The sequence below is a fragment of the Polyodon spathula genome, chromosome 22, assembly GCF_017654505.1.
Source record: "Polyodon spathula isolate WHYD16114869_AA chromosome 22, ASM1765450v1, whole genome shotgun sequence".
NCBI lineage: Eukaryota > Metazoa > Chordata > Actinopteri > Acipenseriformes > Polyodontidae > Polyodon > Polyodon spathula.
The window spans coordinates 22,887,197-22,947,255 of record NC_054555.1 but is presented as its reverse complement, the minus strand read 5'-3'; the positions used below and the strand labels follow the sequence as shown (position 1 = coordinate 22,947,255).

General features: G+C 39.4%; 1 protein-coding gene across 1 annotated transcript; it reads right to left on the bottom strand.

The window, feature by feature from the left end:
• Positions 1-1,650: 1,650 nt before the first annotated feature.
• On the bottom strand, positions 1,651-58,716 carry LOC121297279 (E3 ubiquitin-protein ligase DTX1-like). The gene is made up of 9 exons (XM_041223513.1): positions 58,202-58,716; positions 33,694-34,378; positions 19,048-19,109; positions 17,938-18,099; positions 13,489-13,550; positions 10,318-10,476; positions 8,284-8,445; positions 6,478-6,567; positions 1,651-5,450 (listed from the first exon to the last, which is right to left on the bottom strand). The coding sequence occupies exons 1-9, from the start codon at positions 58,461-58,463 to the stop codon at positions 5,226-5,228; spliced, it is 1,869 nt and encodes a 622-aa protein (XP_041079447.1). The 5' UTR covers positions 58,464-58,716; the 3' UTR covers positions 1,651-5,225.
• Between the last annotated feature and the right edge of the window lie 1,343 nt (positions 58,717-60,059).

Below are 60,059 nucleotides of genomic sequence, written 5' to 3'. Positions count from 1 at the left end.
AAGGGCATTATATCATATAAAGATTGATTGATTGGTTGATTTTAAAAATGGAAAATACTGCATTTATGCTGTACGACCTTTCGTCTCAATAAAAATACATTTCCTCCAGTGACCAGGACGGCTGGTGGTGACGTCAGAGAATGGACACACAGTCAGTACTGCAGGGTATGAAAGCACTGCTTGCACGTTCTAATAATCAATCAACAAAAGGTTTGAACAAACAGAACACTGATACAAAGAAAACGGCAAGATGGCCAAAACAGACGGACAAAACACAAAACAAAACGAGCACTAAATCAAACAAGTATCGCGCTGGTATAAAGCAATTGTTATATTACTTCTTTTACTGTCTCGCTCTCTCATTCCACCTCTGAATACCCAACCTCAATTAGCCAAAGCTGTGGGTTTATATACATGTGAGCATCCCCAGATTAGTAATAACCCCATCCATGCTTCAATCAATTAACAATAACATGCTTTTACACACCTAAATAATACATTTAAATAATAATACAACAAATAATACAATACACACAGGAGCGGAGTGTACCCCGTCACCTCCCCAACTGTAAACATCTTGCCAAGCTATCGTCCAATCAATGCAATCCTGGCTGCCATGCACCAGCTTAACCAGGTTTAGATACCTCAATCCCGGTTCAGACCTGACTCAGCATAGCGTTGCTTACTTCTGGACTTGGTAATGCACTCCCTATTCATTCTCCTTTGATGTCACTGTTGCACATTGAGAAATTGAGTTCCTCATCCTTGAGTTCAGCTAGTTCAACAAGAACAGACCGGCAATTTGAATGCGCTGGCAAAAATTCCCAGTTTCAAAAAGGGCCTTATTACTGTCTTCAGAAACTGGATGAAAGCCATTAACAACCTGTTAAAGCTGCCAATGTACCTACAGACTAGCAATTCTATTAAAAGCAAATGGAAACTTTGTTAGAATAAAGAATATTTGACAAACAGTCGGATATATACAGTAGTATGAAAACATACACCCCCCTTCATTATCTTTCTCATTAAGACCTATAAACATACATATTGCAACAGAGCCCATTTTAAATCTGTACTACAGCTTTAAAACTTAACAGCTGAAACCACTATACACAAAGAGTAGTGTAGTGCTGCAGTTGAAATGGAGAAAGTGACCGGGATGGAGCGAGAGGGAGTAGGATAGAAGACTTCTAGGAAAGGGTTATGTGTAAATGGTATGTGTTTGTGTAACAGGCAGTGCTGTGTGATATGCTGCCATTGTATTTGGTCCTGATGGTGAGATGAGATGAGGTTAAAAGCTCTAAAACCACAAATGCAAATGAGCCTGGCTTTATTATATTGTGCTTTAGACGTTTTCTTTCAGTGGCAAAGTTGCTGGTTCACGTCCAGCCTTTGCCCTGTTATATGTGCTGACAACTAACCTGCCTAGAGTTCTGTTTGTTTCTGCCTTAGAGCTCAGATTCCGACTCTCTCAATAACTTGGGGTAAAGAATGTCTACAATTGGATAAGAAGTTCTTGAGAGATGTGTAATCTTACGAGTGTGGCTTACTGTATGTATGTGGGTCTGTACCTGTAAGATGAAAAGAGAGGAAAGACGTGCGTGAAAGCAATAATCCCAGGAGTCAGAGATGAAATCAAACAGCCCTCTGTTTGAGGCAACATTGATTTATTCACAAATAACACACAACCATGCAACATGTTCAACTTTATAGTCAAGACTAATAAAATGACAAGCCCTTTATTGTTTTAAATAATATGCTAAGCTTTGCCTCTCAAAGTTTTTCATTCATGTGCTCCTTTAATATCCATACTTTCTGTTAACAAAAGTCTGTGATAGTGTCTTCAGAACACCTTGGACACTTTTGAGCAGGAAAACAAAATATCAACCTCCTTGAGCACATCAAAAACAAAGAAAAAACATGCCCACCTCCTCCCTCGCTATGACATTAAAACAATGAATGGACTCCAGACAATCAGATCCAAACAACCTGACCTGCATCCGACTGTCTAGAACTTCAGCATTCAATAGCAAGGTTTGTCATGCGTTGACCTAACTCAAAGAATGTTAGGTCTGTTTCACATGGGCAATGGGTTTCTAAATGGTAGCGCACTCCTGTTTAGACTACAGTTACAGGCTCACATTAAATAGCATTGTGGAGTGCTGGAGTCAATGTGATGTTTCCTTTCAGTTCCATCACATACACTGTGGTTGTCCTGGATCTAAAGTAGGTTTGCATAAATCCTACTTGCTTTAATCAAAATTAGCTGCCCGGTCCCAAATGTCGTGTCCGTACTACACGCATTACCACACAGAACTAAGAAAGTTATTGCACGTCCACGTTGTAGTTGTTATTGGAATGGTTCTTTGATAGCAACAAGTCTTTTGTAGGTTCAAGGTTTGTGCTACACCCAAGCATCTTCATGGTATTCTCCAAAGCCTGTGGTTGCATCTGTTATTTACTTCCCACCTCCCCTGTATAAAGAGACCAATATATAACCTAAAGTAACTTCTGCTAATGGAAACGATTAGCCAAGAGGAATCAGTACATTCCCATCAAATTTCCATTAGATTTACTCCATGGGCACTGTATTGAATCGGCTTTAGGGCACATGTGGAAATCAATGGTGTTTTCAGATGGAAATGTGTAGGGGAGAGTCAGTGTTGCAATGTGACATTTCAATACTTCGGGATATCACAGATCCATTAGTCCCTGTTTTCTACAGATGTTAGGATTGATACGCATTCTGGGTCGCACTGTCGATCTAAGATTGGATGATTTATAGGGTCCTGTTTTAATAATGTGAACCGTGTCCGATCTTAATGCCGTCGTTTTGAAATTCATAACATGATCTTTAACTGCGGTTCTATTTTCACTGTATTGGTATTGCATTTAGTGATGTTAATAAGGGTTCATTAAATCACCAGGAAAACATTAGCATTAATTATAATCTGCTGCTGTTCAGATCATTAAGAAAATTGACAATATAAAAAAACAAACATCCACTTAAATTTAAAAAAGGAGATCAGTGGACACATTGGAAGCAGTGAGACTATATGAGGACTGAGGGGTGATTAAGGGAAGTGTGGTCAAGTGGTTAGAGCTGCAGGACAAGGAGACAGTGTGGCCTAGTGGTTAGAGCTGAGAGACTAAAAGGCAATGTGGCCTTTTGCTTAGAGCTGAGGGACTGGGAGACAATGTGGTCTGATGGTTAGAGCTGATGGACTAGGAAATAGGGTGGCCTGGTGATTAAACTTGAGGGACCAAAAGAGTGGAGGAAAGGACTGAGTGCTATCCTGTTCAAACTCTTCTACTTTCATTGAATTCCTTCTTGACACTATATATTTAAATGTATATATTTATAACATTCATAATGTAGTTTTGTTTTTATTTATGAAAATAACACGGTAACACTGTAGTTTATGTATCTATTATAAGTGATTATAAACTATAGCAAAAAAAAAAACCCAAAAAAACAATGTCAAAAGTGTATAACTGCATTGCAAAAGCATCCCTATAATTGGTGTGACTGACATATAAAGACAGACAGACAAGCAGCGATACAAACCTGAAAAGATAGGCAGACAGACTATATTCATTATAACTGATTATAAACAATAGCAAAACCAAAATGGCAAAAGTGTATACAGTGTTGTTATCTCTAATCATATTCTATAATTGTTAATAGCATAATTAATAACATGTTTGTAGACTGTTTATAATCACTTAAAACGGATACCTAAAATGTTACATGAAATTCATTCAATAATTTTTTTAACATGAAACATTTAAAAACTGCCTAGTTCTTAGGGGTTAAAGCTGCAATGGTCAGTTTTATACTAAATATATATTTCCATGTTATCTGCTTATTTTACTCTTCAATAGGCTGCACTGTTGTGAAGTTAGCAGGGCTGGTGTTTCTGTTATATAAATGCATTTCACAATAAACACTTAGAAAGCTCATACTTCCAGCATGGACTTGTGAAGTAACAGCCTTCTTACAATGTAATGTACTTGTTTGTAAAACATATTTTTAAAACATGCAAGGGGCACCGAATGGGACACAAACAGACCACTATGTAAGAAATTCAATTTAAGGATTTATTTTAAATCTTGGAAGGACTGGTTGAGGAAATATGTTTATAAATGGTCCAAGTATGTTTAAATACATCCACATTATTATACTAATACATCTACTCTGAACTTGTATTGGCAAGCTAATTGAGCTAATTGAGCTAATTGAGCTAATTGAGCTAAATTCTCACATTCTCATGATGTTGCTGGAACCACTGTTTTTAAACTCCCTTTCTTAATACATTTGCTATAAAGAAACAACTGCAATGTCATTAGAACCAGCTTTTCTTTGAAATTCTTCACCAGAAGTGGCTACCATAAGCAGAACTTAAAGTATAAGCTGTACTAAGGTCATACATCTTCCCACAGTGCAGTTTCTAGGGTTTTTTTGGTAGCACACAAACTATAGTATATAGAATGTAACGACTTGACAAGCAAAAACAGAACATTATAATGTTCAAAAAGGGTAAATAGGCAGTAAAAATGAAAATCTAAATCTATATTAATGTAAGTTTATTAAACATCTCTCAGTTTTTGCATGTGGAAGGGACAAAAGCTTCCAATCTGCAGGGTCTAGACAGACTAACTGGAGCAAGTTTTGTGTGTTTAGCCACTTTGTAGGTAAAATATACATTTTAAACAGTTAGATTACATATAGATTCTCCATTCCAAAGGTTAGTTGAGAACACTAAAATATTCAGACACCGCTCCTTTAACTAATAGGGCTTATTATCTTAATGAATCCATTAATATATTCCTATATTTGATATATTTATTCAAGACAAAGAAAAAACGTAACATTAAATTGGCGACTTTGCCCTTTCCTGACAATCTACCATCTCTAAGTGGAAGAGCCTCTCTGCTCGGCCCCACCCCCACAGACACAGTGACCAATAAAAATGCAGCAGTCCCAGCCACCCCCTAAACACCTCCCAGAAGGGAAGGCTAAGAACTTTGTTCCTCCATTTTAGTTTTCATTTTTTTGGCAAGCCCAAGGCAAAAGAAGCTAAAGCAGAAGAAATAGTGTTTTTTTTTTAGTTTTAGTTTTTTTAGCAAGTCACTAAGTTAAAGAAGATTCCTTTTGCTTTCCTTTTGCGTGAAGTAAAGAAGTTCCTTCTTCGTGACAAGTTGCTCCTCTCTCTCGCTGTGCCTCAGTCTTTCAGCACCTCGTCGGTCACTCCCTGAGCGGAGAGTTCCGCCAGGACATTGCCCAGGTATTTGGGGTCTGGGTAGCCATGTCCTGTCAAGTTGGAGCCAAATTCTGTCTTGTGGTGGATCTCGTTCCAGACCACTGTGTCCGTCTCCCCAGTGGTGTTGGACGTGCCGATGGTAAAGATCAAGCGGCGGTCCCAGGCAACTATCAACAGCTTTAGGACCTGCAACAGGAAACCGAAAGAGACAGACTTTCTTATGATGTACTGTTATCTGAATACAGTGTTTAACGATAACCCTCCTAGCAGCTGATGAGTTAATAATGCTGACATCAGCATAAGACACATGCTTACCTGTCAGCTAGAGAGCTTTTGAGTAAAATGCCTTAACATGTTCACATGTGTTTGACTTTTAATGGTACATTTTTCATAGCTACTAGTAAATAAGTAAATGTCAATGTGGCATATCAAGAATGATAGCAGTCAACACCAAAAATATGGCAATTGTCATTTATTTCCTTTAGAAGAACTACAACACCCAGAAGCTTCACGCTTGGAGTTGCTTTTCAAGTACCAATCGCTGCTTTTCCTGTGACTGACATGTTTTTAATGTGCTCCTTCATGTGACTTCCTGAAGTAGAACAAGGTCAATTAAAAGGTGAATTGGAAGTGCATTATTGAAATCTCTGCTAGGAGTGATCCATACATTTTTATCACTAATAGCATAGAAGAAAATACCATAAAAAATCCAGTTCAAATTTACACTCACCTTTTCACATTGAGAAATGTGATGCCTCAGACAAACCATTACCACAGTATAAAACTAGTGTGAAACAAATTAGTTGCAGAAAGAGCAGTTATATTTCTTCCCCAGAGACATTCTTGTTAGTTTAAATTAGTTTCTCTCTGAAAACATGCTTTTGAATAGGCCCATAGCTACCAATCCATCAATGTGTAATGACTAGGCAGCAGCGGCAGGTCAGAATTTGTGGTAAATACCTACAGTACAGTACACCATTTCATCATGATAGGTTATAGCAAAGAAACGTAGGCATGACATACAGATGGCCATATCACATGACCTACGTTCACAGTATGTCAGGAAAGTTTCATGAAATTGAGACAACCAGTTCATAAAAGGGCAATACGTCAAGTAGTTCTGTACTTTGGAAGCTAATATGGTAATGCTCACTGCAAATGTTGAAATATTAGATTTCAAACACAGGTGTGAATAATGAAATAGGAGCTGTACCTTTCTTCCCTTTTCTACGTCCGGCAGGTAGCAGTGCCGGGGGAATCCTCTGGCACTAAACTTCTTCCCTGGATTTGGGTGCTCGGTGCCCTGGGAAGACATGAGGAACCAACATCTCAGCCACTCAACCAAGCAAACCCTTAGCTTGGGAACCGGCCTCCCATATTCACTGCCACCAGCACCAGCCTTGAACTGCTGGCTTCTTGCATGTTTCAATGCAGGACAATCGACCAACGACAAGGTAAATCATCCATAGCCTCAAACGAGAATCAGCAAGCACTCTAGCACGCTAACAAAGGGTTTGATAAATCACAGCTGCAATTTTTAAGGCATTTTACAGTACCAGGGAATCCACCTGGACTGAATCAAACACTTCATTTTAGGGATAATCCCCAGAAGCCTCAGGTGGTTAATGCAATCCAGAGTGATTCTCAACTGGATCATCAAAATCCTATTAGAACTATATCTGTAAAAACAAAAATTCAGAATTCCAAGACAGCTGCTGTGTTTCTATCAATATGCAGTATGCAATATTAGTTTTATTTGTTATAGAAAAGCACTTAATAGTAGTTCCTGGTGAGCTTGATATGGAATCATTGTGTGCACATACAGAGAGTTCTCATTATCGTGTAATAATCACACTGTACCTGAAAGGGTACACATATTTGTATAAAATCAAGAGTCTATTGGATTGTAGCCAAATGCAATGTGAAAGATCTACAGGGGGGCAGGAGTGTATGATACAAGTTAGGGGAAGATGCAGAATCAAGGCAGTTATCCTGTTTCCCATGCACAGTGTAACAGACAGACGAACAACCTAGAAAAACCTATTAGGATACTATTATAGAACCAGTTACCATACAAAAACGCAAATGTTAACATTACTAGCAAGGACTACACAATAGATTGATTGTATTGAGCACACTGGCACGACTACAGTATCTCTAAATCAACTAATTTCCCTAGGTTTCCCTATGCACGGTGTATGACGGATGAAACACAGGAACCCTTCTCCGTTCCTCCTCAGTTAACGTATTCTTGGCGTTCCTGATCGGAGCCCCGGGAAGCCCAGAAATGACACGCTGCCGCAAGGAAGGGTTACAGCTGGAGTCAGGCCTCAGAAGCGCTGGCCTGGATTCCACAGCTGGCCCAGTTTCTATGCAGGGTATATTCAAACACGGCAGCTGCCTCCTGTGATTAATAATAGCCCTAAGTTTTCTACAGACTCCAGGTGTCCCAGGGGTATCCTGTCTGAAACGTAGCTCAATGTATTGTTCGTATCATACTGGGGGCTGAGTGACTCAGCTTCCTCATAATGGGAGTCATTGTTATTTCAAGCATTGCAAGGATATATATAGTATAATATATATGTATATATATATATATATATATATATATAATATCTATATAATATATATATATATCGTATATACTGCCTTGTCACTTTATAAGGACCTGCCTAGCTCATTGGATAATGCATTGCCATGGTGTTGTTCTCTTTGTATACCTTTGATTATTCTGGAAGGCGGTAAGAATGTCGTTGAAAATCAAATCCACCCAACATGCACTTAAACCCTGATGGCGATGGATACATTCAAGAAGTAATGCACCCATCCACCAAGCCAGAATTGTGCGTGAATGGGACTTCAGGCAACTTCCATACACAGAGTGATTAATAGATAACGCACCATAGGAACAAAAATAACAGAACTATTGTATATATATATTGTTTTCATATTGTAAAGTATATTTTCTTTCTGTGCCAAGTTTGGAAAGGCAAGTGTGGACTGGAACAGAGCGACTCACCTGGATGCCGGCAGGGATATCGTAGATAATGCGGATGGTTTTGAATTCGGGGTATCCGGGAAGGCAGTGGGGGATGACGTGGAACTCCATCTTCCCAGGAGGCTGTGTGCCTGTCTTTTCACCATAGATAGCTTTGCAGGTGGGGCACTGCAGACTGCCGTCCTGGAAAAGAAATCAGACCACAAACTCAACAGGAGGGGGTGGGGATTTTCTGTTTCCTGCGATTGTTACCGATATATTTCACTGGTTTATCAAATGTTAAAATTCAGTTTTTTATGGTTTTCAACCACAATTTGTCCCACTTAAACAGGACAATATAGTTATATATACTGGACACAGTATAGAGGTAGGCCTAAATAATGTGAATTCAATTAGAGATACAACAATGAATCGATTAATCGACTGTTGATTGGCATAGTTTTTATTTTGCAAGCCATAATAATTGATCGAGTACCTGTTTTCTTGTGTGTTGTTTTCTGATGAGAAAAAGAAAATGTAGGCTTCTTGCTTTTTAATAATAAAATTAATAGTTATGATAGTTTTTTTTAATGCATTCATTATAATTCATTATTATTGATTACTGCACCTCTAGCTTAAATGCTGTATTATAAGGACATAAAACTGCAAATACCACTTAAAACATTTGTTTACCCCTATGTTACCTTTTCATGATGTTTGCAATGGTTATGTTGTTCTAATACTGAGATCTGCCATGTTGCTTTGCTTGTCTCCTGGTCCTTGAGTAATCATACTGTATTCTGTGACTTTTGCACTGCTGAGAGTCTGTGTTTCTACTTAATTGCCATTTGCAACAATGTTTATATAGTTATATATTAAACACTGGTATGCTCGGCTGGAAAAACTGGAAATAAATCATATGTAGTGCTTATGATTATATTGAACCAAATTAGTAGCCCACAGCTCGCCTCACCCTGTGACAGGAGATGGCTATTTCATGTCTTTATAATGAGCTGCTGATGTCACTGGCAGCTACACTAACCAACAAAGGGATCCTGAGCTTGTAGCACAGTGCTTACAAGGCTTATACGTAACCATACTCAGCAGAAATGGCATGTAGCTGTCACAACTGTATTCGCCTGTCAACAAAACTGTCACAGATTGCTAGGCTGAAATATCAGTACTGGGAGGTGTCAAAAACCAAACACAAAGACCAGCTCAGAGGCGCTCCAGTTGTTTGCCTTGTGAAAGAAGTCGTCAATATTCTAAACCAGGATCTACAGTTACTTAATCCAAACATGGCCAACGGCCACAAGTGGGCCCTATTCTACAACAATGGTAACCGTGGAGATGACATGACTTATTAAAGGGCAGCAAAAGGCACTTACACTTTACTGTTGATGAAATTACATACTCTCTTTATGTAATTATACAATTATCTGACTAGCCAGTAACACTTAACATAAGCGGCGTTTATTACACTACAACTATACACAAAATTACATAGTAATAATTATATTGTAAGTAAAATACAGTAGTGTATTTACAAGAGATGTTAGCAAATTCAACTTTAATGTTTATACTCAAATTGGACTGTCAACAGTTGGTTTTAGTGGACTACACAGAAGGATAAACTAACTACGGAACAAAGCAGTAAACAACAGAATCCCATTTTTTTTTAAACAACCTAAATATGAAATTTGATAGTAACCAAGAAACTTATTGTATGCATTTGCTCCTTTAGAATATTATTCCAGAGAAAGGCCTTTACTGCCCTTTTATTGCCATTATACTCACCGTGTTCTGACAAGCAGAAACAATAAGTTTAGAGTTAGATGTATAGATGAACGCAAGATGCAATTGAATTAGGTGAGTAGAAAACATTCTTATTACATGCAGTCGTAAACGGTTTCATACATGCTAACCGAGAATTAGATATTGTTAAATACTGAACACTTGACTTGGCATGTTTTATGTTTATTAAGTGTTGGAGGGGCTCACAATAAGGTACTGCGAATGGCCCCTTTCTCTTCCTCCGTTAGTTTAGCGTCACGGGAAGGTTGCCCATTCACTCACCTTGTTGCCGTTGTTGTACATGGCTACCAGGCACAGCAGGTGATAGATGTGGCCACACTTGCTCAGCTTGCCCACCAGGTCTGACTTGATCCCTTTGTGACTGAGCACCCCCTCATAGCCGGACGAGGTGGTCAGTCTCTCCATACAGATAGTGCAGTCCTGGCAACGGAAGGTCACAGTTAGGAAACAGAACTAGACACTGAGCAGAATCCTCTTATTCTGGACACAATTAGTACAGGTACATTGACTATACTGTAGTTAAGCTGTACTACATTTAGTTACATTATTAAATACATGTTGTAATGTAAGGAGTTAAATCCTCCCAATTACAGAATTGTGTGCTAAGTGCATGTAATAATTAACTGATCAACACGGTGTAGTCAAAGTATTAAATATAGAAGAACCTATCATATCCAATCCTGTGAGAGACAATCCCCTCTATTAACTGTGTCATTTACACATGCTGCTACCAACTGAACAGCACTGAAACAGATCAATGCACATTTTATCATGGCTCTAAAACAGTAAATGCAGCTCTTAATGGGGCAGAACTGCTCATTTTAACTGTTCAGTAAAACAAAACCAGAAAACAAGTGATTCATATTCTTACTGTACAATTAAAAACATAAAAAGCAACACTTTTTCAATGTCGTCCAATGGCAGTTTGTGTTTGTGTGAGTGCTTTTTTGTAGTTGCGGTTGTTTTTTTTAAACAGCATTTCTGTCTCAGGTTGACACTTACAGTTTCGGACTGAGAAAGCATGGTAAGAACTGTTTTTGGAATGCTGTTTTGTAAATTGTTTTTTTGCAATCATTTGTACAGTTTTTTTTTTTTTTTGTATAGTGGGCCTATATGTGTAACACCGTACTTTGGTGTTTTACTTTTTTTTTCTTTTTGCTGACCTCAATTTATCAGTTTATAAAGCCCTAATGTTAATAAAGCAACTATAATGTAGTATAACGAGTCCCTGTGAAATAAGATATTTTCACATATCTGATGGACCCCTGGAACTTGGATATGACAGCTTCTACTGTATACATCAGCTTTTAAAGAAGTCTATTAGTCTATTTTTTCAAAAGGTAAATAAAAACACAAACAGATAAACTGTTTGGAAAAAATGAAGTCATGAATGAATACATCATGTTACTTGAGTTTTCAAAGTGACAACGAAGGATTGTACACACATAGCTACACAGTGTTAAGTGACCTTCATGAAGGCATTATGAATTTTCCATGCTGTTGTGTCCAATTCAAACAAGCCATAGACTGAGAATAACATTTGTCTGGGGGTGCTAAAAAAAAGCTATACTACAATGCACTGGAAAACAGACCAAATCCACAAAAGAGGAAGCTATATTTGGACATTACATGGCAACAGCACAACAAACATAACGCAATTAAAAAAGGCCTTAGCAACTGTTTAATGTTCATGTTATAATTATGTACAGTATGTTGTTTAATAGGATCAACATTGGAACTACAAAACTGCATTTACAGCCCAATTTAAAAAAAATGTAACTGATTATTCCTGCCACCCAGAAGAAAACCTTTGAATTCTGTAATGTCTGTAGAACTGTAGAGCACAGTCCAGCACAGTAAAGTACACAGCAGTAAGCTTTTGAATTGATCCATGAGCTTAAGCAATTAGCAAGAGTTGCATGGTCCAGGGAAAATATCCCTGCAACTTACTGCGTCAAGCGCTGCAACATTAACCTGAGCTGCTACCCTGCACTTAAACTGACATAGATCTAGATGTGACACATACTTCCTTCTCACAGCCACAAGGGACTGATAAGGAAGCAGCATGTCATTTTGCAGGGTGAATACAAGTCCATTCTTCATTTGTCAAGATTATATTCATGAACAGGAACCCTGAAGTGCGCCTTCTCTAGTGGAAATGACACAGATTGAGAGAGAGAGCCTCCATCTAGCAGATAACAAACAGCAAAGATTCCCAACACATTCAGCAGTTCCATACCTAAATAATATATTTTGTCTTGTGGGAAGATTAAATACATGCAGTCTTCTACTTGAGCAAAGTCTTTAACCCTTTGCCTCCATTGCATAGCAGTTTGATCCATTCTTGGTTTTACTATGGGTTTACTAGGGCACACCTGAGCTTGATACCTATACATTGGGGCTAATCAAGCACATATTAAAACCTTGAATGGGTCAAACTGCTGTACTGTCACCATTTCAATATTAAAATAGAACCAAACCTGCCACTTTAGACACTAGAATAGACTCACACACATTAACGATTCTTAATCATCTAGCAAATCCTTGACAGAAAGCGAGACTTTCTCTACCACGGTCAGGTGTGCAGAGAGCACAGCTACCAACGCACCCAAATATTAATTGGGACATACAGGAGCTGGACAGAAAATTAGACACTACCTTTGTACTGAATACTTTCACGAGAGCTTTTATGAAAAGCCGGGATGGAATGAAACCAAATTCTTGGTGGAAAGCAGTGTTAGTGTCTTTAGCGCTGCTGTTAGTGATGGAAATGCAGCATGCTAATGGCTAGTGATCCTTCCACTTGCTGTTTTACTTTGACACTTTGTTTGAATTGCATTACTATGGACTGATATTTTTGTATAACTGGTCCACTAACGTTTGGAGATATTTTCTGTGTTCGTGTCAAATGTCATTTTAATGGGGTTTTTAGTTGTTGTTTTTTTTTTTTTTTTTACTATTTGATGGTGTTTGCACCCATTCTGAATGGATCGGATGCCGTGATATACGTGTTCCTCTATAGCTTTGTGCTTGTCAGAAGAATCCTATTTGCCTCCTCTGAATAGACTTCCACATTGCATTCAATTCACATTGCAATGTGACCGTCAACTCTCCAGTCCCAGCTACTCCAAATATATATATATATATATATATATATATATATATATATATATATATATATATATATATATACACACACACACACACACATGTGAGACCGTTCATCAATGATTCAGACCTTAAATAAATGAATCAGTCACCCCAGGGGTATCTTATTTACCCATGTAAATGTTATTAATTTATTGTCCAGCTCCTCCATAGAAAACTAAGGCCCTTTCGCTCATTGGCAGAGCTGGAAGGGGATGCTGTCTTGGCACCTGCAACTGTAGCCAGTGCACCACACTAACACGTTCGGCTGAGCTCTCCCCTTACCTCGTCAGGAACCACCTTTACTTTTTCCATGTACCTCTTCACCACATCCTCTGGGTTCTTCCCTGTTAAAATAAACCACAAATAAAAATGAACTGTGAAACTGGCCAAATGCAAATGAAACCAAATTACTCATTGCTTGACTCAATACTTCATTGACAGCTGCGACTAACTAGTCAAGGGCCAGTGGCAAAATCAAGGACCACTGTGTCACAAACTGAAAGGGGCACTTCATACGTTTTCTCAGTATTTCTCTGTTAAATATTCTATTACATGTGTTATCTGTCCTTCTGTATTGTTGTTTCTTTATTTGCCAGGCTGATTGTGTTGCACTTGCTTCAGTGCACAATGCGTAACCTAGAGGCTGCAATGCACAGCCCACAGAAGCAATGTTTCTGGAATAGTACACCCATATAAATATACACTTGGAAGAGGTCCATGTTTACAGGATTAGGAGTTTTAACGCAGTGGTATTTTGGTGTCTGTGTACTGCATAAAAATTAGAATCAGGGATCAGGGAATGGTGATTGTCAACACCAAGGAATGGGAATTTTACTGTAGAAGTGGGGATCAGAGATTTACATTGAGTACATTCAATTGGTGAGCTATCTTGTTTAGAGAAAGCACGTTAAACTACGTTCTTAAGAAACACCAAATAAAGGGAATAAAAAAACAGACAGGCTGTGTCAGCTAGTAAAGTGTGCATATTGTTAAACTCTCATTGTGTCAGCTGCTACTGGTGTCCATATTTTGACACAGCCTCTGTATAAACTGGTACAGGTGATTTCCATAAACCCTGCTACAAATAAGACTATAACTGTATATCTGTAACTATTTACCTGTTTAAAAAAAGAAATGCACAAGGATGAACAAGGAAACATTTTCCACATCGTGATCCCCATGTACAGTAACAATTCTCCCAGTATTGAAAGACCCTATTCTGAGCTTCTAAACCTTGATCCCCAATTCCAGCTTCTAAAAATCCCTGCTTCGGAATCCCTAATCCACGATCCTGAAACATGTATCAAGACGGGGTTGGCTGCTGTGAATTTGTTTCCTAAACTACATAATCATCTTGAGCCGTGGTTCCCAACATTTTTCAAGGTAGGGAAGACCACCTTGTGATTTTTTCTATGGAACACTTGCCATGCGTTTTTTCACAACAGCATTTTGAAACTAATTTGTATGTGCATATTTCCTGTTTCTTTGTTTAAACAGTTCACAAGTGAAGCAGCAAATATAGCCTATTTTTGTTTCACTTTAACTTGTGTGACTATACGCAGCTAACCTCTCTAAAAACAGATAATATGGAAATATGGATATTCCTATATCCCTGGCAACATTGTAGCACATATTTTTTATTATTGAAAATGAGAAGTACTAAAACTGTGGTTAACAGGTTTTTTGTTTGTTTGTTTTAATTTAGTCATTCCAACCGAGGAACATGCAATGCAGTGTGCTACTTGTATGTGGAGCGAAAAGGCTATGACTGGGATTACTTGCTTTTTTCCTTGAACAGTGAAAACAAGCATAGAATGAGCACATTTTTTTTTTTTTTTATAAATAATGTTGGCTAAAACAAAATAAGCCTGTCATTTTGACAAGACAAATGTGTCTTTATAATGTGTAACAGTTATTTAGTTAGTATTTGTTTCACATTAGAAATCTGTTTCAGATAATGGCGGCTTTGAAGGCAATGCTTGGTATTGCATCAAAGGCAGCTGTAATATATATTAATTTATAAACACACCCGTAATAACAGAAAACAGATAAAGAAGAGCAATGCAGACTACATACATGTCATACTTATATATAATGTGGTTAAAGCTGTTTGTTGTGTTGCTTAGTAATACATAATGTAGTAGCACAACATGTGATTGTGTAAAAATTGTTTTTTTTTTGCAAACAGAATGTAGGGAGTTGTTTGTGGATCACATGGAGTTTACTCACGGACCACAAGCTGGGAACTGCTGATCTAGAGGATCAAAGACTAGTGTTCTGGGCTTGCTTTAATCTGAGCATTAAATGAGAATCACATTCTGGGAATGAATGTCAAACACAATCCCTGCCAAGCGTTTTGCAGCAAGCCGCTTCTAATTGTCATTCTGCAAGCATGGCAGATGCACACAGACACAAAAGAGCCCCTGAGAATACAAAACTGAAACCAAAGCAAGTGTCTGCCCAGCTCAGTCTGGAAAAAAGCATGACCTATGCGCTTTCAACCTGTGTTCATTTGGAACCAGCATATGAAAAGCTTACTAAATAGGAAATTTTTATGTTGATTTAAAAAATGCTAGCAAAACTGGAATATTTCACACCAAAAAAGATGACTTTCGAAATATTCACTATGGAAAATACAAATGAATGAAAAATATGCATTTCTTCGTTTATCCATTAGTGTTATTCAGCTGCTGGGCTAATAAAACCGAAAGCTTGTCAAAATTATTGAGGTTAATCTTTCATTTGATTTCTCTCTGACTCATGTCCTGTTGTGTGGCTTTCACTGTTGTCTGCATATACAGTCTGTCTGGTTGCATGCCCTAAAATCAGTTCTAAGCAGAAAACTTGAAATCCTCTTCTGAAGCATCTTTTGCCAGGTTATTGTTGAACTTGTGATGAAGTCAACTCAGATTATCGTGACCATTTTGCTCAAAGGATTTGACACTTTCAACGTGTGACCTATATTCACATCAACTACTTCTGTTATGTGTGTGCTGGCCTTGTTACTTTCAGAACCAAACATTTCCAGTGTAAAGAAAATTGCCGCAGCATTTCCATTTCAGACCCTCAAACACTAACCTTAAAAATAATTGGGAAATAAATTACTGATAATGTAAAAATGCATTATAATGAAACATAAACTACAAAGGACAAGGTCCAGCACGTTTTCTACTTAATAGAACATGAATTAAAAGTAATTTTAGATTTGGCACGCACGTCAATTGTAATCAGCTTGATTGTTTTGGCGTCATCGGATTAATGTCTGTGTTGTTATTTATTCGTTAACTCTGTTCTGGAATGAGCTGTGGTGGAATGAGACATTACAGGGATAAGTGAAACCAGGGCATTCGAATGAACTAAAATTAACATCAAGATAATAATCTGCCCACATAAAATATTACATCAATAAATACAATGACTTCCTTGATTTCCACACTGTACTACATATAATGATACATTTCTTCTCTTGTTAAATTACTATATAAAATTCTTTCTAAACAACCCAATTATATAACGCAGTGACCTTTGCTTATATACGCTGTACAGTACACAACCTTTCATTCAGACTCAGACCAGACTGGACTTGGCTTGTCCTGCACCGCACCTCTGATATGAACTGCAGCCACTAACCATATAAGAAAGCATTGTGTCGTGTGATACTGAACAATGCACTGGAGACCAAAACTGACCCCTCTGTGGGCCCACAACTGCCCAGTAATGTTCTAGCTTTGAAAACAGAAATTGAAACTACACAATTACATCCGAGAGCTTTAGAAGAGACATGTGTGGACGAGGAGGGGTTCAATTATTTATTCTACCGCGGTGCATAGAAGCTTCATTATTGTGTCCTGAAGACTCCTGAAGTGCTTTAGATAGTGATCTTTCTTTTTAACATGAAACCGTTATCCCAGACTCCCCCCCCCCCCCCCCCCGGAGTCTCAAGCCTTGGGGAAGGTTAGCAGTTTCCAGCTCTGGTTCTGTATTTTCTTTTTTTATACTCCATCACTACCCCTTCATCAACAATAAAAACATCCCCACCACACTGGTCACTCTGAAAAGTTAGATTTGAATTTGGTTCTCAAATAGCATTTCTTTTGCCTGCATACAACCCCTACCCTGGAACCCGTTTCTGTATCAACAACCCCGCATGGAGGAACCTCCACCCCTGCAGCACACTTGAGCTGGAAAGACCCTTTAAGAATTATACATTAATACTAGAAAATGTAACCTTTTTATAGCAGCCCTGTGTCCCTGTTCATAATGAATTCATGTTTGGGTTAAGAGAGGAATTAAGTGTGGCATGTTTCATACTGTTTACAAATACAGTGTGTTAGAATGTCAATGAAGAGTTGAAAAAAAAATCAGAAACAGGGAACAATTATAAGTATAATGAACTATATGAATGGCAGTCGTTAATAACAGCAAGACCATTACCAAATTGACTGCTTTTATACTAAGGGTAGCACAAGTGTAGGGAGGCTGACATTGATAGAATAGTACATTCTTTCATTTTGACATATACTACAGAGCGATGGAAATAAGATTCCATTTGCATAGCCGTTTCACCCATTCCAGATTTTATACAGTCTGTAAGTAACAAGTTGAAGTGTGTGTTATTAAACTCATAGTAAAGCCAGGAATGGATCAAACTGCAATGCAATGGGAGTCTAATTTCCACCCCTGCATATATGCTGGTGGTATATCAGTGCAGAAATCCAGCCGGGCCCTTACCTTTCTTCAGGTGCTTCTTCTTGGTTTTGCGGCAGGTGCCGTTCACCCCTGGGACGGGCTTAATGTCGCTCTTGTTGATGGGCGGGGGGTACAGGATGGGTTTGGGGGCCCTGGTCAGACACACAGGGAGGCCCGCCGCACACATCAGGATCCCAGTCATACCTGCCGGGGTCACAGTGAACACAAAGCACTCAATCTACTGAACACTTCACACTTTTTATCCTGCAAGTTTAGATGCTCTATTTTTTTCATAGGAAACTGGGACAGCTTGTCATAGTTCTAACTCAATTTCTTGTTCATTGATTATGGGTAGAGCCGTACCCTTAAAAGAATTAACAAACGTTCTTAAAACTCGTGTATTTTATAGAGTATGGATGCACAATGATTCTAATAGGCTTCCGTAAAAATAACCAATGAGGGAGGAAGACACAGAGGTACTAGGTCCTGAGTTGTTTATGTATGTTTCCTTTCACTCATTGATTATTTTTGACCCAAGAAGAGCCGTTATGTTTTCTAATTAAGCATTTGCTCATTAAGATTTAATGAAGTCATTTATTTTTGTTTTACAGATTTAGGACTGCAGGTGCTGTTGGGAGCTCTGATTTCAAAGCTTGGCAAAGCTGTTGTGATATTGCTGGCTGTTGAAAGGAAAACAAAATAAACTTTGGTACACCCACACGCATAGTATAAATACAGTTTCATCTGATACTGTTAAAAGTAACACAATGACTGTATACAGTATTTGGACAAGCATAGCTTATCCTACTCACTTAAAAGTAGTAAATAATTCTTAGTAATTTAAATAAATTAACTGTCATCAATAGTGAATCAATTCATTTTCACTAAGATTCAAGCTATGACTTTAAGTAACCATTGGCAACACAGCAGTCAGTATTCAATCAAATTGATCAAAAATCAAAGGACCAGTGTTCATGTGTTCTCAGCTTGTTTTTGCTAACAGCCCCCCTGCATCTGGAAGGCTGACTGAAGAGTGCCCTAGGACAGGAAAATAATGGTACTTCATCCCACATCTGTGCCTGTTTCAAACAGCTAACCTGAGTTTAACCTGTTTCAAGGGACAATTCAAGTGAAACCAGTACAGCCTCTTACCAGCCAGTGCAGGGTGAACTGGGCCAGAGCCAGTGAGGTTCTTCACAGGAAGTGCAGGGACCCTGGAAAACACAGTGACAAGGGTTATAGGGGTGTAACCGATTCCTCCACACCCCATCAACAAGAGAAGCAGCTCAGACACTGAGAAATAGTGTACAATATATACCGCATATATCGCATTGCACGTCATATAAAACAACCCGTCTTGACCAACACAGGTATTGCTAAATGTGTTGTGTTGTGACTTTAACATTATATCCGTTGGGTGAGGCTGCTGAACTTGCAGGCATGTTGAACAATACGAAATGCAAAACACATTTGGTATCTAAAGGATATTGTTCTTTTTGCATAGTTTATACATTGGAAGTCGAGGTGGCAATCTAATAGTACAGCACTGTAGGTAACCCTGCCACCCCCTTGTTTCTACACTTTATCAGATCTGGCCTGGCTCCAGATCTGATGTCCTGATTTGTTTCACATTTTGCTCAATAGCAGTTTCCCCCTGTGAATACAGCATTGTGCCTGTTAATCCGGAGGTTCTTTGTTGTGGGATAACCTCTGTGTCCTTTCTTCACTGTCTTATCCATGATTAGTGGCTCACATGTACGGGATCAACTTTCTCAATGAATCTTTCAAGGGTCTATGCGCTCCAGAGCACTGAAAACAGCATCACTGCTGTACTGGGCAACAGCACCAACACAGAACAGTGGCATCTTGCCTTTTTTTTTCATGCACAGCGTATTCAAGCTCTTGTGAATAACATGTATACTGGACACAGCTGAGTTAATAAAATGAAAGACTATGATCTTCAATGGCAATGCAGTGTGTCGCAAGGGTAGCTACAATGATATGAGGCTGCCACTAGAATGGTACTGCAGTGGTAATATTTTCAATTTAACACATGCACCACACACCATAGTCTATTGCATTACTATGTACCATTTCAGGACCAGATGATTGTTTCCACTGTGTTGCCATTGCTGGTATTTCTGTGATCTGCTAATGGTTCTTCACAGTAACACACTGGGATTATAATGGTATATTTTCTGTAAGGGGAAATTCCCTCACTGCCATAGCAGCATCAGCTCTAATGTTGTAGATGCATGTTTCCCTACCCATCTAATTAGTGATCTTGCTTTGACTAATGATACGTTTCAATTTGCACCATGCAAGCTGGTTGTAAAAGTAGCTGTCATCAAGTTCAGATATCAAACTGAGGACCCCACTAATTCCATCTGTTCTGCAGAGACCACAAGCACAGGTCAGAAATCAACAGAGATATAAAGAGATCGGATATAAACATGGTCCCCTGCTAACTGTTTGCTTGCTTCATCACGCCGTTTGCTGATTTAGATTTTTAATGCAGTCTGAATTTCAGCCCATATTGGTTTACATGAACAAGTTACTTGTGTTTCGCATAGCTGAACTGTCTAAGGAGCTCTTAGCCTCATCCACAATTTCAACACTCAGGTACAACCATAAGAAACTAAGTCAATTAGACAAAAGTTTCAGATAGTGCCTTCTTCAGTGTGCTAACCCTGTGAGCATGATCGCCAGTGCTGAAACTAACAAGAGCACTGTGGGTTAGCTAAAAGAAGGTATGGTTTGTGTTTTGATGCACAGGAATAATAAATGAAGTCTGTGGTGCAGGCAACTTTTATTATTAAAATAAAAAATGAACAGAGGATTCTGGCTACTGTTCTGTTAAGTATATATTCCTCTAACTTAACCACACTTAGAATAATCCATATCGTCCACATTTGTTTTTTGTTTAAAAGGAAAATGCAAAATTCTAGGTTACTACAGCAAGTTTTTATGTTACAGTCTCTCACAAGGTCCTTCCTAAATCTAGTTTTCTATCCAGCGCTGTGGGCAACATTTAAATAATGCATCTTTATTAGTCATTTTATTATTTAGCATTTACAGCCACAGCGATATTTTAATATCTAAACACAACAGTGTTTATTGCAGTCATAAGGTGGTATTTTCTTTTTAATATACAGAAAATCACAGCACATCCGCACAGTCGTATATTAATTCTACATAAATATTGTTTTTAAAGTGCTTGGTTATGTGTGCTAAAATGCATTGTAAACTATTTTTTTTTTCTTCTAGTGAGCTACTCATACTGCTGAGCTAGATATTTTCATATTATCCAAAACTTCACACACATACACTGAAGAAGACACATTTGTTTTCTAGAGTCTAAAACTCAAAACCAAGCCCCTTACCTCTGGTACAAGGTAATCTTCATTGTGTATCACACCGGGTCGCTTTATTTGCCTTTATAATAAACATGAAGCAGCATGTCGCTTGGGGAGAGCTTGGTGTGTTGTGAGTCAAAACTCGGTGGTGACTCAAGTCTAGGAGACTATTTAAGGAGACTCTAATCTCTTCTGGGACCATCAGAAATCCTTTGACATCAAGGCACTCCTGTGTAACCAAGGAGATCAGTGCACTTTCTGCCTGGGATTAGCAGGTTCTGACTCACTACTCACTGTCAGCCTCTCTCAATCTTCTCTCCCTTGTGCACACACTCCGCCCTCCCCTACGCTTTATTTGTTATAATTAGTTGTATACGAGTCTCTAGTTTCTCACATGCATATAACATTTTTATATATCACTCGAGGTTTTGGATACATTTTTCATAAATCAAAATAATTGGTCTTCTGATTTTGCCGGTTGGTTTGTACAGCTGTTCTGAAGATGTTAGTGTTTTTTATTTACAGACCGAAAGAACGGTCTTGTTATCAAACAGGAGATGCAGAAAGACTGGTAAATAAGAATATTTGCACCAGTTTGTGTTGTTTTTATTTTTGAAGAAGCTGGCTCTTGGTCCTTTGTGACTTGTGATTATGTTTGCCTGTGTTGTTGACATTCCTTGTGTTGCTCCCTCCTCCTGTTCCGACCCTTCTCACCTCAGAGCTTCTTCCCTCGGGGTAAAGAGCCCATCTATGTCAAGTACTGGCTATGAAGACATGTGAACCATTACTATGATAACTGAGTCTCTGAACTGCAGGAAGTTGCTTAATCTCTATGGATATGATCTTTAACGCTGGCATGAAACCTTCTCCCTCCCTCCATGCTCAGCTTTGTCTAGCCAGTTAGGCAGCACAGGTACCAGTAGCTGGGTTCTGTCTTGTGCTCTAATATGTTGAACCATTTACAGTAGCTAGCCCTGCCTCAACTAACCACTGATAATATTTATAATGGGTCATGCCAGCTCAAGTGGACCACATTCTTGGGCCATGTTTACTCCTGCCTTTAATTAACTCCAGAGCTAGCGTCAATGATTAAAGTGTAAGTGCTTTCCAATGCTATAGCCCCTGGCTTCTGTGATCAGTGGCAACTGCTCTGTACCGAGAATTCGCAACAGCCTTAGGCAGAACATTAAGCCAGTGCGTGATGTAGTGGACCAGGAATGACATTGTACAGTATCTAAATCCCAAATACACTAAGTAATTGCAGGTCCATTATAAGCAGCAATTGATCTAGAATTGCCTATTTGATCAATGTCCTGAAGTATTCTGTATTACTGTACCTATCTATCTTCTGATCTACTGGGGATGAGTTATTAATACTTTTAAATGCCTAGCTTTTACGAGATTTGTATGAGATGACACTGTAAAAAAAAACAATAGCAAGCAGAGTTAAATTATCATTTAGCAACGGGCAGTTTTTTTTCCAGTTTAATACCGATATGGATTTACCTGTTAACATTTTCAAGTGACGATCATTTAATGTTTATAAAACAGTGATCTAAATATAGCCATTGTTAAAGCATGACATCAAGCCTTTCATTGGAATAGTTTAGCCTTTTTACACTGGAACCCCGCTGCCTGCATGGTATAATAGGAACTGTGAAATCCCAAATTCTTATTTGCTTTGAACTGTGATGCTACTTTTGAAGAACATGTTTAAAATTCTGGGCAAACATAAGCTACCATATCACCTTTCAGACTGAAAGTGTCAGCTTATTGCATTAGCGAACTACAACACACCATTTATAGCTTTCTTTCTTTACTAAATCTACTATGAGTCTATTGACAAACTACCTTTATGATTTTATTTCCAAAGCATGTCCAAAGTGTTACCTTACATACTCTCACTACAGCTTGGCTCTCCTGTGAAGACCAATGATACAGCATCCATAGCATTCTTCACGACCCACACATCAAATTGCATTGAACTACAGTGCAGCAGAGGGGTTTCATGAGCAGGTAGTGTTGATCCCAGGCTAAATATAAACTGCAGGCTTTTTTGCTATGGATCAGGAAAGCTACATTTTTAACTGCTTACATTTACTATTTCCCTGACAAACAATCCTATTGTGATCAAAGGGCACCAGAATGTTAGGTTATGTAAGAGGCTCCGGTACCAGGAGCCTGCATTAAAGGAGTCTGGTCCATTTATTTCTTACTGCTGATACACTGGCAGTCAAATGGATGGGTTCACCAGTCTCAAAACAGGGGGCATTGCCCCTGTTACCCCACTCAGACCCCTTACTTACTGCTTCCTGTCATAATGATCTTAATGATCAAACCATCACAGGTGCACTGGTACTCCAAACTGTTTAAATGAACAAATGTTTCAAAGAACAATGAACAATGACAACTACAATGGTACCTGGTAGAACTGCCCAGCAACATGCTCAGGTTTGGACATACCCATGGTATCACAATGCAGTATCCATTGCAGTATCAAGAGCACCATATCAATCTCAGACAATGTGCTACTATATCAGGACCACAGTGCAATATTTGTCCCAAATCAGTGCTGTCATCTGCTAATGGGTTTGCTAGGGTTTCTCAGGATAATGTAGGCTAGGATATAATAGAATGGTATATCAATGCCATTTTTCTAAGCAGGCCAGAAGAGAGAAGTTCAGAAAAGTGTGCTCTTTATAAGTATTAATTTCCCACATAACCTGTATTTGTATTGGTCATTTATTATGTATTTGCACATCTCAATATGCATAATGATGCACTTAAAAGAACCGCAAACATTGAGAAATCTAGCAAGGAATAGCTTTTTCATATTCTCTAATTTGCTAAGGAAATGCAGAGCCTGATCTAAGGAAAGTAAATATTAAAACTCAGTTGTTTAAATTAGGTTTAAGCATACTTTCCGTTCCAGATTATCCTTGTTATATAAATAGAATACCCCTTGAACATTCATAGAGTCCAGCAGTTATATAACTCAAGAAGATAGCTATAAACAACCCTTGACCTCTATGGCTATTCTCATTCGTGGAACAGCTACAGTACATTCGGAACATTCGCGGTCTATCCTTGATTTATGCATAACATTAAAATGTGCTACAGTACAGCAATGTACTGACCAATACCTAGGTACCTTTGATTTTGTCAATACTGTTTTCACACACATCTGGCTCATTCATAATTCCCAACAAGTCTAACGTGAACTGATTTAAGAGACTATACTGACACTGAGTTTTGACACTGTTGACAAGAACACGTTAAGCTAGAAAGTTTGGAAAAAGCTTGTTGGAATGGAGAACCTAACTACAGTAACTGTAAACGTAAAAGGCTTATGAAAAATTATACATTTTCCCAACAGTGCCTGTAACACTTACATCACATGCATGTTTTTCAAGCCAAGCCTGTGTTACAATAAGTAAATACATTGTGTGTAGAAGTGATGACTCAAGCTTTTAAATATAAGAATGTGTTCTTTTCTGAAGAATTGTGCTGTTGAGTTCCATGCAAGGGACGAAATCTGTACAGTGGATTAGATGTACTGGAATTTTGTCAAACCTCTAACTGTGATTGGTAGATTTCTTATAAATGATTTATAATGCACTCTAATCTTGTCTTGTACACAGACACCCACACACAACAGAATACAAAGAGGAACCTCAGCCAAGGCTGACAGCTGCATTTCATATTACACATTGATTTCAACAGCTTAAAACAAGGAACTACTGCTCAATGTTTGCAACATTAAGCACCACAAACTCCATTCTGCTTAACTGTTTAAACCCCCAACCTAAAGACTAAATTCACCCAAGCCTAAATTATGCAGAAATATTCACTGCAACATTAACCAAATTAGGAACAGTTTATGATGACTACAGAATTATCAGCTAATACATTAATTATGCAAAAAAAGATTAATTGCATATTCTTACAGAGATAATGAACTCTGCTTAAGGCCAGACTTACAGGAAATCTAATTATCTCTGTACCTGTCCAGCACTGAATTTATTACACACAGACAGATAGACAGACAGACAGACAGAGGGGCTTAAGTCTCCTGTGCAATTCCTTGCATCCACCAGTTCAGCAGATCAGTCGCCACAAAAACAGGAAAGGAAAACCAAGAGCACAAAGTATGAGCCATAAATCTTTCACTGGCCATGAAAGACCCCCTCGCCCGGCCGCTGAAAACAATTCCTGCAGTCTGAGCTCCACCACAGGTCAGGAATATTAAATATCTTACCCTTCCTCCATTGCCACAGAGCTGCACGGATAGCTTTATTTCCTGATATTAAATTCTGTTGCAGCTTCTTAACAGCTTACTGCTTGAAGAGAACTGAAATGAGGAAGTGACCTTTTAGGACTCACACAAAATACACCCCTTCCTCTCTGGCTGACTGTCCCCTCAAAGTACTGTATAACCTGTTGGTTTTTTTTTGCTGAAAAAATGTAATACTGACCCCAGCTTAAATAGTATATTTGAGAGCCACTTCATTCTGCAGTCGACTGACTGTAGTTTAGATGTTTACTGTTTAGCACTCTGAAGACCGGAGCACACTTAAGTCGCAATTAATGAGCGAATGAAACGAGCGAAAAGTTGCTCGACCTTTGACAGGAGGCATCATTATTTTACTTTATACTACGCAGGTGTGTGCTCCAAAGCATGTGTACTTTGAATATTTCAATGGCCAGCTGGTAGCAGTGATATCACAAAGGGGCATCTCCAAGCTTTGAAATCAGAGCCCCCCCCCCCCCCCCCCCCCCCCCCCCCCCCCAGTAAAAAAAGAAAACATAAATGACTTCAGTAACACCGTGTAACAATTTATTATTATTTTTTTTGTTCCTGGGTAGTAAGTGTTATTTCCTAATTGCTTATGCCTCGAAAGTATAGAAAATGGCTATTATTCCCCACAAACTTTGCTTTTGTGACCAGGACAGTGATATTTCAAAATATCACTATTTCCAATGGGAAAACGGGCAAATGTGTGTCTTTTCGTTCACATAAAGTCAGAAAAAAACAACATATGAATCCAAATTAACATGTATTTACAGTATAATCGTAAATCTCGGAAAACTACTCATTTCTAATCTTTTGTAGTCATTTTTGTATTACTTTAGTATAAATACATGTTAATTTGGATTCATATGTTGTTTTTTTCTGACTTTATGTGAACGAAAAGACACACATTTGCCCGTTTTCCCATTGGAAATAGTGATATTTTGAAATATCACTGTCCTGGTCACAAAAACAAAGTTTGTGGGGAATAATAGCCATTTTCTATACTTTTGAGGCATAAGCAATTAGGAAATAACACTTAATACCCAGGAACAAAAATTGTGTTACATAGTGTAATCATAATGACAAAACGGTTAATGGAATATACAGAAAACACAATGGTTCTTCCTGGGTTACCAATCGAGAGGAAAGACATAAACAATTCAGGTCCTTGTGCCTATGTCTTCCTGTGCTCACTGATTATTTTTGCATTACCCAATTAGAAGCATTTTGTATCCTCTCCTAGTGTATCCTTAAGTAAAGGTTGTGACATTTCTCTTTGCATCAAATGCACTGCATCATTCTGGGATCCAGTTGTGATCTCTATGGGTAATCTTGTAGCAGAGTTGGGTTTAAAATACATGCATTTTCATGAACTAGAAAAATCTAGAATTCAGTAATTGGGGCTCTTAACCATTTTGTGTTTTCTTGTTTAAACCCTGGAACCTTTTTGTCCACCACATGTACCCTTCTGTATCATCAACCACAATGGGAGGAGCCTCCTCAGAATGTGATCCATTTGAGCTGGAATGACCCATATCAATGTTAACAGTAAGCAGACATAGTGAAGGGGTTCAGTAGGTTGGAACCAAGTATTCTGTTTTTTTACTTGTCAAGGTGAGTGATACTTACATAAGAAATGGCAGGGTATTAGAACAAAGATTGATGGCATTATTTTGTTTTGAGAACGTTAACTGCGAGACCAAACCCTTCTCCTCGTCCCGTAAACACTAGGACCTACAGCCTACATTTTCCTGCAGTGATGTATGTACGCTGTGTTGAGTGCCGCATGCGAAACTCCTGACAGCACACCTGCCGCAGTTAGTTTCTGTTTTGTGTTTATGGTTGTCTGACTGAAGCTGAGAGAAATGAGTGGGTTGTGAAGTGAGCTTGGCGCATTGTTGTTTACACTCTGTGTGAGGGGGTTGTTGCTCTAATTATTCAGTGCAACTCGAGCACTCCTGTAACCACGCGACTACATTCCGGTGAGAGCTGCGGCTTCCTGTTCATAGACCCACTCGCCTGGGAACTGCATCTTCACACTTGACACCTCTCTCGCTCTCTCTCTCTCTCTCTCTCTCTCTCTCTCTCTCTCTCTTAGATTTACTAAGCTCTTTATGTTGTTATTAGAGTAAGTACTGAAAATAAACTCACTATAATCTTGGACAAAAGTTTAGAAAAGTCTTTATCAACACAAGATCATTTAAGCTTCTTTGTGGTACCCTTTATATTCCAAAACTACAGAATATGTCTAGGGGGAATGGTTCTGCTGGGGCTGCTGCAGTCTACTGCACTGGGATTATAATGGTAGAACTGGGAACTTTTATTTGTCTTCCATATTGGTAAAGATGCTCTCTTTCTCTGTCCTGATTTTTCACTGTTTATTCTGTCATTCCCTTTCTCTCCATCCTGTCTCTTCCACTGCAATGGATTCAATTCAATTAAAAACTGCTGTATTGGACTGACAGGATACACAACTTACGCCAACGCCGGTCCATCAAAACACATCCCGTCACGGACACATGAGCTGGAACAAATTCAGACCATACCCTTTCTGCAGACAGTTCATTCTCCATCTGTGACAGTCCTCTGAAAAAATGATCCAGTGTATTCAGGAAAACAAGCTGATGTTTACAAAACCAAATTTCATTATTAATAAAACCCAATACAGTTTCCAAATACAGAATGCTCATCTGATTACTGTACAAGAAATAAATCAGTTTCATATGCAGTTATCATGGCAACTGAGAAGCTGATACTGATAATATAGCAAGCTTTTTACTGAAAGAACTGTAAATGTAACACTACTGCATGAACAAGTCCTTCAATGAAATGTCTGAGTTGTTTATTTCTGATTCGGTAACTCTTTGGGTGAGTTTTCCTTTCTTAAAAAAATGTCTCAGCCCTGACCTCTCTGACCAATAGGGGTCGATGAATTGTGAACTATCCCCAGCCCATTTTCCTCCCTAACCCCACAGGTGTGCCAATGCAACATGCCTTTATGGGGCCCCAGACAAGAAAGGAAACTCAGCCATGTTAGATACCAACCATGCTTGCCTGACTCGCCCTGCACTCCAAGCAAGTGTTTTTACTAGGGGAGCCACTGGGGACCCCAACATGTGTTTAACTTAGAACAACACATTCATCAAACTCAGACAGTACTGTGCCAGGAATCAGGTTACACACAAGCCCCTTCCTAGAGGAATCTGACCGCTTCTCTCGTGTAAAATATCACACTGCCTTACACTGCTGTCTGTGAAAATGCAGATAGTCTTCTTTAGGTTTTAATACACAGTCCATGTGCCTGTGCCCCCCCCTTGGCTGAAGATAAGCACATCTGCAAAAATATGGGGGTGGAGATGTTTATAAGTAAGTATCATTACAGAGCAACAGCATGGTAACCTGTGACAATAGTAACATGGAAATAGACCTTATTAAAACCTTGTAGGTGGATTTTTAAAAGATTTTCTTCCAGCTCTTTTCTTAGATAATCTCATGCAGCCTCAGTATGCACACCATTATAAGGTACAGTCATAGTTTCTGCTAACTAAAGATCCTACACAAATAAATGATAAATAAATTCTTTGACACTATAAGGAAGACTATTGTGGTAGTTCCACCTAACAGAAGCAATCAGACAGCAATCGTTAAGGGACAGCCCTGTATCCCTCCAGAACAATTCAAACATCTTCAGTACCTCACATACTGTACAATCAGTTCTGTCCTGGTGTGGTAGGAGCAGTTTCTCCTATTTTGGATGCCCAGTCGGGGACCTTCACTCATGCGATGCTGTCTCTCTTTCTCCCAGCAGGTGCCAAGACAGCCAGGCTTACTGTAATCTGCTTTCCGACACTTCTGCACAAAAGCCTCATCCCTCCGCCTCTGCTCGTCTCCAGAGGAGGCTGGAAACGCTGGCTCAGCCATCCTCCCCCCTCCCTTTCTCTGCTTTCCTCCTTCTCCTCTGTGCTCATGACAGCTCTGCAGCCTGGCACACTCCTGCCACGACTGATCTGTCATTGAAAGGGCACTAAATAACAGCCGAATAAGTGGTTTTAACATTCAGTCCCTAATCTGTGAAGTCAACATGGTATCGATGTTCTTTCATGGTATCAACCAGGATATGAAAATACACCATTACACACAAAGGACATAAATAAGCCATTATAAAAACTCAGAGTGCTTTCCTGCTGTGCTGTGATTTGCATGCAAAGTATGTCCAATAAATAATTGTAATAAATTTCCAGGCAAAGTATAATCATATTTCGTCGTCCCCAATCAAACACGAACAGGTTATCATTTTAAGAAGCTCCTTACATTGCTGTGGTCAGAATGCAGTTCATTCTAACATTATTCAGCCCAGAATTGCTCAATATAAGAATTATCCAGCAGATTCTAATCTATTTAACAGTACCAAATAACTAACCCCCTCACTATTACAGTCTCTGTAAAGGGTAGCTGGCCCCAGTGCAGCACCCCATCGCTGCCCAGTCTCTGTAAGGGATAGCAGCTAACCCCAGTGCAGCACCCCATCGCTGCCAGGTCTTTGTAAGGGATAGCAGCTAACCCCAGTACAGCACTCCATCACTGACAGGTCTTTGTAAGGGATAGCAGCTAACCCCAGAGCAGCACCCCATCGCTGCCAGGTCTTTGTAAGGGATAGCAGCTAACCCCAGTACAGCACTCCATCACTGACAGGTCTTTGTAAGGGATAGCAGCTAACCCCAGTGCAGCACCCCATCACTGCCAGGTCTTTGTAAGGGATAGCAGCTCACCCCAGTGCAGCATCCCATCACTGCTCTATTGGGGGCCAGGCTCATATCACTGGCAGTTTCTTTCAGCTCCATAGTCTCTGATATATTATTAAATCATGCTCAGATCAGATGATAGCTTGCAAGCATGCTCTGTGAGTTATTATTCATTAGTCCTGGGCTTCCCTGTGAGCAATGGGGCTGGAGAGGACATGAGTTCAATCTTCCAGAGATACACAGCAATTTCACAGTGCAGGGCTTTGGGGAAAGGGTTGCAAACTGCCACATACACCTTGTAAAAGTTATGAACGGCTAAGAACCTCTTTTACTGGGTGCTTGCAGTTTTCATATATATATATATAGCATTGTTTTGTTTTTTTACACTTATTTATGATGTTTGTAATCATTGTGAGTGGTTCTGATTGCAATAATGATTTATTTATTGATAAGCCAAGGTGCTTTCACCTGAGTTCAAGTTACCTGCCATAGATTCATTAACTTGATCAGCCAAACTGTCTTTATAAGTAAAAGCCAGCACAATCTAGTGATCTGACACACTTGATTAATGTTATTTTTGTTTTGCTGGCAATACACAGCTCTGCACTAGATGATGCAAGGGCTTATTCATATAACGAGACTTCGGATGATCTAGCCTATGTTACATATGTCTATGGCAGGAAACTAGAACAGAAGGGCAGCTCCTGAACCCCAAAACACACCCAATAAAATACAGTAATTACATTAAAAAAAATAAAAAAAAAACACTCTGAGTGATATCAAACAGCATAAAAAGGGGCAAAAAATATGAAAATGTCATTTCAAGTTACTTGCTCGTTAGGTAGTTTTACACGCAGCAGCTGGAGTTTTTCCATTATCTTTAATTTCGGTACCAGTGAAATCCTGATAGCTCACAAATGAGTATTTAATTTACCTGAAGAATGTAGCCGGTGCCTTTACAATTGGACAAGCGGCTCTCTAATACGTGTGACACTAAGGTATGATATGGATACTGTAAGTAAGGACTCCACCACTACAGTAGATCCCTGTTGCTGGAACATTCCCACCAGTATATAGGTACCAACATGGAAACCTTGGTTACTTCAACTGTCAGCAAGGACAGCTAAACAAAATCTGGGGCTGTATAAGCCCTCCCTGGTGCTTTTATTGAATATTGCAATGTGAACTCCATCCCAACTCTGACATGTTAGCTTCTTTACTGTGTTGGGTCTTTGGTCTCTTCAGTATCATGTACACCCACACACCCTCCTGCAACGGGCAATCACTCCTGGCCTGTCAACCTGCGACAGATTCCAACTGGACAGGGATCGGAGGTCGGCACTTTTCTGCTTTTTTGCCTGCAGAGCCATTGATGAGCCTGCTAATAATAGCATGCAGTAAATTGGGAAGGAGACAGGGCTTTTAAAAGTGGTGCTGCAAACTGCATACTGGCTCCAACAGATGTTGTATTGTGACTCATTCTTTCTGTTGTATTTCTGCAGGTTCTATATTACATAAGAAGGGCTCATTTCAGAAAGAGACTACAGAGAATATACCTTTTATAACCTCCATCTGCTTAAAGTGTAGCAGGTTTAAGGACAGAGCGAATATAAAATCAATATGGCATTATACCCAAATGCAACCCGAAAGGTCTATAGGAGGTCTATGATAAAAGTTTATAGACTATCTGTGCACATTTTGAGTTCCCTAAACAGCTTTTTGGGAGATAAATCGTAATTTTTAAGATTTATAAATGGCTTCTTGGGATAGAGCCTGTACTTGAATATGTAATTGATAACCTCCAGCTGCTGTAGGTGTAGCAGGCACATATCATTTTCCACTGTACATTTGCATGTTATTTTTGCAGCTTTTCCCATGTTTCTCCCATGGATACACTATGCATTTGCAAAAGTTTTTCTTGTTTATGAATATGCTTTACTACTGTGTACCTCGCTGGGCTTTAAAATACTTACCTATGCTTTACCATGCTTTACACATGTTACTAGGCTTTTACTATAGTATATAAGTGTAACTCCCTACAGCCAAACTACCATAGGAGAGCATAAACCAACAAGGTCTGTGTTCTTTCTGAACAGAATGCTGGAAGTAAAAACACAGCAATGAATTATGATTAAAGTGAATCCCGATTGTGGGCCAGCTTTGAAGAACAATGTGTAAAAGTATTATCCACAAGGTAAAGGCCGGTCTTCGTGATTCATTACAAATGCAACTCAGTGCCGAAATGTGCTTGATCATCGTGTTAGACTCACAGTCTTGACAAGATGGATTAAGATTATTCCATGAGTCAGGAATGGTGCACGGAAATGACAGGGCTCCATATGCTGTTCTAACTTCTTTTTTTTTTCATATATGGCTTTAAAGAGTGGCTGTAGCTAACCAATTTATGGATTTTTGTTTTTAGCTACAATTACTTTAAACACAGAATGCCAAAACGAATTACTGTTTAGTTGAGTTCCCCTATAAACAACTTACTTTCAAATAAAAATATACTTACATTTTCATTCCTGTTGACATTTCAGAAGCAATAAGCAAATAATTGGTGTTCTACTATCTATGTTTTTATGTTGTGGTTTGATTTTACAAGCATGAGTGCTTGGTCTTAGTTTGGTTGTTAATAATTACAGACATGCAAAATTTAAATCACTGTGCCGTCTCCTGTCATTGGACTGCATCCAGCAGAGCTTTATTTACAAATCACTATGATGTGTATTGTAATTACAATTAAGCATGATCCTCCCTGTCAGTCTGGCATAGGCAGTTCAGAGCTTTGAAGCATGTGTGTGTGCGTGTGCGTGTGCGTGTGCGTGTGCGTGTGCGTGTGCGTGTGAACTATTCAGTAGAATTAAAGTACAATGATTTAGTAACAATTAACGAGAGCATTAAGAAACTTTACTGTTGTTTGTATTTTATAAAAGCTATTTTCTATACGCAACACTTAAAAAGAAAGTTCATACAAGCTGAAAAAATGTGGCTTTCTATTTACCCATGCATTTCTACAGCTCTATACTGTCAAGTTTCTTTTCAATAAATCCCTCAAAAGGACACATTTATTTTGACTCGTTGCAATATCAAGAAACATGTAAGCAGTTTCCTCCTTTGACCACAACTCTGTGCCTGACTTGAGTTGAGAGGTAAACATGCTGACACGCAAGCTGAATATCAAACATATAGTAGGACCCACTGCATTGGGACAATTCTCAATAAGGACCTAGACTTAAAAGACTAATCTGATTCGCTAGAAGCAAGCACCCTACTGCAGATCCTGAGTAGTTGTAACATATGTGTTGTATACCACTGCCCAGTCAGTCTGGCAGTGATGCTTCAAAACAAGTCCGTTCTTCTACAAGGTGAGTGCTTTATTACCCTGGGTATGGGGCTGGCTTACCCTAGTGGGATGGATCCTCGCGTGCTCACCAAGGCAGAGCGCTGAGGGCCCGGCCGGTTCAGGTTGTTCTGCCCAGGGACGTGGGTGGGGGCAGGGAGAGCAGGAACCCTGGGGTAGGTGGTTCCCGTACCTGGGGACTGGACCTGCTCTGGCTTGGCCGAGCCACTGCTGACCGAAGAGGTGGGGGACCAGAGGGTGGTGCCGGCAAAGGTGTTGCTCTGCCTAACCAGAGTGAGGGTCCCGGGGGTCCCGTTGGCACCGGTGTAGACTTTGCGGCGCTGGGAGGCCAGGATGGCGTTGGAGGCGGCCCGGGTGCTGTTGACCAGGATGCACTGCTGGCAGGAGCAGGGCTGACCAGAGCTGCTGCCGACAGGCCAGGACTGGGACTTGGGGATGGAGCCCGTGGTGAGCGGGTAGGCTAGGTCCATCCTGCGGCGCAGCCTCCTCTTGCGCTGGCTCTGCCGGTTGGTCTGGGTCATGCTGTTGAAGTCAATGAGGTAGCAGAAGCCCAGCGATGTGAGGTCCAGCCACGGGTGCTGCTTCTCATAGGCGTTCTGGATAGTCACGCAGATCTCCATGTCGTAGGGGGTCCAGGAGCCGCTGTCGTTCTCCCACTCCCACACCACCCCCTTCCCCGGGGCCGAGGAGGGCTCATAGAAGTTACGCTGCGCAGGCCGCATGGTGCCTGAGGGAAGAGAAGAACACAATGACATCTCTATTAGCAGTTCCTAACACAAAATTAAAATGACTGTCATTGGACTGTACCGAGTGGAGCTTTATTTACAAATCACTATGATGTGCATCATAATTACAATTTAGCATGACCCTCCCTAGGTCTCAAATGTTCAGTTTTGAAAACGCAGGTAAAGCAAACTTATTATTTCATTTTAAAACACCCGTTTCTACAATAGCTTAAAGAAAGGTTCCATAGCTAACTCACAGGAAATCTTTTACACTAGCACTTCCTGGATTATTTTACCTGTACAGGTATACTACAGACAGAAAGCAGGTGGGATAGGCAGAGCTGAAAGGTCACATTGTGAAATCATTTCAATTGAATGAAGAAGCCTATTCATTGTCACAACAGAAACCAGAACAACTCAAAATGAGGGCAAACCATAAAATAGTAAGTGGGATACAACACATGTTATTTAAATGATTTGAAGCCTGTTGCTTAACCTTTAAATGGTTTCCACGATTATATGATTATGTTTCTTTGCTTATGTTTCTATATTCTCGAGCTTGAGTCCAATTTTTCTCAAGGTTACAGAATATTTTTTTAAATACATTCTTTATAGAGTGCCGTCACTTTGGCTATGCTGCTGGTGGATTCTGTCATGCGTCAGAGAGGAAGCCCCCAGTCCCTGTTTTGCAGTGTGCTCTACCACAACAGCTGCCTGCCACTTCACTGCTGCCCTGAGGAGCCTGTCATCTCAGCAGGTTCTGGGCTTTCAGGGTACAATGGCATTCTGTGCAAGGTCATGTTAAAATCAGATGGCCTGAAACGAACCACAAACAGAAACGGGTATTTCAGATGAACAAAAAAAAAAAAGACAGAGTTGAGCTATTCATGGGAATTTTGCCTACAAGGGACGGCCAAAATTGAAATATTTGCTCTGGAAGTTGTTTCATCTTTAACTGCTACAGGGTATATTTGCAGAAATGAACATTTTGCTGAAGGTCCTACTTTGCATCACTTTTTAATGTAAGCACCATCTTTAAACAACTTCAGTCTTCAGTATGTTGATGTTTAGCATCATGAGACATGAGACATATTAAAAGATGCTATTGTTTAAAGATATAAAGTTTGGAAAACAGCTGTAAAATGGGCCTACGTGGATTCTAGTCCAATAATAATGTGGCAAGAGACAAATATACCACATGGTAGTTCCATAAAGGTGAAATAACTCCCTCAGTAAATATTTCATTTGTGTCCCTGTGTTATAGGTAACATTTACATCTTATAGATCCTTGTACTTTGACTAACCTGTGAGCTAAAACTGACACTGTTTTCATTTGTCTTCATTCTTAACACACCGTTTTATAAACTGTGTTTTTCACAAATTCAATTCAAACACAGTTTTTCATTGTTTGCTTTTTTACCAAATATTTGTGGGCCCATGACTGGCTTTAAAAGTAACATTTATGGAAATATATTCAGTTGAGTTAATTATATGTCCTTCATAGATTGTCTACAGCTCATTCCTTTGGTATTTGAAACTTAGATACAGGCAACCTTGCTGTAACATTGGTTCTATGGGGAAAACAGCACAACACAGCTTCTTCTAATGGACATCTCTACACAGAATATCATCTGTGCTTTTCACAGAGGACATCTTCAGCTCAAAGCTATGCTGTTTTCCCCATAGAACCAATGTTAAAGCAAGGTTGCACAGCCAAGCTTCAAATACAATGCATATTTTTATTTTCTATGAAGGTCAGAGCATTCAAATGAGCGAATGAGTTAACAGGAACATGTGGTTCTCAGTAAAGTCTCACATTATTATGATCAAAACAGCAGCACTTTGTTTCATAGATACAGTAAGGGAGTAAAACGCATACACTCCCAGGCAGACTCACTGGACCAAAGGGCGTCATTATGCTTAAAGTTGTTGGACTGTTAAAAAAAAACGAAAAATATATAGGTTCAAAATGTGCAGTTAAATCATTTTTAATAAAACATGTCATTTTATTTTTAAACGTTATATCTGGAACTACATTAGGTCAAAGACATCATTGCAAGACTTCTGATCTTTCTGATAGTGTTGCACTTCCTAGGTCATTCATCTGGAGGGTGACACTGTCCCCTCCCCTTCAATGGCTTCTTTCCTGTCATTAAACAACCAGCTGATTGCCCTGTTGACTGATGTGCTTTGTAACAGGCTTTTACCCAGAATGCACTGCAGAGGTGAATTGACCTCTGAATGGAAACAATCACTTTTATGATGCTGCCATCTAGTAAGTGCCAAGGGAATTACACTTTCCATCTTTGTGTAAAACAGGTTTGTATTAAATGGTATGGTTGACAGATGGGAATGTAACAGTTAAGAGCACAATTCTGACAAACACAGCTGTTTCTGTGTCACTCTCTCTTCCAGGAAGCTGGAGACCAGGAATGGAAAGTGACCCCCCTGTGCTGGCAGGACAGGAGCTACACTCATTTCCGCTGTGGGCCCCCAAGGCAATAGGTCAATTGTGAGTCCTTTCATCAACAAAAGATGAACTCATGATGTCTTTGTTTTTAACAGTGGTGCTCTTTTAGAAAAAACACATAATGAAAAAATGATGAACTCGTCTTCCTCTAGTTGGGACTATTCTGTCATAATGACAACAGCTGCAAAACACTCAAAGTGTAGTAAAGGATCATTTCCATTTTGAGCTGTTTATTACACTGCTATAGGTATAAACTTACTGCCTACAAAGTACCCTGTTAAAATGCCAATGAATTTCCCTAACTGGGGGTGTGTTGAATGCAGAGAAAGGTGTCCCACACAAACCCCAGTTCTGGTACTTGCAGACCCAACTGTTGGTGTTTGGGGTGTTTTGGGGAAACTTTGAAGCAGGACACCCCATAAAAAAAACTATAATACCATACATTAAACTACTCAACACTCACCAAACTATTATTAAAATAGTATAATACCGTGCCAAAAAAATGTTTTTTTTACTATTCATAATTATAGTTTGCCCTGGTTTGCCATGTTTATTAATATGCTTTACCATGCCTTGGTATTCTTTACAATGCTTACCTATGTTTTACCTTGCTTTCACTACACTTTACTACACTGCTATGCTTTTACTACTGGGAAACTTTTATAAAGGACTGTTTGGTCTACGAGTACCCAAAGTGTTGTTTGTGTGAGGCACTTGAGAAGTCTCTCTTCTTAGCTCTCTTTGGGTTTCTCACATTGGTATTTAAGTTGACAAATTGATGCAGTGGCCAATTCAAAATAATCCGAAATCTAAAAAGCACACACACACTACTATTATCTTACACACCGGCAAAAAAATAAGGCTGTAAATTCCTGTAGTGTACACAGAGGTAAACCGTTCAACTCCTTCTACTACAATACGAATCACACAGACTCACGGAACCATTGTTTTGTTTAGATCAAATGCACTTCTTACTCATTTAATACTATTTCTGTACCATTACCAGCGAGTAAGCTTTGCACTGGAGTACAGTATCAGCTGAATGAATCTGACCCAGTGTTGTGCCTTGCTTTCAACTGACCGACACTGGAAAGGCATTCTTGAAGACTGTATGTCATGGGAACCAGTTAGCCGGTTGGTTTGCACAATAGATTGATTCCGTGCCAGGGCCTTCTGACCTGGCGTGGAGAACGGGGGAGAAAACAGGTCCACTTTTATTGGTTTTATCCCACGCGCTGTGCAATAAATATCAAAACAGTATTGTGGAAAATTAAGCTACTCAAATGGAACACTGATAACAGTTCCATTACATGTGCATAGTTGCAGCCTCTGTGCTGTCCAGTTAGTGCAGCAACACCACTCCACGGTACATTTTTTCCACATGAAAAGTCTCCTTCGCTGACCTCCTTGCTGAATGGCAACTGCATTTGAACGTGCTTCTTTTCTGATCTTGTTACCGATTTGACTTTGAATAGGAGAAAGCAATTAAACTGCACACAGTGCTCAATATTGTACTGGTTTCACCTAACACTAAAAATAAAACAGTTTGTCCCCATCACTATACTGTAATTGTACACACTGGGCCAAACAATGAAGGTCTAGTCAGTGGTGTGAATACGCCTGTGCTGAAATAACGTCTAGCACATCTTCAGAGTAACTGAGGGAGAGCCATTTCAATACGTCATTTGGTTTACAACACTTACATACACACCTCTGAATATGCTTTGATTGTCGGGAGCAGCATTTGCTTCAGCTACATTCATCCATAGTTTAGCCTTCTGTGCAATCTACTGTACACAGCTCATAATTGCTATTGACAGGGACCCAGATGTTATTCTGAAACAGTATTACAAGTGTTTCAGACTGCAAATGCACAACAAGCCCGCAATGAACTGTAGGTGTATCCCGTTAATCTGTTGATGTAACAGAAACATCATGCTGGAAATAGACCCTTTGTGTTATCTGTTTAGCTACCACAGCAATAACATCACTAATAGATAACACTAATATCTAGCTGGTAGGAGTGTGAGATGTTTAGAAGCTCTTTACAGGCCACATGGACGATTTAAAAAGTCACCAGTATGTGATAATTGAAACAGAAAATGATTTACAAAGAATCTGAAGAGAGATAAATGCATTATTTTAGATGACTGTGACATTTCATATCCACAGCTCGGTGATCTTTAATGGGATTTGTTTCCCAATATAAATATTTTCCAGTTTCATTTTCCATTATGACGTGTTTTGTTTCAGTCTCTATTCTTGTATCTTGCCATGTTTTTTTTTTTGTTTTGTTTTGTTTTGTTTTGTTTTTTCACTATGCCAGCAAAATGTGCTTATGAAAAGACTCATCTAGAGTGATTGTGTGGAAATATATCAGCACTGCACAGGCACAACACTTCAGCTGTGAGCTTCAGAGCAGAACGGCAGAAATCTGCCAGGAAGCATTTTCTGGAATAGTAAGTAAACATGGCAAATGCTGAAGCAGAAACTTCAATACAGTATAGAGTTATACAGAATACGGTAGCACTGAATAGTCGACTAGTCGAACAGAAAAGTGGCAGGTGACATAACTGGGTATTAATTTTGTAGCGTATAGTTTTCATATGGACAGAAGAGCGGTTGAGATTCATTAACATATGCTACAAGTACATTTTATAACATTACTAAATAGTTTACAAAAATACAAGCAGCTTTAAAATATAGTTCACAATCAGCTGGTTCACAAACAAAGCACCAGACATTATCACATACAGGATATATGAATATATTCTTTATTATTATATTCTATATAATTTAATATTAAGAAAAGTATAACAGTATGGACAGAAACCTAATAGAAAAGGTACTGTAGTGTGCAGACACCATCATAAGTAATTCTTATCAGTCTAAAACCTTGGTTAAAAAAATCTTAGGTGATTAGATTGCTAGACTTAAGACATCAGATTTTCAATTGGGACATCAAACTTATTCCTTCTTGCTAGTACTAGCCTCCAGCATAAAACACTGCACTAAAGGCCGGCACGAGTCCAGAGAAGGCAGTTTTGTTTGCCTTCAGTTCTGAATCTGGGAATGGTGCCAAAGCCAATTGAATTTCAAATTCACTTTGCAGTTTGTTTTTTAGTAGTGTTTTTTCTCTCGAAATGACACCGTTAAATTTTGCAGTCTTGGGGCTAATGAGTCCAAGCCAAACTCCCAAGCTTGAGAATTCATAGATTCTTTGTTAGCACAATACACAAGTAAGAGAATGTAAGATGTATTTGCAATGGTGGTTTCAAAGGGAATGGAATCATAACAAAAAATCCATGCTAAGAGTAGGTCATGGCTTGTGCGCAGATAAGTGAGTCTGATATACAGACAGAAGCCCCCAGATTCTTTAGAAAGTTTCATCCTAATCAGACAATTTGTTCTCTATCTTTATTGGAAAAATATACGTGTGACAGACAGACAGATATCCAGATTTACCCGGATTCTTATACTTTCAATAACTTGTGCTAAAGAATGTTCTTAGAACATTGGAAGGCAGTGTGGTCCAGTGGTTAGAGCTGAGGAACTGGGTGCCAGTGTGGTCCAGTGGCTAGAGCTGAGGAACTGGAAGACAGTGTGGTCCAGTGGTTAGAGCTGAGGGAGTGTTGCTTTGTTCACCTTGCAGGGATTCTTAATGACCAACATTCAATTACGCACAAAGCCTTTTGAGTTTGAAAACCACCTTGTTTCTTTAGCATACTTAAGCAAGACATTTGTAACTCAACCTTTTCAAGTCATTCTGGGTTTACAAAGTGTGGCAAACAGTACACGAGGGGCTTGTGCTCACGGGCTCTTTCTGCTGGTCTGACGGAGTCAAAGGCGCCCTTCGAAACAAACAAGTTATACACGTGAGGCACCGCTGTGCCTAGCCTGAAGACACCTCTATAAATGCACATACTGTACAGTGGAAGTTTGAAGAAAATGTAATTGAATGAATGTGTTGATCGCAACTGCATAGCTATTACCAAAGCTGTCTAGGCTTAAAGATCTATTTGATTGTTAGTTGTTAGATACGCAAAGCAGACCTCCCCTTCAGATTGTTCTGCAGGTATTATAGTTCTCGCATAGTAACATGACATGCTAAGTAAGTATTGTGAAGGTGTTGATGTATGTATGAGATCCGGGTAACAGTGTGGAGGCTGGGCAAAAACTGGCGACCGTGTACACCGCCAGAGGGCATCTTACCCACTGTTCAAATGCTTACGTGGTGATAGAGCTCTGAACATCTCAGAACAACACTGCCCACTTGAAAAATAAAAACAATCCCGTTCTCTTGTTTTGCTTAAGCTTTTCATGTTGCATATACTGGCAAAACTTTTCATGGGCTGCGCTACTTAAACATTATTGACATGTTGAGTAATCACTCTTTCTGAACAAAAACCTTAATATTATTAAGTCCTCTTAGCATGAATGAACTTCAAAAAGGTCAATATTAGTGTTGGTTGATACAGGGATATAGGACAGTGAACTTCTGTGTATGACAGAATATCAGCACAAGAACTGGTATGGTTATACAAGTGTCGACATAAAACTCATACCCATACACAGATATCAGTCGCTGTATAGCTCTGCTATATGCTGCTTCACTTTTAATATACAAGGTGTGTATTATGCTGATTAGGATGCTCTCTGTTAAATTGGGCAGCCACACCTCATTTACTATATGCAAAACAATCTGAATTTGTTCCTCTTTGCTTAAAGTCCTTCACACTTGAACGAAACAGAGAGACAACCAGTAACACACACACCTCTCATTAACAAACTGTGTTTTTAATTTGGGCAGGAGGCTGTGAATTCATACATTTGAAATGCAATCAAATAATTTCACAGTGTGGCTCTTTTTAATGCCAGAGAAGCAGCCATACTCGAGCGGCTGAGAACAATTTCTATTGAAATCCTGCAGATATAATGGTTTGCTCGTGTGCAGGCAAAATAATTGATGAGTCCCTCGGGTGCAGCAAGCTGAAGTAGTTTCTTTGTGAATCACAGCAGGGAGGCTGCCTTTGCCATTGCTTTGTATCTAAAGCTTGTTTCGTTTGTATCAAAGGTATTGGATTGCCGAGAGCAGTGACTCAGGAGCTGTCCAATTTGCAATGCAGCAGTGGCACTACAATATCAATGCAGTGGTTCTGAACTAAGGGACAATGGTGAAACAAGAGCAGCTACAATAGTATAAAGCTAGAACTGAACGGTACCACAACTCTTTCACATTTTTACATACCAATGGTATTGACGGACACATATGCATGATCCATTGCAGTACTATACGGTAATATATCAGTACTAGATATTGTTCTACCTTATCAGACTGTTGTTCAATATATCTTTCGAAATGCATTGTTGCGTCATTGCAGAGTAATGGCATGGTCTGCAAATGGTTCTGTTTGAAATATTTTTCTGTGGTTTCTGTTGCACTAGTAAGCCAGCTCGACATGCTTTGCACGCAGGATGCTGTCAGAAGGCTGCAGCCTGTAGATTTCAGATCACACTTGTCCAAGTGGAATTCTTACAGCATCAGCATCTTGTAGGGATCCTGTTTACATCACGGGCCCCATCAAGCAGACCCTACCTTTTTTTCGGCAGCGGATTAAAAGCTTGTGAATAGCTGCTCAGCTCCTGGTTTGTCAGGGGTCTGGTGTTGCAGGAGGTTTAGTGTTTGTGAAAGGGTGACAGTGCTGTGAGAGTGATGTCAACCACCTACACCATTGGAGTGAGTTTGAACTACAAAGCATATTAATAATGAAGCCATGAAGATAATAAAGCCATGGCAAAGCCCAGATAGGTACAATAAAGCATATTTAAAAAAAAAAGAACCATGGTAAACTATGGTAAACAGCAAAATAACTGTAGTAAACTTTCATAAGGGGTGTTTGAAAGACTGCAGGGCAATCGCTAGTCTTTGGTAGAAGCAGGTAAAGTAAAAATGCAGCTAAATGTTTTCTTTATAGACAGTACTAACATACTGAAGCTGTGTCTTAGTATAGTCTGGTAAAAGTATGGATTTTTTTTAACTCTCTTTTTTACTATAATAATTTAGAATGACCACAGGCTTTAATAAGTGCAGCAGCTGTGCTATTATTAACCAGAGACCTAACAACTTGACTTTGAAGGTTGTCTTTACAAAGAATAAATGGGAACTCATTATTACTGAACTTATAAAAAAGGCTTCAGTGTAGTATTCTCTCTTGCAAGACAGAATTCATTATCTGTAGCACTTGGCTGTGAATTTTAATTAAGTTTCATAGCCTGCAAAGGAGAAACATCTGACTAACAAATGTTTTGTTGGTATTTTGTAATGACTTTTCTAGCCCTGAAGATGATATAAAAAAGGACATCACAGGAATAGTAATTGGATTATATAGGAATTTGCAGCCATTATTTTAACATGTACCCAGCCACACATTATCATACAGTAAGTCTGGTAAGATTAGTGAGTACTGCCATGATTTTCATTACTGTTGCTGGCAATCTCTGCTCTTGTTCAAGTCCTGTCCTAAAACCACTATAAAAGTGGGAATACGTCAGTTACCATGGTCCAAAAATGTCAGCAGGGAAGTTAATGTTTTATTTGTAATATTTCCCTTATCAGATTGATATTGCAGATAACCCCACTTTTTTTTTTTTCCATCTTCCCTAAAAATGTGCATAATGTTAATCATGCACAGATCTAAATGTGTTTGTAAAGTATCATACTGACTGTATTTACCAAGTTTCTGTTTAAATCTATTACTAAAAATGTTTGATAAACTGGAAATCGTGGGCTTGTGAATTCAGATGGTTACAGCTACTGTACAGTACTTCAGAATACACTTGCAAATAGCTTTCCAAACAACTGTCACGGTGTCTTTATTGTAATGTTCTACTAAGTACTATGTTTAAATGTGTATAACTCTACTCCCATGCAATTTCTCCTAGTTACTTATGTCTGAGCAAAACACGTGACGATCCTCCACTTATGTCCATTGGAGCGATGAAGAGGCTCGGGTGTTAATATCCATAAGGGAAGAGGACATGATGAGGCAGCTTTACAATGCACAACATGAACATTGTTTAACCCATTCTCAAAATAAAATGTGGTGCGGAATTTTCCCGACTTATATCTTGGGAATCAACAATACTACTCAATATTCCAGTATTTCATTAAGCAGAAGCAGTCATACAAGTACAGCACAAATGTAGGTGCTATATTTGGTATAAAGATACAAAATAAGCTAATGAAACAAAAATGTGAAACAAGATAAAAGTACACCGTCAGGTTACAAAAATAAAGATAGTCGTGCATCTCTAATAGCAGGACCCTTTTCATATTGCTGTTGTGCAATTCTTGCTGGAGGCTGAGGTAGCTGTTCCTCTGCTTGCCTGAGCACCTCCTTATGGTCCTGGCACAGATTGTGCAGGATACAGCAGGATGTAATGATTTGGGGAACAAGCTCATGATTAATTTCAGCACGCTTCAGCAGTATCAAACGCCCAAACGCCTGTTCAACGACCACTCAGATTTGGCCCAGTTTATTATGAAAATAATGTGAAAAGCAGTGTGGGCGAATACATTAAAACACAGTATTAAAAAAAGCAGGAACTATCCATCAGCAAATCAGATCTTTAATAACCACTTATGTCGAACACAATGACACGTGGATTCTTTCTTGTGAAACTTTTCTCTGCTCATGTAAACAGTGGGTGGGTTCGCGGAGATCATGCTGCACAAATTCTGTGCAGAGCCTGACCAATTTAACCAATGATCATCTAAGAATGATCTCCGTTAACGCGCCCATTGGCTAAATTGGTCAGATTAGGCACAGAATCTGCGCAGAATGATTCCGTGAACGCACCCAGTATTTTGGGGACTCTCACGGTTAACAGCACGAGAATCTAAGCGGGCCGTCAGCATGGCGAATTTAAATGTGACCTGCCTCCCCCTCTCCTTTATTTGCATAGCATTCGAGGAAAAGTAGGCGTTCCAAAGGGAAATGAGTGGCTTTACATGCAAACACAAAAAGGCAAAATGCCCACATTTGTTTCATGAGAAACAGACGACTTGAGAAAAGCAAACACTTATGTAATGTGGCCTAATGTTGTAAGTAAGGTACATCCCCCCGCAACAGCTGCCAGAACCATGACACATATCAACAGTATGTACAGAATAGTATAGAAAGGTTCACTGAAAAGTGGACATGTGTTATATCATTAGGTAATCAAAGGGCAAATGATGGCCAAATCAGATACTAAGGTTGTGTCCTAATAAAGTGGCCAGCTAGTGTATAAAACACTATTTGTATTTTAATTTACTTACTTGTATTTGATACTAATGTTAGACAAGCAATTTCAAGCAGGTTTGTGTAGCACAATGTAGGTATAATAATTAAGGCTAACTGGCACTGCTTCTCCACTGTGGAGCCAGTGTTGTACAAAGAACAGAGTTCTGCTTCCTCACTGCAGTGTGTGGTGTCTGGGTTCTTCTGTAACTTGTTAGAAACGTGGTATATCTTCTCTCTCGGATTCTCTCCGTCTTCCTCTCCCTCTTCCCATACTCTGCTGTTCCTAGACACATTCTGTCAATCACTACTTTCCTTATTCCAGTGTGCCTGTTTGCTGTGTTGTCAACAGTGATGAAGTTAAATGTACAGTGTTATCAATTTGCTGTATAAACAGCTGTATATTAACTTGGCGCCAACTGTTAAGGTTAAGGCAAGATTTACTTGTCTGTGTTTCTTGTTTAAACAGAGAAGGCACACATTGTCGGTTTACTTTTTTTCCTCTTCAAATGATGTCACAGTGTTCACTGAATCAACCACTTTGAAAGGCAGAGATGAGGGCCAGTATTTTAAACAGGAGTCTGACCTGCCTGCTGTCTATTTCTGTGCACCCATAGGGACCTGTTGCTAGGAAGGGATCTTTGCGAGTCTGCCATAGCAACCTTTAAAAAAACAACTATTAACTGCCTAGCAACTGGAAAGGTCTGGAACCAGTCGAATCGGAGCTGCAGGCAGAGTCACTGCAGCCCTATTGGCTTGTGAGTGGCCATTCACCCACAAGGACTGTTTACCTGTTTAAACCTTTGTTTCAAAAATCAATTTATTCTAAAGACAGATGACCAACAAATAACACTTTGTAGAGTACTGTGGTTTTACCATGAATAAGGCTATCCTCATGAGTGAAATAACCACAACACTGCAAACATATGCACCGTATTCTGTTTCTATAACAAGTATACATTATACAAATAACAAGTATACATTAGTATTTTTCTCAAGTTGAGAGTGGCTTCTTGTACATTTTGTGACTTTAGTATGCAGTTTGACTCTTTTTTACTGACTGATTCAGTTCAGTGTATCGGTTTAAGAGAAATCAATGAATCTGGGCTGAACTTTTTCAACTTCTCCAATTGAGTGAGACAACAGAGACATTGGAGACGGGAGAGATGCTGCAGCATAAACAGACCAAACCGTCTGGACAGCAATATGAAATACACTGTAAAGGCTGTAATGAACTGACATCTCAGCCCCTAGAATTGAATGGAAAGGCAGAAGCTGGATACAAACCACTAACCATACGGTTCAGAGACTATCGTCTTACCATTCAACTAAAGGGCAAGCTCTTAGAGAGAGGGGGTGTTGTCAGTATTATTAACTCATCAGTCGAGATTCATTACAAGGTAAACTGACATTCTGATAGTGGGTAGTATTTTTGATATGTAGCTCTTTGTTAAATGTAGTAATTTCTGAGTTAGTTCATGACTTGTGGCTTGTTTGGGAAACAGTCGAAAAGATCCTCTCGCCCAAACTGTACAAGATGACACCTCTCATGAGAACATGAGACACGCTACACACAACAAATTTACTTACAGACTATTCTGTGAGGTAAGGCCAACTAGGAGGCAGTATTAATATAAATGACTAGTAGACAGCCCAATAAAACGTCAGGTTTTTGTTGATGCTGTATGTCTAAGAAAGGTATAAATGTAGAATGCTGTTGTACCTTGAGATAACGTAGATCCAGACATGGTTGCCATCAGAAACCCATAATTGTTTTCAACCCCCCCCCCCTTTGAGAAAGGTTCAGAAGCTGTCTCAATACAGCAAAATGCGAATTGGTTCATAATTGCTACCACTTGTGTTACTGATAAAACAACAACAACCCTCAATGCCTGTGCCCTGTATCATTGAGGCTGGGGATTATATTTAGTCTATGCACCCCACTTAATCAAGAAAAATTGTAATAAACTCCAACGCATTATAAACTGATCTTGTTATTGCTGTATCGGCAGATCTGTTGCCAAGGCAACACAGAGCCTAAGCTGCCAGCAGCAAAAAACGCTCTCCACTTCGCTTCACTGCCTGACAGGGTTTATATTTCATTTATTTTTTATTTATTCTTTTTGTCTGTTTGCGAAAGAACTGGAAGCTCATAATAAAGCTTTTTCTATCGATCAGGTACTGCAGTTCAACATACGGTAGCCAATGCAAAAGCTTACCAAACACACCATGACAGAGATCGAATGATTCTTGGTGTTAGATCTCTCTCCCGACCTGTGAGGGCACTATGTAAAAGGAACAGAGTACCCTTAACTAAATGGCATGACAATTTACTCCTTAGGGTAGGTGGAAGTCGGTCATTTAGGAAGGGGACGGAGCTACGGCACCCAAGCTCAATGACCCAGACGGGAGCTACGGCGTGGCATCCGAGGATTGGAGGAGCGGATGCGCTCGTTAACCTAGAGGTCATGGGCAAGGGTATAAATAGGGGGCGTAGTGTAAGCGATCTGTTCCTTTTGTAAATGGTTAGAAGCAAACCTAAAAGGAGGCCCCTGTGTTACTGAGAAACGTGAGTGTTGAGTTTTGTTAGATAACCATAAGGCTCTGGATAATGAAACCATCAATAAACACCCTTGCAGCTGTGAATCACTGTCTTTGTGATTAATCCGATCTGCACTGCACTCACCACTTTGCCACACACATACACACACAATCTATGAAAATCCTTGGAGGCAGTCGTACATCAAACTCTACATTTCTCCATATACTGAGGGTATCAATTCTGGGGCTATATGGAGGTGTCTTTATGGCAGTACATCCGTCCACATGTAGAGTATGTCACACTAAATACCATTTATCCAATTCTAAACTTTTTTAATGGCATTATTCTATACTATTCTGTACACTGTAGATAGACGTCATGGTCCTCCACTTTTCCGTCATGCAGTTATCTCGAATTTTGAATTAACATCCATGGTTACTAACATGCTTGTTTTACCAGGTTTTTAGACAACCTATAGATAACCTGCACCAGTCGCAGGCAAGCAGGGAGACATCCATCAGCAGGTTTGTGTTTTTTACTTAGTTTCTTCAGTTTAGTGCCTTGTAACTGTCATCTTGGCTGAAGAGGCCTTCCTTTAGGAAACCAGTTTGCACACACTTGTGGAACACACTATGTTTTGGTGCCAAATTTGATGATTTACAAAACAATGTTTGACCCTATTAAAACATTTTCTGCTACAATCCTCTAAAATATGGCCTAGATATGCTAGGGATCAGTCTGTCTCACCCATAACAACACATTTAACCCCTAATTAACCCACTTTCTGCTGCAGTTCAGTATAGTCATGTGCAGTAGTCATGACTACGCACTGTGTGAGAAAGCCACCCTACTCTGGTCACTTCACAGGAAGCTCTCACAGAACCAAAACAAGGAAATCCCTAGGCCTTGGTGAGAAACAGAAAGCAAGCCCACACAATCTCTACACGCTTCTGCAGTAAGACAGACCACAGCAGCAGATAAAGACTGCAAGTGCAGGCTTCTCTCCCAGCTACGTGTCTCCACGCATGGTTCCCTCTCACACGTTACAGTAAACTTTACCACAGAGATTACCCCCCTCCATTCCACTCCCCTTTTGGGTTGTATAACCCCATCTTTGCAATCTTTCTTCTCACAACTTGTAACAGAGAGGCTTTTAGGTTTTTTTAGACCGTGTGAACTAAATTAACCTTTTCACATTTGTATGTTCACCCCGCTTGTTTAATGACCGTAAAAGTGCAACAAGATATGGGTGTGAAAAGTCCCACTTATCTTAAATAATGCATTCTTCTTCTTGTTTTACAATCGTTGGTATATAATTTTCAGTTATCATATCCTGGTGACTTGCTGAAAGTTTACAGAACCGCTGGTGCCTGAATATAGCTCCAAAACTCAATGGGATATAAGAAATACCATAGACTCCACGGTTTATGTCAATATTTCTTTGCCAGTTATCTCATTATGAATATTTTAGTCTTTGCTTTGGACTTATACTAGTAATTAGCTTCAAATGCCATTTGAAAATATAGTTTTACATTTCCTCTTATTGTTTTAAGGTGTTTGCACTCTCACTCTAAGTGGTTCCTTTGAGTTCCTTTGCTCACATATTCAGTTATTACCACTTTTTTCTTAATCTCCCTGGCTTTGACTGTCTTTGAACGTCTCTGGAGGATCTTAAATGCTGAGACTGAACAGATTTCCTCAAATCATATGACAATCCTGATCAAGATTTATCAGCGCTGCGAATGAGACACGTATGCACAGTCGTACAGTGAGACAGGGACAGCAGATGAAGTGTACTGGCTGAATGATAGCTGGCTTGTTATATACAGTTGTAACAAAATGAATATTGAATGGAGCGCAGTGACAAGTGAAGAGGAATCCTATCCAGTGAGACAGAAGCACTCTCCAGGGAGGGGGAAGGATTGATCTCTGTGGCCTCGTGCCCAGTTGTCATTGCTCTGCAGTGCAGAGTGGTGTGGGTGGTGTAGTGCAGTGCGGTGTGGTGCAGTGCGATGTGGTGCGGGGTGGCGTGGTGTGGTGTGGCGTGGCGCAGTGCGGTATGGCATGGTGTGGTATGGTATAGCATGGTGTGGTATGGTGTGGTGTGGCGTGGTGTGGTATGGTATGGCATGGTGTGGTATGGAGTGGTGTGGTGTGGTGTGGTGTAGTGTGGTATGGTGTGGTGTGGTGTTGTGTGGCATGGTGCGGTGCGGTATGGCATTGTGTGGTATGGTGTGGTGTGGCGTGGTGTGGTATGGTATGGCATGGTGTGGTGTGGTATGGTGTGGTATGGTGTGGCGTGGTGCGATATGTTGTGGCGTGGTGCGGTATGGCATGGTGTGGTATGGTATTGCATGGTGTGGTGTGGTGTGGTGTGGTGTGGTGTGGTGTGGTGTGGCGTGGTGTGGTATGGTGTGGTGTGGTGTGGTGTGGTGCGGTGCGTTGTGGCGTGGCGCAGCGTGGCATGGCATGGTGTGGTATGGTATGGTATGGCATGGTGTGGTATGGTGTGGTATGGTGTGGTATGGTGTGGTGTGGCATGGTGCGGTATGGCATGGTGTGGTGTGGTGTGGTATGGTGTGGTATGGTGTGGTATGGTGTGGCGTGGTGCGGTATGGCACGGTGTGGTATGGTGTGGTGTGGTGTGGTATGGTATGGTGTGGTATGGTGTGGTGTGGTGTGGTATGGCATGGTGTTTTATGGTAGCGCATGGTGTGGTATGGTGTGGTGTGGCGTGGTGTGGTATGGTGCGGTATGGCATGGCATGGTGTGGTGTGGTGTGGTGTGGTGTGGTGTGGTGTGGTGTGGTATGGTATGGTGTGGTGTGGTGTGGTGTGGTATGGCATGGTGTTTTATGGTAGCGCATGGTGTGGTATGTTGTGGCGTGGTGTGGTATGGTGCGGTTTGGCATGGCATGGTGTGGTATGGTGTGGTGTGGTATGGTGCTACACTTTCAGAGTGAGGAGTGCCTCTGCGCAAACCCACTACTCCCCATCTCTCTCTCCATTTCTCCACATCACAATCCTTATCTTGAACTGCAGGGTTTGACAACCTGTCTCAGCCCCCCCCCCCCCCCCCCCCCAAAAAGAACAAATAAAGAACTTATTTTAGTGCCCAATCATTTTACCCCAATTTATAACGTCCAATTTTTTTTTTCATTCATCGCAGCAATTCCCCAGACAGCTTAACTGAAGGGTTAGTGGGCGTCCTCCAATCCCACGACCGAGCCAGCTTCCTGTTCAACAACGGGAACTCAAGAGCAGCACCTGGCTGGTAGGTGAGCCATTCAGGGACCCTGAAGAATTTATTTTTAGTTAGTTTCCTACAGCATAAATATAGAATAAAAGCAGAAATAAAATATTTGTATCTACATTGTATATAACCGCAATAATAGCCGACATCTGCACTTGTACTTCTAATTACTGCCAAAACCTGATATGTAGTCTCGGGTGTATCAGGCATTATTGCTAAATTCTTGTTGAAATTCTTAGTTTTGAAAGAAGACCATATTCTTTCATCAAAACAAATCACACAATCACATGACTAAGAGGAGACAGAGAGATTGCAAGATCTCCCAGCAGCCCTTCCACTTCATTGTAAAAACAGAAAAAAAGAACATTACTTCAGTTACAGATTTCCCCATGAAGTGAATGAGAATCAAAGTGTTCCAGAGCTCCCTGCAGTGTTTACAAGTAATATCGTACTTGAACTCTGCGGTGTCCCATGCTGTCTGTATTGCGGCATTCGTTTTTCAAAGTAATGCCGGCTGTTCTGATTTCTTTATTCACACATTCACCAAGAGAAATAATGTCAAAGCATCACAGTGCATCCAGACCCTCATCCCTCCTGCAACAATGCTGGTGCTGTTTAAAATGAGCAGCTATTGCGGGAACAGAAAACTTGTTTGTTGCAGGAAGGAACATGATCTGGATACATAAGGATCCTTGTAATAAAAATATATCTTTCACTTGGCTAATGCTGGAGAGTAAAAGTTAATTAAAATATCAAAGCAATCAGGATTATGTTGAAAAATATACTGCTGCGATATGGACAACATGGATTACAGCACAGGAAAGTTGTGTGTTTCTTGTAAACACTGCAGGGAGTTCTGGGACAGCAGACAGTGACACAAAATATACAGAAGTTCAAAGCAAGTTTTTTTCTTATTCGATTAAGACAATTTGACGGTTTTAAGTTTTATTCCAACACTGCCCTGATTTATAATCCCCTTCCCTTTCCCTAAGCTGGCCTCTAATTACACCCTTACTCCAGTAAATTAAAGAGAAACTCAAATTAAAACAGTGCTTACATCACTTTAAAACAGAAGTGACTCCACCCACGATTGGCTTCGACTTAAACCAGAGCCCAGCAAAATAGGCCACATCAAACTGAACCACAGTCATGAGAACTGCACAACTCACACTGCCACTGACATATAACCACGCCTTCTCTTAAAGAGACAGAGGCTCAAAAGTACTGTAGTCAAAGCTATACTGGGTCAGCTTGGTATTAATGGCATCTACAGCAGTTGTTAAAGGGTTACAGAACACCATGCGGTACTTTCACCTTTGCTCTATTTCGTACTGTCTGTATCACGGAAATATATTTTCTGATTGGTCTGATATTGGTTAGGAGCATTCACCAGCAGAAATGTGTTATTATTTGTTTATTTAGCAGACTCCTTTATCCAAGGTAACTTACAGATACTAGGGAGTGTGAACTATGTATTGGCTGCAGAGTCACTTATAATAACATCACACCCGAAAGACGGAGCACCAGGAGTTGACTGGTCAGTGACTTGCTCAGGGTCACACAGGGAGTCAGTGGCTGAGCTAGGATTTGAACTGGGGACCTGTTAGTTACAAGCCTTTGTCATTAACCACTGGACCACACAGTCTATTTTACTATCTTATATATTCCTCCTGCTACAGCTTGTTTCATATCCCCTCTCAGATCACTGTCCCAGCACTGTTGCAGGAGGGAGTGAGATCAAAGTGAAAACGGAATAATTTATTCCAAGGTTCATTTATGACTCATGATGTTTGAATAAAAAATGTAAATGAATCAGGCTCATGTTTAAAAAATATATTGCTGTGATACTTGGCCTCAGAATGGCTGTACAAACCAACCAGCAAAACCAACGGATGAAAGTGACACCCACAATTGAAATTAATTTGTTTTGTGAGGAGGCAATATACAAATTTTATACAAATGAGAGAAACCAGAGAGATTAGAGAAATTCATCAAATTCTTCACAATTCTTACAAATAAAGGCACATTACTGTTTCTGTCACTAAATAACTTGCTATTTACAGTTGGGTGCGCAGTATTTCTTATGTAAAGGTAGCAGTAGCAAGCAACAATTTAGTTGCAAGAAATCCAAAATGTCCTTTATCTTCACAAAAAGCACTTTTCCCCCTCCCACAGGGACAAAATTCAGCCCTAACCAACCCACCTTATTTACAGTTATTTTTCCCAGGTAGAATTCCATCCTGAAGGCAGTAATTGGATTGCTGTGCTGTCACTGCAGATTAGCTTTAGGATACCTGGAATATGATTGCACTTGAATGGGAACGATGGGTTATTATCATAACACTGGTTCGCTGAAATAGAAATGTAATCATTAACCTTCAAGGTCGTTGCGTCCATGATTGCAGCAGGCTTCAAGGAAAAATGATGCTGAGATCTGTGCGGGCAGTCCTTTAATGCCCTCAGCCGCGGGCGTGACTGTGTCACAGAGGTTTTGCAAACAGCTTTGATATATTTATTCAGGTTTCGGTCTTTAGGAGGTAAACAGCCATTAGGTAATGGTTACATTTCTTATTTCAGGGAACCAGGGTTATGATAATAACCTAACGTTTTCACAGGTGTAAAATCACCTTTGCCTTATTACCTGAATGGAATGGATTCATTGTATGTTGTGTACAGGGCAACTCATTCAACAGGTTGTTAACATATATTTACTGAAAGATTGGAGGAGGGCAATAGACCCTGCCTGGACCACCTGAAGGGGTGGGAGGGTACATTTGATTCAAGCAATTCTAGTTTTGTATGCAAGGGGCAATTAAGGCACTGTAGTGTGTACAGCTGTTGCCAGCGATTACAGAACTACAGCATTGTCTTGTTTTTTTTTTTTCCTCCCAAGACAGATCCCTCTCAATCTAGAAATAAATCCAGTAGTTTTTGTAATATATTTTTTTCTCACAGAAAAATCATGATTGTTTGTAGAAAAGCCTAGGTCCCAAAAGGTATAGTCTAATTTAATTGGTTCACTTCTTTGCAGTATTTCAAAAAAACTGACTGAATTTCACAAGACCAGAGGCAGAGGTGAAACAGTTATGTCAGTTTGACATACTGTAACAACCACAATCCTTTTTCATCTAAAATAAATTGCACTTTGTTATTGCAACTCAAATGGGTTACAACAAATTATGCAGGATTTATTTCCAGATTATCTCATTTGCTTCTGCATCCTAAATATATTATATTATCCTCTGCTTCCTAAATCAGCAGTTTTAAATTGAACATAAAATTTTAAAAAACAATAGAATATATTTGCACCACGTTAAATATCCATTAAGCCTGGTTTATGATCCTGCTGCCTCAATGTGAGGCTATAATACATTCCATTTATTTGGCATTCTTTTGGAAAATTGGAAATATAAAAAATGTACTTGCTAAATAGGTGCGTTTAAATGTGTCTTAGTTTTAAAGAGCAACTAGGTGTTGGTGCAAAATTCTTAATTAATGTATTATTTATTTTATTTAGAATTAATACAGATTTCATAAATACAATATGGCTATTAACGGTGCAATAAAACAAGATTATTTTGCTAGAAGGCAAAACTTACTGTAAAGGACAACTTGATATGGGTATGAACTAATGATTTCTTCATCTTGTTGCGATTCACTCTGCATATTCTGTTTCAGTCATTCACCCTTTTTAAAACTTGGAATTATAAAAGCACCCCAGTGGCCTTAATAGAGCTCTCAAAATCCTGTCTAACCACCACGTAAATCTGATACACCGAAGTGTAACCGTTAAGTGTTGCAGGGAGGACAGGTAAGTGGTTACCCTCAGGTGTTCCAGAAGGACTTAGCGGTTAGACGTAATTCTGAAAGCTTTGAGTGGTTCCTTATACAATTACTCAAATACTTTGTTTTCTTTATACTTGATAAGTGTATGTTAAGGTGTTTTCACTTCAGGAACTACTCTTTAGCTCCTGTTGCCTGCCAGAGATATATGTAATCATGGTATGAGAACACTGGAATCAGCACATTTGCATTGTAAATGATGGTAAATCATAGAAGTTACCTTAACCTAGACTTTCAATAACTGCTGCATGAATCACCAAAACACAATGACATTTACAGCACGTTACTGCTTAAAGCTTTGTGAATAGTGTGCCCACTTCAATAACTCAAAAGACCTGGCAATGTTTTTATATGGTTCTCTTTTGCACTTGTAATGCAGTTCCCGACTCTTCTTCAAAAGACAATTGTCTCCAGATTAGACTCTTCAGAACTGGAGCGCTTGGGAGCCGAGCCGACCGACCTGAGAACACTGGATTCAGCACATTTGCGTTGTGCTTTGCATCACTCAATTGATACTCAGTGAAGCCCAGGATCAATTTTTAAAATCTTGTTTGTGACCTACAGCCCAGGACCCAGGGAATGTCCTTCCTTCTCAGCAGTAATTCCCTTTTCATTGTGAGAATCACCTTTACCTTCAACTTGGGGCAACTGAAGTGGGCATTACCAGTCAAGTAACCCTCGACTTTGGATTAAGTATTTTCAATAAAATCCAATCATTCTGATTGTCATTCACAAATCATTATGATCTTAAACGAAAGGTATTTCATTTAGTACATTTTCAACGTGGTATTGAAAGAACCACACTAGGAAACTATATTTGATTTGGGAAAGTAATATTACTTCACGAGTACGTGTTTGAAGCGTGTAACTCAACAATATATGAAGATTGAAACAGAAATTGAGCTATACAAGGTGAATCTAATAACCATACCAAGTTAATCTTTGCATTTGAATTTTAAGAATTGATGCAATCTATGGCAGAATATAACCATAAAATATGTTTAAATATATGCCAAAACCTCTGTATTTATTACAGCATTAGAGATTGAGAGAGTATAATTTAGTTGAGTGATGTTCATTGGTCCCTTGTTTCAGTGGACAGAGAAGTGTGTGCCTCCACATTCTGTCAGCTGGTAGTGTCCTTGACTTTCAAGCTTGCAGTCTGGATAAAAGACATTTCCCCCTGGTTTAAAAGCTGGAATTTTCTGTGTTTGTAACACCAACATGACCAACAGCCCTGCTTAAATCTACAAAACTGTAACGTTCACCTTGATTTATAACCACACAGAAATAAATAACCTCCAGCAATGCCACTGCTGAATTATAACCTACAACAGCCTACACCATACATTCAGAAAGTTATCCAGTGGACATTTTATACAGAAAGAAAAAATGTTTAGAAGATAATGTTTCTTCTCCAAGCAAAAGCTTTCTTCATTTTTTATTTTAACCAGTACTCTATATTTCTTATACAAGCAGTTTGCATTGATGGTTTATATTACTTAGCCCTAGGGTGGGAAGATAATAACATTTATAATTATTGATTATCATAAAACATCATCACTATAATCACAATCTTCAATCATGTTTGAAGTATCACCCTTAAAGTTTGCCACTGTAATTGTGCAGTTTCTCCATGCTTTTCCCATGGTTATGCTATGCATTTACCATGTTTTTAATATGCTTTCCCATGCCTGTCCTGGCATTACTATGCTTTCCCATGTGTTTTTTATACTTTGCTGTGCTTTTATTGCAGTAACTTTGTGATTTTCTCTCTGGTTGCAGCTCTTTCGGTCTAACATGCTGTTTCTTTTTTCTCGGATTGCTTTTGGCTTGTTGGCTTTTTTAAATGCAACCACTGTCCCTTCCCACAATTAGCACTACTTCTACAATATGCAAAAATGTTCAAAGACTGTGGGAAATATTAAACAATCTGAAACTATGCACGCTCAAAACATTATGGAGTAACAGATATAGAAACAGGCTTTTACCATAATTGCAAAACAATGTATTACCAGCGACTTCCTGCCCTCAAAAAAGTTTACCCTGGTAAAGCTGCATGATAATTTGGCAGTTTTGCCATAACTTGCCATGTTTTTGAATATGCTTTATCATACTAGGGGCTTCAGAGTGCTTACCTATGCCTTGCTATGCTTTATTATGTTTTATAACATTTTCTATACTTTTATAGGGGTTTTAAATTATTGCATACATGAATATTTTTGTGCATAGTTATAGTATATACATTGTTATGAGTTTGTCTTTAAAATTAATAAAACATTTATAGAAAGTAGCTACACAGTTCTTTAAAATGTGTATTATTATTTTTTTAATTTTATTATTTTGTATGCCTATGAAATATGAATTTTGGCACACATTCAATCTTGCTTCTGAACAGCAGTAAAAGTAACTATTAGCATTTAAATGAAACAAAACGCAAATAAGATATATTTCCAAGGACATGACAATGACATTATAAAAATGACCCCCCGGGGAGGTTTTGTCCTTTGATTTCAATCTAGAAATGCTAAAAGAAACTTAATAAATTAATGACAAAGTCTTTTTCAGTGTTGAAACGTTTTCCATTAAATTTATTGTGTTTTTTATAGTTTCGTAAAAATAATTAAACACTACAGCTAATCTAAATGTGATATAATTTCCAACTAATGCAAATGATCTGATACAAATAATCTTCAGGTGATGCAATACTTTTGGCCATAGCTGTATTTACGTAACTTTTTAGCTTTACTTGCAGGACTTGGTCCCTAGAAAGAATGTACTTCTGGGAGATTGGTACAATCAATAAAAATCTTAAGTTTAAATGGTACAGTGTTAGCGTCAATGCTGATAGTAGGTCAAGGTTATCCATAAACTGCAAAATTAATTGCACTACATGTATATCGCTAATGGAGCATTTCTACGTACCAGTAGCACACAAGCTTGGGTCCAGGTTAGTGGATATTGAGACAATCCAGGAAACACACTGAAACGCCAGCTCTCTTGCACTTTAAAGGAATTTTACTAACATACAGAATGTGCTCACAATCTCTGACTTGATTAGTATGGGTTCAAAATGTGGATGCAAAGTTAATCATATTATACCCCAAAGTTTATAGATGAAAATCATATCTTTGTTAATAAACACTAATATAACATCTATATCAGATTAATGGCATGTCCAAGAGTGTATTGTTTGATCATCAGAAAGTCTTGCCAGTAGTCTGATATTGATAAAACAAACATGTCATAACAAACATGTCATCAGTCATGACTATTTAAATAATAAACGGTGGTTTTAAAATAAAGATCACGATTTGCCATCACCACATTTGGACACCAGGTGGCACTGTGTGCAATGCATGTTTCACATTCACTGCATTACCCTCATTATAAGTATTTCAAGTTTTAGTGCCCAGCTCAAGAGAAACATCCTTACCTGTGTCCTGTCGAAACTGGTGCATTGATTGCAGGTCTATGATGTAAGGGGCCAGTTGTGGGTCCACCTGGCCCAGCACCACTGTGCCCCGCGAGTCCCCCTTCAACACGTTCTCGATGTGGTGGCACACGGCAGCGCTGTAGGGCCGCCACCGACCGTGCTCGTTCAGCCACTCCCACACCACCACCCGGGCCAGGTTCTGGGGTGCATACCCCAGTCCGTTCATGTGGATCATCATTGCAGATCCAGGACGCAACATCATTGCAAATCCAAAACTCACTTTTTTTTTTTAACTTTTTTTTTTTCAGTCTCTCCCAGATGAGATTAGGCTGTCATGTTGTAATAGTCAACTTCTTTTGACATGGTGCATCAAATACAGAGAAAAGCCATTTTTAGGCAAAGATTTGTTTTGTCTTGGTTCGTTTTTCCACTTAACATCCCAGAGCTCCGAAACCAGATGTGTAACAGCAATCTCGGATCAACTTCATGCACAGTCGGTTACCTTCTTTACAGTTTGTAACCCACACCCCCCCCCCCCCCCCCCCCCCCCCCCCCCCCTCCCCTATATGGGGGCCCGAACAATATGGTGTGGGGAGGGACTGTACCTCGCAGTTTTGCAAGCGAGTTTCCTAGTAGGTGACAGATATTCCAAGCTAATACGACATTTCCAGTTAATTAAAGTTCAGCACAGTTTATCAAAAGGATTTCCGTACATACAATATACTTTGTCATTCATTTCTTCAGATTGGGTGGTTTCGAATTCCCGCAGAACTTCATCCTGCACAGGCAGGTCGCTTTAACTCTGGCAAGATAAAACAATGTTAAAAAAACGTGCTTTAATTAAATACAACCAAATGCACAAACACAATGACCAACTAGTGCAATGCTTACACATACACGACAGGTGCAATTGTGTTTCAAACTGTAGTAATTTGAGATCAAATGTTACAGTAATTCTGAAAATAATGCTTTTAATTTAAAATGTTCGGCTTTTCATGCCCACAATCCAGAAGCATCTATTCTCCACAAGTATGAAGTCGTCTTGTTTACTGACAGTAACGGACTGTAGTACGCTGCCCATTCAATGGATACACAATTCAACAAGCTGCTTCAGTTTAAACCCTTCCCATATACTAAACCAATCGCTTGAGAAAGGGATTTTATAGAATGGGGTACACTACTTTAACTGTCCCAACAAAATGGCTCGTTCTCGTTGCCCTGCACCCCAAATGCATTTAAATACCCTCGTTATTGTTTTTCTAATTAATGTCAGGTAGCTTATCCGCAGGTGTCTATATTATGTGTTGTTTGTTCCGTTTTTTAAATAAATCATTTTCATCCAAAATACCCTATAATTCGGCTGAATAATTATTCCCCAAAGTATTAAAAAAAAGAGAGATCACTTACAAATAAATAGGCTATCCTCTTTCCTATCCTCTTCTTCAAGCTCGCTTTTCCTCGCTCTCACACTCCTCCGTTAGTTACAGACGGAGATTAAAAATGGATGTTCAATGCAAAGACTGCATGCTGAATTATTGTTTTTACTTTCAGTAATCGAACATCACTCGGCGTCTCTTGCAGGTTTATTGTACATGTATTTGCAGCGGTCCTTTGATACAAAAAGGAAGCTCTACAGCGCTTCTCAAGATCTTTTCAAACGTTCCCTACAATTTGCAAGAATGCATATTTTCACTGAGCTGAGTGGTTTACTGAAGTAATCATTTAATGTAAAGCGCAGTTGGTGCGCTTGGTTGCAATCATGCGACGCTCTTGAAGACATCCCAGTTGAGCAAGAAGATCATTCATTAAAAAAAAAAAAAAAAAAAAAAAAAAAAAACGTCAAGACAAAATGTACAGT

Excerpts from the sequence above, each read along its gene's own strand:
- LOC121297279 (XM_041223513.1), bottom strand. The coding sequence starts at position 58,463 with ATGATGTTGCGTCCTGGATCTGCAATGATGATCCACATGAACGGACTG. Across the intron at positions 19,110-33,693 it reads CGAGGATCCATCCCACTAGG|GGTCCCTGCACTTCCTGTGA; the intron begins GTAAGCCAGCCC and ends TGTGTTTTCCAG. Across the intron at positions 8,446-10,317 it reads TGTACAACAACGGCAACAAG|GACGGCAGTCTGCAGTGCCC; the intron begins GTGAGTGAATGG and ends TTTCTTTTCCAG.